General features: G+C 26.9%; 1 pseudogene; it reads left to right on the top strand.

Annotated features, from left to right (window-relative positions):
* The first annotated feature begins 6,110 nt into the window (after positions 1–6,110).
* Positions 6,111–34,423, top strand: LOC132925334 (uncharacterized; annotated as a pseudogene).
* Positions 34,424–60,948: the final 26,525 nt, after the last annotated feature.

Below are 60,948 nucleotides of genomic sequence, written 5' to 3'. Positions count from 1 at the left end.
AACGGTCGTCCCCGTTTATATATATATAATATACATGTTATATACGATTTTCACGTTAAACGGAGGCGGTGTCCCCGTCGTGCCCCGCTGCAGAGACCGCATACAGACGAAATAATAATTTGTAAAACGCGGCACAAAGGCATACACGGGCAGGTACGAGTAGTTTTGTGAAACGGATCGTAATAGCTATAGACGTTATACACCGGAGAGCATAAGATTTTGCGTACGCGTTGAGGATTTTTTTTTGTCCGGTCATATTGTTACACCCAATTTCATAGATAGAATATTGGTTATTATAAGATTTTTTTTTTTTTTACAGCACTACGATAATGGCACGACTAATCTCTATCTCGTGATTTATTGGACGCCGATGCCTATACTTGTATTATATTATATTGTACTACATTTTTCTTCTTTGCACGTTTTTATTATTGTATCAGTGTTAAAATGAAAAAAAAAAAATAATCTCGAATTTTACGAAAAATCAGATAAATATTGCAATGCGAACAACAATGGTAACAACGATTTATTTTTTATACCGTTCTATAATATATCGTTATAACTTATATGTGTGTTCAATGTTGGTAGGTATTTTGCGATGTAATTGAGTAAATATGGTCAATATGGATGAATCGGAATCTGACGACTGCGATTTAATGATAATAATGTTTAAATCTATTATAAGCAAGTAATTTATATAACTATTTTATTATTTAAAGGAGTAGACAATGAGAACGACGGGAATATTATTTATTATTTATTTACCTGAAAAACCTTTGACTTTTCGAACCACGCCAATCAAAGCTAATCGATATTAAACTACTAAATATACAGTAGGTATACTATATTTATTTATATACATAATACATTATATATACTATATATAAGTTTATATAATAATAATAATAGACTAACGTAAAAACGTGTATTAATATTGTAATAATACTTAGGGAAATCCGAAAAAAAATACATTCAATTATATATCCCGTCATCAGGGGCGGATTTCCGGGGGACCACTGTTCGCATTTGAATACAACATGTGCTATTGTAATGGAAGTTTCACACAGGTATAATAACTATATAGTTTGATAACTTAAACATTTTCTTTTTTATAATAGTTGTCATAATAATATTATACAGTCTTTGGGCCTGCTACATATTCGCGTGACTTGCAGTGTTAGTCTCGTTTCATCGCTTGCTGTGTAGGCGTGTAGCTATTGCTACTAGGTCATCGATAAAGTAAAATATATTATATTATTAATATTTCATCTTGATAAACGTTAAATTTTACTCGGTACAGCTGAATGTCTTGTCTAATATTATTAACATCTAAATCGTCTCATATTATTCCCCGTTTGGTATTAATCCGTCATTGATATCAGAGATAGACAACGTTTTAATTGTTACTCATCATATGTATATACTTAACACCATTATATTATACAAAAATAACTGAGAGCAGAATTCCAAAGTTTTTTTAAATATTGGACTACACTTAAACAATCATATTACCAGAAACAATTAGAATTCAAAAAGAAAAAAGCAATATCGAGTATGATCAAAAAGCAATGGTGAAACTGATGAAGTATATAAATAATTTTGAGTGTAAATCCTGTAAAAATGTGTGGTATTCTGTTAATAATATTCTCATAAAATATAATTTATATAGTGATTCACAATATTATTGTTTTTCCAAAGCTGATCAATACTTATTAATATTGCCATGGCCTCAAGTATGTATATATTGATTTGTTTAATTCAATGTTATTTCATTGAATAATTATATTCAGAATAATAAAAACTTCAATATTAATAATTGTTTCGAGTACCGTCATGTGAAAGATACTTTTCATTATTAAATATAATCAAAAATCGACTAAGAAATTCGTCGGCGAATGAAAAGTTGAACGCATTCATGACGATGACAATCGAGAAAGAGTTATTATTATATAGTATTGATCGTGACGATATAATAAAGTTATTAAAACCTAAAAGTAATTCATTAAAAGACAAACTTTCATATTTAAAATCCAGTTTATATTATGAATGTATACATTTTTTTAATTGTTTAATGTTTAAATATACAAATGAATCTATTTTCATACCATGTTTATTTCCACTTATTTTATATTGTTTACGGGTTGGTATTTTTATTCAATTGATTTTAAATTAGTTTTTATAAAAAATCAATGATATTATATAAATATCTTTGTTTTAGTTATAATTTTATCACTACAATGATTTAAGAATTATTAGAATATTATCTACCTAGTTTAGAATAAGAAATAAAAACGTAGTATATTATGACGGAGAATTTTGGATAAAAAAATTTTATATTAAATTAACACTATCACTGTATATGACTATAATTAAATCTGGGTCACTTGAGCTGAGATTTTCCCGGGCCGATTTTTTCTTCCAGTCTGCCACTGTCCATAATGTAATTTTATTGAAAGTTGAACGTACCCCATTGACATTGACGAAGAATCAGTTAAATTAAATCTCAACATAGGCCCAGTTATCGAACAATTCTAGTTATTGTACAACGATTATTTGTATTTAACATTTATGAAGTAATTTAGTTCGATTTTTACTCTTTCAAATACAAAAACTGTATGGAAACCAACTTTATCACTATTCATTAGGCATAATCGTTTTCGTGTAAGGCAAGTTTTTGTACTGTATAAAAATGCACCGGCTCCGACACCCTTAAACATAAAGCGGTGTATTTAGGTTACCGCCTTAGAGGAAAATATGAATTTATCCAGTGCCCCAGTGGTTATACTAACCATCACTCACTAAGTTGCTTTAAATTATAATAACTTATTAATATTATAAAATATAAAACGCATTACCAAAATTACAATATGTAACATTTTATGTATACGAACCACAACAAACTATCAAAAATCATTTATTATTGACATTTTAATTTTCGAGATTTCATGAATTTCATCAAAGTTTAAAACTTGAAACGCTTATAAAAAAATTATTTTAATATAGTCACAACAGTTTTTTGAATATTTTTATTTGGTAAATGAACAACTTAAAATTAATATTGTATTAAATTTTTATTTGGACAAAATGCTTGAAAAGTTGACCAATTGTGAATAGTATTTTATCGACATTTATAAAAAATTGAAAATTGAAAATATCTATAAATACCTATTAAAAACAATTATACATAAGTTTATAAAATACTAACATCACCATTTTGTAAAAATTCTAAATAATGGTTACTCGTTTTTAAGTTAAATCAAAAAAATAGAACCGATTTAGTTAAATACTGATTTTGTGTTTAAGTTGCTATTTTTCCTTTGATTCTTTTTAACAATTTTTTTTTTTAAATATTAGGAATTTATAATTTTGATCTCTTTAAAGAATAAATTAGAAACAATTTTCTATCAGTAACCAACCTCAAAGCTGAAAATCGAAACCTATTTTTGACTTCTTATCGTGTATCCACACATAAAAAAAACCCACACATCATTAAAATCAATATATTCGCCGCTCCACCCAGAATCGTGAAGGTAAAAAAAACAGAAATCTTATAAGAAAAACTTGGTTTTGTGTTTTTGTTTTGTAAAAAAAACGAAAACTGTAGAACATTTTACAAAATATTAATATTATTAGATATGATAATATAATATAATTTTACTTTTTGTATTATGTGATTTTTGTTTTGAAGTTTATTTCGAACATTTAATTAGTTATTCATAAGGTGTTCTATAAAGCAACCTAACTGTTGTGCATTACAATTTTTTTTCTTTGATACACGATTTTTAGTTGTAAATTAAAAAAATAATTTTTCTAGGGACTTGAAACTTTTCACCTGTAGGTAAATTGTTATTTAAAATACATAATGAAAGTGGACTTTTTTGATTATTGTTAAACTATTTTCTTAACCATTGTTCTACGGTACGTTGGTATTGATTTATAAGTTATTTACAAGTAGTTGTATTATAAAAATTATTATTTAGAATATATTTTGTGATTTTTTTTTTTGCAAACAATTAGTTCACTTACTGTATTTAATAGAAAAAATAATTACGTATAGAAATATAAATATTTTATAATAAAATAGCCTATTTTCTTATACAAGGTATAATGACTATAATGTATTATATTCAATGAATATATGAATATTATTCATATTATAATGGTTAAGTAGGGTAATATATTTCAAATAAATTTAAATAAAAACATTAGGAAGTCGATCTGTTGCGCAGTAGGTATTGAATTTCCGTTGTCTTTAAGTACCTAGGTCACTGTAACTTAGAATTTTATTACAAGCGATTTTCTATTAGGTACTTTCATATACCTATGAAAGGTTAAACTATTTTTTATCAAAAAAAATATATACATAATATACATATAACCTACCCTTAAGTAAGAACCCACCGTTATTTAACTACTAATTATCTGCGATATTTTATTAATATTTTTATTGATAATATGTAAAATAAAGTTATTAAAGTTAAATGTTTTTTTTAAACGATTGACATGATTGACTTATTGCTAAACATTCAATCAATCCCGTAGAGGTACCCGTTGAATGGTAAATATAACTATACAAACCATTTTCGATATAATGACCGTTTTATAATGAGTTTTTTCCCTACTTGACCCCGTTTAAGCTATAATATATTATATAAAGACAACAAAGGTATTTTTTAATATTAATATTTCAATAATACCGTCCGTTATTGGTTTATTTACATTTTAAATTATATTTAATGTCACGAACCGAAAAAAATTTTTTTTCTTTCTATACTTCTATAGCCTCGTAGATAAACATTTACTACGAAAATAATAATTGCGGTCTCGTTAAAACTTATTTCTTGATAACATTTGTTGATTTTCTTTTATTTCTAAGCTTTTTAAATGATTAATTTAACTTTTCAAATACTACCTACATTTTAAATTTTAAGTGTTTTTAGTACAAATTTTGAAGCTTCTTCTTTCTAGAGTTAAGTACTCAAAAAAGTTATATTATATAATGTTGAAAAGATAGTCGTATAACTGCGTAATACTCATCACTGATTCCTGAAAACCTTCGGAAACCTAATATTAGTTAATTTAATTTATTTAGACGTCTAACCGTCAAAGTATGTTAAAAAATAGTGTTGTGAAATATAAACTTAAGGGACACATTAAACGTCAATTTGAACTACAGTTCATCAAAATTACATTATAAAACTTTAAGACATTTTTTTTTTAACTGAGAAACGACAGAACTTTACACTTTTGGCTATGACAGCTGCTTCTACTATTAGGACGTTAAAATCGTATCTTGTTTCTTTTAAATTCTCTTGCAGATTTTTTTTTTATCTGTCGATTTGGGCTAAAGTGTGCATTTGATGTGACATTTATAATTTTCATAATTAAATAACGACAAAGTGCGATTAATCTTTTAAAAGTAATATAACGTTCATAGTTTTACCGAAGTTTAGTATTTAAAACTGATATAAAATATAGAATGGCCAAATGGTTATTAATCGTAAATGATTGTCGATAAAGAATGCGCATAAAAATAAAATACAATATTATAAATAACAAATACTACAAAGAAAAGAATTATTAAATTAATTTTGTACAGTGCATTTACATTGTAAATTTTACAACCATATAGCAATTAAACAGAAATTCATTCACCCATAATTAAATATTTTACTTTACTTGAGTAATTTCTTAGGGTTTAACTACTTTTAAGTATTTTTAATTATTAAAAAAGGTTAATTATGATTTTTAAATTAAAAAATTGTAATTTATTTTTATTATCAAAACACACGTAATGTATGTCTTAGCTTATTTGCATCATTGACCTATAAACTAATTACTATTCTACCGCCTAAACTAAATCGTTTTAGTTTGAATAATAGTCCTTCGTATTAAATTCTATAAAATGCTTGTGACATGTCCACGAATGAAAAAGTTTAATATACTTTATTGTCATGAAAAAAAAGATATCATATCAACAAGTTTGTGACATCGATGCATTTTAAGGTGCAAGAAGCTAAAACCGAATTGATAATTTGGTAGAATATACCTACCAAAGTTCAAAATAAGATAAAAACTAATTTTAATAGTTTAATAGTTTTTAGCTAGTAATGACTCAAGCAGAAAACGGTAAGAGACTTTTATGTCTATACAAGAATAGTATAAGAATCTATAGTGGTTATAGTAAGTTATGTAGTGCTAAGGAACTAAAATTTATTATAATAGCGAATTTACACGCGAGTAAAAAACTCGCGATTGATTTTAGGTTATTGCCTCTATCTATGTAATATAATATATTACTATAGGAGTAAAATAAATTACATTTATTATAGTTAGGTACATTAGATACCTGACCTACATCCACCCTTCTTTATCAATATAAATAATGATGAGCACACCCGCGGTACAAATATTTACGGTCGGGGTCACAGCTGATGCACCTACCTATACACAGATATTGATAAGTCATTTATAAATAAATAAAAAAAAAATATACATTCGAGTAAACAAGACATTTGTGTTTCAACTAAAAAAATATAATAATAAGTCAATAAACAAATCATTGAAATAAATAATAGTAGGCAAATACAATAATTAAAATGGCGCTTATCGTTATAGTAATACGTCTTACAAAAAAAAAAAAAAAAGAAGAAAATTTCTGAAAAAGCGAAATATTTCTTATATTATAAGTTAACTACTAAATTTCATGACATCTATATTATACCATCATGGACATCAGGACATGAATCACATACAACGGATTTATGCACGCCCGAGTCGCACGTCGGGCACATTCAAATGGTATAATATTATAATTTTAGATTTGATCACTTGCTGCATTGCCCAAACCCTTCGAGGATTTATTTGTAAAATGCGATTTCACAAAATTTATATTTATAGCATCAGCTTCAGTAATTCCACTTTAAATATCAAATTTAGAATTCCAAACCGCCAGCACGACGTAAAACGTCATAGTTAAATATCATGACAATATTCAAAGGCGATAATGGTCAGATATTTGGGTACGTAATACCTTTGTTTGTAAGCCACTCGGCTTTGAAACAATATAAGGGAAGCCAATATTATGGATATCAATGTGTATTATAAATGGCATGAATATAATAGCATAGCGGCGTATCGCGTGATAATTAAAATATCATGTTAGAATTAGTACAATATTATACGGATTATTTTGGACAGCATAAGATTATTTATTATTTTGAACAATTTTTTCCCGATGAAAATTTTTTTTTTCCAGTGCAAATAAGTAAAAAATAGGTAATGTTATTTTTTTAAGTGCCACTGTGGTTTAAGATCCAAACCGTGAAACAAACCGTGAAACGGCGCGTGATAGGTATATATGCTTGCAGTTGCAGCATATACATAATATATCACGGGTGGCGAACCATTTTTGGGTTAAGTGCCGAATTTTTCTATCAAGATTTTGAAAATTTTCACGTGCCCAAAGAAATTCTTAGGACAAAAAAAAAGTTACAGATTTATTATACAATTGTATTAATTAGGTATACTTTTTTTTCTATTTATGATTTTTAAAATGTATTTAATTTGTTTCTTATAACCACAATTTAATAAATAGCTTAGCATTTGATAGTTTCAATTTTTTTGCGTACCATTGAAATTTGACCAACGCGCCATATAGGTTCGCCACTCCTGATATATATCATACATGCCATATGGTATCAAAAGTGAAAAATAACGAGTCATATAATTACTTATGAAAAAAATACATGTTTGTATAATTTAAAAACTACAATACAGTAAAAACATAAATTATAATGATTGTAAGTTATGATAGTTTATGATTTGTTTTTTTTATATTTGTATTACGCATTTGGTGTTATCAACCTTTATTTCAAATTCTTTGTTCTGCATAGGTTACTGTACGTAAAGTACGGTCAGCTACTACTTATTAATATAATATGTGTATTATTATATTGAAAATAGCATACACATTTAAAATGTTATGTAATCAAATATAACTAATAATTTTTTATACTATATAGGATGAGCTAGGGCTGGGATTTTGATGCAAAGGAATCTTTTTTTCCGGTGTTTTGAAACGTTGGTCCGTAAGTATAAAAAGTGTTTTGGATGATACTTATTATTTTAAAGAAATTTTGTTTTTACATTTTTTGACAAAATTAACACCTTAAATGCATTTTTTTGATGCTTTAAGTGCATTTTTCACAATTTGTTCAGAAATTAACGAACATTTTCGCGATTAACAAGAGATTTTCGACAAACTGCCGACGATACAAATAATAAATTATATAGGACGACAAGTAAAGTTATTGTCGATAATAATTTTATCATAGCTGGGTCTCAATGAGTATTATTGAATTAGTTACCGATTAGTGCATCCATCGTCGTAGTAGCCTAGGTTTTTAAGCTATAATGTATACATTTAAATGCATTAAATTTGTATAGTGGATTTTTCGAGATTTTTAAGTCATTTTTGCATTTTTTTTAAGGGAATTTTTTGAGATAGTCCAGACCTACGTGATGAGCATACTGAATTAATTCAGTTAATGAATATAATATATATTAATGCATAATCATCAAATAATTGTTAATACCTACAATAATTTGTATTGTATTACAACTACAGTGGAACTTCTATATTAACTCTCTCTCTCTCTGTATAACGAAATGTTATAAATGGAATTAAACAATTTTCATACAAAAACTTTTTATTCAACGAATTCATTTTATGTTATGTTTTACAGCAAATTTAAAAATAATTATATTGTTACATATTTATAATGTACACACTCATAAATCAGACTTTTATTTAAATAAGTACGAGCATTATAGTCGGAATAGAACAAAAGTTATTCAACAGGTTATAAGAAAGTTTTTCGAAAACAATAAATAAAAAAAAATGTATAATTTATACATACTTAATATAGTTTGAATGTATTTTTTTTCTTTACGACAAAATGTCTATTTAACGAATTTTTTTTAAATAACCTTCTGGTTCGTTAAATAGAGGTTCCACTGTAGGTATAGTGTATTTTATTGACTGTGGGTGAGTTACCGGTATATAGAGACCGTTGACTTCCGGCCCGAATAATTATACAGTAATTATCCGGCCCATATAACGATGAACGATCTACGAATACTTTTATTTTTTTTTTAACATTATTTTTATTTAAAAAACCGACAAAACAATATTATTTAAACCGACATTTTACATGTGAAACACTATGTTATTATAAATTATTATTATTATTATTAATTTGATTTGAATATTAATAATTAATTTAGTAAATTACTTTAAATACTTTTTTCAATATATATATATAGTGATGTGTATGTACTATATTATATTATGTAATATATTCATTGTTGTGTGGCTACAACTCGTACGTACTTCTCATAAACTTAGACCATAATTCAGAGCCTTTAAAAGCCCGAGCCGAAACTATAGTACTTTATTAAATGGATTGGACCGCAATTCACCAACACTAATTTAATTATACCTATTATATTATATTTTTTAACTTATTTTTTAATATTCATAAAATTTTTTATATTATAAATATAGATTTACTGACCTATAAAAAGCTTAAAAATAATTTTAGAAATTTTAAATCGACTGTAACTCGTGTTGTCGAATTTTCTGCACAATTTTTTGATATTTTGTTAGAAACACATTGATAAATTTGCGTTCAAAATATAATAGAATATTTGTTAAGAAATAAAAAACAAGAATTAAAAATTCGTGTGTACAGTCATAAAATAAATATTAAGAAATCAATTTTAAAATCAATCAACAATTAATACTTTATTTTGAATTTATACAATTATTTGAGATTTTTTTGTTATTAAATACCCCTAATTATTATTATGAATGATTTATAAAAAAAATGATGTATTTTTTAGTTGACGTATAGATAAATAAACGAATTATACTCATTAATATAACACACTTTTATGATTATTATAAATTATTTTTAACAGTTACAAACTTGAATTATCTCAAATGACGTACCTATACAATATTATTAAACTAGAATTCTGAATTGAGTTGGGGTTTACCATTTTTTTTTTTACATAATATTTACTAACGGTATTAAAAACGTCTTATGTTTACCGTTTTGCGATGTAGAATAACATCATGTTATTATAATTTACCATTTATTTTAAATTTTCCGTTTTTAAATCTAAAATTATCTAAAGTCTTTAAACAAAACAAAAATGTAGGTATACCTACCCCGTCATTGCTATTTATTGGTATCTATATCATGCGGTAAATTTAACTTTACTTTAAATGCTTATGAAACGAATTGTCTAAATAGATTTAAAAACAAACAAATTAGATTGAATAAAAAAACAAATATTTATAAGTTCGTATAACTTAAAGCTGAGAAATAATGAAAAATTCTAAAATAAATAATCAATAAAAATGTAAGGTCTTTTAAATAACATAATTTAATATTCTTATAAACAAAATCAGTTAGTCTCTTTGTTGAATAATTCTTGAATTTATTTAATTCTTCCAATGTTCTCAAAAACTGCGGAAAAAAAAAATAATAAGCACTTTCGTGTATAGAGCTGCGCGCTATCAAATTTTTAATCTGTAGATATAGAATTAAAGTGGGAAAAAATCGCTGAGGGGATTATATAGAATATACAGATAATAAAAATTATAAGCGTCCCAGACCATCATTTTTTTTTTAACGTAGGTATATTATACCATGCATTATGAATCATAAATACCTTATTCTTTTTTTAAATACATATGCATTTTAAAATAAACGGGATATTTACAATCTGCGCTTTGTACAATAACTAATAAGTCAAAAGGATAATTATTTACAAGTAAAAGATATTAAACTGACTCAAATTGCTTTTCATCGAAATTACCTACGTAATAATTATTCTACCAAAAACATTCTTTTGAAATATTAATCAATATTTATAGCTTGGAAGTAATTGTGTTTAATTAATAACCAAAAAAAAAAAAAAAATGAAATATCAATAATTGATTTGTTACGAAAATTTTAAATTTCCATAAATAATACATAGTTACTAATATTCGTGTAATAAATAAAAAAAAAAATTAACATAAAATACGATATATATGCTTTAATTATATATTTTTATATGATAACAAATACAAATTTATAAATGATGAATTGTGATAGCCGATGAGATTTATTAACCATATCGGTCATAATAAACGATTGATCAATTTCATGATATTTTAAGACGTTTCTCTTAAACTGATAATTCGTAGCACTGTCTCATTAAAAAACGGTAATAAACATCACATCGATTAAACGGAACTGATTGCAATATCATCATAGTATAAAATATAGTTTCATATAAACTGAAATAATATTACTATTATCATTTATAAAAAAAGGTGGGCAAGTGAATATCGCTCTGCTGTATAGTAGAGATGGAGAGTAGGTCACTATAATGGATGTGTTAAATTTGAATGCAATGACAGTCATCATTGTATACGAAAAACGATTCTGAACGGAGATGATCTGTCAGTCTAGGATAATTAGTAGGATATATTATATTATTATTTATATTTAAATTGTAAGTTATCGTTATTTTACTCGATATCGTAAAAAAATAAATTTCATACGCTCATAAAATTTGTTCTGTATGACGCTGGAGTTTTTTTTTTTACAGTTATTTGAAGAAAAAATTATAGAAAATCTTGTGTTGGGTTTTTTAACATTAGATATAAATTGCAAACATTTTATGAATTTTCAACTTCAAAATTCCTTGCAAATTTTCGCAAGGTTAGGATTTTGACATATTTTGTAAACATTTGAACTTTTAATGCTTATAAACAAAAATTATGACTAACGATTTTTGATTTTTTTTCTAACTACGTCCTCCACTTTACCCATAAGAGGTTTATTGTAAAATTATATCTATAGAATATGAATAGTAAAAAGTTTAGTAAAAGGCCTGGGCCTACCCTGATTTTTAACCTTTAAGTATACCCAAAATATACATTTTAAAATTATATTTATATAAGCACACTAAATACTGAATGTAAAATGTAGCAAATTATTTTTATAACCAGGCCTGTCCTAAATTTTGGTCCTAGACACGCCTCCGGTAAGTGCTATACTAATATGTTATATATTTCTATAAATTGTTACAGTTACTATAGATTATAAGTAGATACTATTATATTAAAATACATAGTTTATATCATCAGTATTTTACTAGATAAATAATAATAATTGAAGTAAAAATAAAATTTAAAAACTGCATGGCATTAACTTGCACTGGTCCAAATTCTGAAACTTACGCCTTGATAATAATAATAAAAAATTCCAGAGAAGTTGCATTGCTATATAGTAAATTTTAAGTGCAACTATCGTCATTCAGCAATATAGGTCACAGTAATAATGTATGCGTTAAATTTGAATTCAATGATATCCCATTGCATAATACGAAATACGATCTAATAAGCTTGCCCGTCAGTTGTCAACCTACATTTCTAAAGATATTTTACTTTAATATTATATTTAAATTGGTATTAGAATTTTTTTTATTTTTTTGAACTAACTTTTACAAGAAAAAATCGTATTCGAGTATGTCATATAATATGTCGTACAATATTATTACTATCTGTAATTTATTAGTTTTTAAATCAATATCAAAGATACGTAAAACGGTGTGAATAGGTTCATAGTATAATATTAGATTAAAATTAATCTAAATATTTTGATATTTCGCTATGTACAGTAAATTGGTGATTATATATACGTATAATGATGAAAAGTTTCAAAATTTCGTTGAAAATTGAACTTTAATGGTATAGAGAAAACAATTGTACCAATTATGAATTCATAGATTTTTTGGTTTCTGTAAAAAAATTCTTACAGGGAACTAACTTGTATTTTACTATAAAGCCTTAGCTATAACAATTGGAAATGTTATATTTTTTTTTTAATATACTTATATATATTTTTAAATATTCGTTATTGTTTAGACGAATATTGTCAAAATACAATATACACCTACTGTATGAGATTTAACCGCTTAAATATTTTTAAATTTGTTTAAGAACAATTTAAAGATCAAGAACATTTTTTGAACTTTACATTTTTTATTAACACTTAGAAAAATTGAAAAACTTTAAATATGTCTTTGTTCATAATAAATTATTATTTAAGTATTTTAAATTCCCAAGACTTAATATTTTTTATAATAACCAAATAACAAAAACCGTTAGATGATAAATCGGTAGTATACAATGTAATATTATGTCATATTATTATAACATCTAATTTCGTCAAAATTTTGACTTCAGTCGCTCATAATAAATGTATGTGAGTTTTATGTTAAATTTTATGAAACAATTGTAAGTACAATATATATACATATATACATACCATTTTGTATTACATATTTAAATCTTAAGTGTTTTATGAATCTTTAATTACAAAATAGTTATTATATTTTTGTGATTTTGATGGATTTCGTAAAAGTAAGTTTGAGCATTATTATTATTTATAGAATTTAAAATAATACGATGGAATTATTAAAATACGATTAAAAACAATACAATTTGAATTAAGTACATACTAAAGTAGTATTCTCTTTTAATAAATTATCAAATAATGGATTTTCAAATAAAATAAATATTTTAAAACTATTCACCATATTTATAGTCAAACAGACAATACTGTTTTTATAAGTATAATTAACAGAATACATAAACTTATTTTTTTTTTATGATTACAAACAATGATACAATATCAGAAAATTCTTCAAGCAAACCTAAATAGTATAGATACTCTTTTTTACATCATTGATTTCCGATTACATTTTTAGTACAAAGATTTGTTTATAAGATTTTTTATTATACACTGTATAAGATGTTTTGTATTGTTATTTTTTTTCATAATTAATTACTCTTTTCTTATAAAAATATAAACAAATGTATTTTTTTTATACTGTTTTAACTTATTTACAATGAAAGTATTGGTTTTAATATAATAACTTTTTGAACTTTTTTTTTTTTTAGTTGCCTTCGTTTATCAACATGTTTTCATGCGAAAGAAGTGCTCTAAAAGTTTGACGTTAAACATCTATATAACATCATTATACCTGTACATAGATATCCAAACTGCACGGATGGTTGGTAGGTATATTATTATTTATTATTATAATTGAACAAGGCAATTTTGACATTTTCTAAGTTTTGCAGAAAAATTCTGGAAAACCCGAAGAAATTTTCGTCATTCTGCTTTCTACCTACAATAACATACACAATATACACTACAGAGAACAGACACACGCCAAGTCTTATTTCTACGTCAGCTAACATTGTAAGATATGACATCGGTTTTGACGTTATTCCGGCTTTTACCGTCGCATAATATGAATTTATTATTATATATCGTATTTACCAGCACATTATATCGAATTATAACATACCTACGGAAATATTATGCCATATACTGATATTGTGCATCGTCGGTTGGAAATTTACGAGTCTCCTTTCCCGCTGGGGCCCGCGCCCGTCACTTTTCGCTCGTCTTCGATACGAAAAACTAATCCACAAAGACGCGACGAGTAGCGTACCGCCTACAACATAATAATATTATAAGGTAGCTTATTATCAATCGACGGAGGTGCACGCCGAACAAATAACGAGAACTCGATGTGCACACGAGCACAGTTCCGGTAAAAAAAAAGGCAATAAATCATCACGCGCGCGCGTATATAATCTGAATAATTTTTCGATATTTTTCGTGTTACGCGTTTCGGAAATTCTGTATTAAACAATAGCCAACGGATAATCGAATAATGTCATGGCCGGAATGATGTACGTCCGTCGGCTTGCATGATGATGTATTTATAAACTTACCGGGGCAGAGTTACAAATCAATACGAAAGCAGCCGTGGCCCAGCGCTGAATTCGTTACCTACGGCGCCCATTGACACACCGCCGCCGCCGTTATGTTATATATTTTCGGCGTTGTCGTTGTTTTGGTGAATTCGAACTCGTCCACACATAATATATTACACTCGTATAATACGAGCAGTGCAAATTATCGTTATTAAAAAATCATCACCGATCTTTGAAAATCGATATGGTGACCGGAAGTGTATGATGTTATTATATTGTATTATTTAAATTATAGCGATTTAACAAAAAATCGTCGGTATAATATTATATCGGATGACCGGCAGCTCGTCAGGCTCAAAGCATCCTCTATCGGTTTTTTATTTATTTTTTTTTAAGCCACTGCGAATGGGAAACGTTTATATCTCTAAAGTAGCCAGTATAGGTATTTAAAATCTGCAGTTTTCAGAAATAAAACGCATGTGTTTACAGTAATAATAATTATTACGATTTTATGACTAAATAATAATTACGCTGCTGCTGCTACCGAAAGTGTTGCACAACACGACAAGATTTTATCACTGAAAGAGTAAATCGTAAATAAATAATCGTTGAACCATTTATAGTAATATTATGTGCCATATAGGAATAATATTATTTAATGATCACTATAATACAATAAAAACTAATATCACTGCCGTCCCGTTTGCATATGCGACTCACGGCGTGTCTTCTAAAAATTATACGTTATTATGATTACCAGATTGTTAAAATAATGATAATAATTTGTTAACTTATCTAAAATTATTATCGTTACTCTTTTAGTTTTTTTTTTTTTTTTTTACATTCGTTTTGCTGTTTATCCTCCGAGTGTGATTATTGAATACTCAGTATTTGCGTAGTACAAATATAATTTACACAATTAATTTCCTAAAATTATGTCTAAGTTATTACATGGCGTATAATAATTATTTATAAATTGATAAGGTTCGGCGCGCAAAGAAAATCGTGTTTCTCGTCAAAAGATTTGGCACCGATGACGATATTAATTATCATATAATATATTATATTGCATCATCGAATTCTAATTATACCTATGGACTATAATATGCGTATGCGGACATTTATCATTTGTTCACTATTATAATATAAAGTGCAGGTCGTACCACGCGGTGATAACATCAGTGTGCATACACATTTAAAAGATCCACAAATTATATTTAATTAAAAAATAAATAAATTTAATTGTATTCAATTTTACCTATTTAGTGTTACTATAACGAATATACATATAATAATATATTTACCTACACGATAAAAAAAAAAAAAATACTGCTACCGCGGTTAATTAATATTACGATAAAATTACCATAATTACAAATTATACGCACGTGTACCGTTTAAGTGAAATCGTAAATAGTTAGCAATATAAAGCTATAAGTTAGCATTTATTAGGGGAGAGAAGTGCACTTGAGGAACAACAAAGATCGAAATAATATGTTGTATATACCATAAATATAATATAACTAGCAAATAGGATCGATGCCATACTATGATAAACGCGCCATATTTCGTGAATAAATACGACTTATTATTTACCGGTTATTTAGAAAAGTCGGTTAATTGAAATGGACAATTTTTATTTAAGTCACTACAAGTTAATATTATAAACAGTAAATTACGTAATTACCCGTTAAACGTAATATTGAATCATAATTAAAAATACGAGTTGAAATAGGTAAGTATATATACTTATTATTAACGAATACAAATTTAATTAAAAACATCATTAGTCGATAACGTAGACCGGTGTATTCTTCAGATACAAAAAATAAAAAGAAGAAAAATCTAATATTTTTCTACCGAAATGTTGTATCTATTATACTCATTAGTCATTACTCATCAGCTGTTCAGTGGCTACAATGCATTTTCTATTCAAACGATTTCCGCGTCGTCAGTACTTGCGAAAACAAATCATTTAGTATTACCGAGTTATAAACAGCGAAATATTAGCGGAAAAATGTATTTTAAATATTATCATCACAGCGAATAACATAGTTTGTATCGCTGTCTGACATAAAATATGAAATAATACCTATTATTTATTTCGTTATTTGATAATGTTTTGTATTAGACTGAACATTAGTAGAATTGCCGGTACTGTGTTAAGTAGGTACTTACTTGTTAACGTGTTGAAATGAAATAATAACAATACATAACTCTAAACTATTATTAATTATTTGTACACACCCACCTGCGTAAATTATTTTATTTATTTTTTTTTTTTCGGTGCGGGGGACATCGCACATGATATACTGTCACTGAAGAAATAGAAAAAGTTGAGTTTGAAAAAATCAAGTATGCTCATAATTTTATTATTCATAACGACGTGTGTCGATGGTTATTAAACACGCACACAGGTAGTAAATATATATAATTACCAGAATTACCTATTCGTTATCGCATTCATAAATAGAACAACTATTAACGCTTAGTGTGGGTGAGAATTACCAAAAAAGTTTTACAGCGAATATCACGAAAACATTATTTTTTTATTTATTATTTTGAATTTTCTAATTTACATTAAAAGTTTGTACGGTATGTTAATATAGGTATGTATCAATAAATAAATTATATTTAATTTAAAAATGCTCTAAAAGTGCTCAAGCGAAAAATTCAAAATGAATGTTTCATTTATACATGAGATGAATATTATATTTGGAATATATTATACTAGAGCAACCCCTAAAAAATATGCATTAAGATCCGGTGTAACAATAACTAATAATATAATATAATGATAGTAAATTTATTATTAATAATGTATTAGTTATAATACATTAAAAATATCAGATTATGGGCACTATACACATATAAATCTATTATGCTATTATGTACCTAACATTAAATGATTGAAAAATTGTTTACCATATTTTTTTTTACAAATACATTATTTATATTTATTCGATAAAAATTACAAAATGTAACGAATTGATTGACTTACTACGGTTTGTAAACTACAGAACGTGCAAATCATATTATAATATTATGTTTTTAGAGTTTACTATAAATTATTAGTATTTTCAAGATGACTATAAAATACATTTCATCCAGCTTGGACTTTAAAGACAATAGTAATTTTTAACTTTGTTCAATACATTCGATTTCTATAATACTGTACATCATTTTAACTGAACGGTTTTTATTTCCGTTATTATTATTATCTAACCTATCTTATTGACCTTTTATTGATCAGTTCATAAAATCAAATTTCTGGTGGAAATATAGTAATGTTGAATACGAAATTTCCGATTTGTATTTAACCGTCCTCAAGTTGGTCAACAGAGGTCATATGGCCAATTAAAATCTAATAATTTTCTTACTAATTCGAATAAAATATGGTATCAATTTTTTTCTTCGTATACGTCGAGAGATCTGGGAAATCGTTTCTTAAACGTAAATATTTGTTTTAATTTATGTTGACGTGGTCCAAACGTTTCTACGTCCTGCAAATGAAAACGTAAACATTTATACACATAATAAATATCGACGTCAAAACCTCCCCACTTCCAAAAGGCTACGTCCACTTCCGCATCGAATTGTTTCATCCCGAACAATACCGGATGTGTCATGTGTACAATATATACAGGAACGGCGGAAACAATTTCTACCCTATAAAATACATCAAATGAAGTCGACTGCACGCCTGAACAGTGAACAAAGGGGATTTCTTTTATCTGTCTTTTTCAAACATTTAAATAACTCGATGGCACATGTCACATTACGCTTATTGTTGCGATATTAAATATACTGTATGATGATATTTCTAAAAAAAAAAAATACTTCTAATAGAGGTGCCTATGGCTATACAAGATGTATTGTACATAAATTCACCAACGCCCTCGAAAAACGTGTAATTTTTTATGCGTTCACTTAGTATGTAAATAGTGAGAATTCAAACTATACATTTCCGATAGGTGAGAATCAAAGTTGAGTAAGAGAGGGGTATGTCAGTGACACGGCGTGTCTACAACTCCACCCGTATCACAAAATTAAATTTTTGCGATTTATCCAATGCCAATATTTAGCTCGTATTACATAATATTGCGCATGTACCTACTCGCACCGAGGAGAGTCTAACGTTACCTATTGGTTCGCCAAAACATCTGTCCTAAATCAACCCGAAACATCCTCTACCAGCCACGATGCGAAATATTTGGATTTTCAACTATTTTCCTAGTAACAATTTCACCGTGTTTCGTACGATCGATTCGCCATTGGCGTTTCAACCGTTAAAATGCTTCTCCTAGAACATAAGAATTTGTGTTCTATATCGACGGGATTAGGTATATGCGCACAATATAACATTCTATATGCATCACCTTTTCTTGCTAAAACTGAATACACATTCCCTTGCGTTGCAAAACTTTGCTCCGTTCTTGTTTGAAAAATAAAAATAATATATTGTATAAATAAGTCATAAAAGCTACAAGTATAGTTGTTCGTGGATGAGTACCGACAGTCATAGTATAAATATACTATATACTATAGTGTATACCGTTCAGTATTTCGTGCGATGTATATACAATAATAATTATTAATATCTTCTCAAAGGTTTACACTGATTGTAATAATTACATAATATTACAAGAAAAATCAATACTTTCTAACTCAGACTACCAATATTTAAATATTATGTATCATTCATTGTGTATTTGCAGTGCACGAGAACAAATAATTATGGAGAAAACGTTAAGAAAGACCGAAATAACCAAAAAATATCTATCCAATATTTTCGGTTATATCGTATTTGTATTTTGTATCGTATTTGACCACTATATAACCAGTCTATCATCGCAATGTCTATATATTATATTAATATGCTGCTCTTTATTTATTATTATATTATTAATATGTTCGGTTATTGCGAAATCTCAAGTACGTTTTTTTTAAGGATTCGACGACTCTTTTCGTACATTGGGATCAGACGATCAGTGAAGTCAGTGTAAGTCCTATACGCGTTGTTTGGTTTAAAACGTACAGTATAATACTATATTATTACAACGCATTGCTTATTGATGTGTAATAATTATTCGTGTCTTCTTCAGATAAAAAAGGTTTGGAGGGTAATAAACTATAATAATAAACATACCATTCTCATAATCATGCGTATAACATTGGGTATAATATCTTCTGTCTACAGTCGGTTGTCGTCCTGTGTTATAGACATATATAGTGTTATCTTGGTAATAATTTAATTTTCATGTGACTGATTATAAAAGTACATAATGTGGTAATGTTAACTAAGATAAAGCCATCACGTAATTATGTAATATTATCGTAGTCTCTGACTGTCACATGTCGCATTTCTAAAACAAAACTGCCATAGCTAAGGGGAAAAAAATCATAAATTTTGAGCTATGACTACTTTCGAATAGTAATAGATTAGCTCAATAACCAAAAATATGTATTATTAAATAAAAATATTGTATCACTATATCTTTAAATATGGCAGTCTTGCATTCACCTTCATCATTGTAAAAGGCCATAAGTCTAAGTTTTTGGGTTTAAGAAAATATTTTATAATATTTGAAGAAGTCGTATTGGAAGCTGTAGGTTATAAGTATTTAAATTTTTACTTTTAAATGCATACCTATAGGTAAAGAACTGTTTGAAATATATAAGTTTTAAACTTCGAATTGCTTTTCTTAAAATCTATGCATTTTGAATTATGGCAGACTTGTTCTAGATATACATTAAATGTATTGCATAACATATAATAAAAAAAGAAACAGCGCACACAGATGTGACACAATTCACAAATGTTGCGGTATCCGAATTTCAAGCCTAAAAAAAGGGTTAATTTATATGCCACCTCTAAAAACTTATTAATTCTAAAATGTATGTTGTTTCATGAAAGTATCTATTAATAATTTAATTTAATATGTGTGATTATTGTAAGTAATTAAACTCAAAAATAAAAAATAAGGTAAGTACAGCATTTTGAAAAAGTGAATTTGTAGGTTAAGTTTTTCTAAAATATTTCAAAGTCGTAAACTCCTTATTTTTCAGCAACTGTTATGCAATATATATATGTATATGTATAAAAAACAATTTTTAATATTTTTTATATTATGTTTATAATATATTGTACCTTAAATACCATTGTATTCGCATGAAGATATTTTTATGAAATTCCATATTTGAATATTTCACAATAAAAATAATAAGCTAACCATTTTAACATAAGGGACTTCATTAGTTTTCCTTGCAGTAATTTAAATATTGATCGTAAATAAATAATCACAATATTTTTAAATTACAAATTTAATAAAATTGTGATATGTCATTAATTTATTATTATTAGCTATATGCATACATACTTTAAAGTATCTAATAAATAGGCCAATTAAGCTAGGGCAGTAGGGTTACTTATTTTGTCATGGCTTTATAAATATTATATTGTGCCGTCTTGACGTAAACTATCATAGTCAAAAGATTTCTGGTGTTTATCAACATGATGACATCATAAAGATTTTTCCAAACCATTAACTGGGTATGAATGAAATGTATCAAACATTAAATTGTATAATAATGTAAAGGAGATAATAGAGAAAAAAAATACCGTTATAAAAACCGTTCATTAAAGTGTGTCCGTTGTTCCACCGTATAATGTATTTGTGTTCAGTGCCGCGAATAAAATATGTATAGGCTGCCAATATAAATCGCCTTACTGTCGGATCTGTTAAAGTAGGATTTATGGTACGTTTTAATTATAGCATGATTGGCTAGAATACTGTCACAATTTGTCGATAAAGACGGTCGAAATTGCGGGAATTTGAAAATAATGTATGCCGTACATTAAAATAAGACGTAATAATAAGATGTATAAACACGACAAACAGTAAGTATACTTTCATAGTGATTTTTTTTGTAAAAAGTTTTTTTTTTTAAATTTATTTATTATAAAATATTTGTTTTAGAGTGAAATCTTGTAAATGTCATTTGTAAGGTTTTTTTTTATAAATTATTCTTACTCCGATAACAAAAATATCAAAAATACAGTCATACATTTTATTTAACATTCAAAATACATGATTTTTACAAAATTCATCAAAATCATTTTTATAAATTATTTTATCGTTTAGTATTATTAAAACAGTATAATCACGTTTAAAATTTAAAAATGTAATACAATACAACTTATAAGTTGATTTTACTGAGGAATCAAAAAAAAAACCATGTTTAAGCGATTGAAGTTTTTCAACAACTAATAATAATATGATTGATTCTCTTATGATTTTTTATTATCATGTTAGGTATTATTCAAAAAATATTAACTGTAGAAATATGAAAAATGTTACTAACACTTAAGCAATAATTTTCTATACACAATGACATTTTCAATACATTTATTTTTAAGTTATTAAGGCAGTATAAACGTTTATAATTTTTTTTTCAATTATTCATATAAATGTTTAATTTTTTAATCTCATTCAGAAAGCTTGGAAATTTAATATTAAATCCCTCGAGCGTTATTCTTAATATAACAATAATTAAAAAATACACACACACACACACACAATAAAAAGGTATAATTTTTTAATTTTATCAAATTGTTCAAATGTTGATAAAATACATTAAGGTCACAAAAAATACTCAAACATGCAAATAAATTTGTTGTGGAAAATTTATAAAAATTTTAATTTCGTCGTGTTTGAATGTTCTTCGTTATTTCTTAAATATTAATTATTATATACCTAACATTAAATTTAGTTCAAAAAATATTATTCATAGTGACTTGAAACTTTGTACTATACTGCGTATACCATTATTTACTAATCAAAATTTAAATTAAATTTAAGCTATTTATGTACCATGAACTTTTTTACACCGTTCTACTTATTAGCTTCTATACGATATTGATAGTCAGTATTGACTTAAAAGTCTAGAATAGCTTGTAATAATATGATATGCGATTTATTTCGAAAAACATTGTTCAACCTACCGACCGTATTACTATTAGAGAAATAAATTATTTATTGAATAGAAATTTAAATACATAATAATTTATTTTTATGGATATAAGCTGATCGCTTTTCACCGTATACAATAGTTTTTTTCATTGATTACCAATTACATTTAACATAACTAGTACAGTGACTTACTCAATGACGAGGTACAATCGACACATACCTATACTAAAGCACATAGTGATTTCCACGGTTATCATATTGATTATAATTTATAAATAACATCATTACAAATAATTAGCACAATTTGGTTATTATAATAACATTTAGAATATTACACGAATTCTAAACTGCAACTGGCGCGTGTATGAATAATATAACACCATTTGAATAATATTTATTGTACAGTTTCTTTACATCCATAGCAATCACATAAACTAATAAAATAACATAAGATTTTAATTCATATTATTATTAGCTAAAGCAAATATCAAATATGATGCCCTTATGACGCGAAAACTAAAAATATGCAGATATGGGTTAAAAAAAAAATAAATATAATTATTACAATTTTTCTTATGACATAATATGTTAATACAAAAATTAAACACGTGCTGATTGACAGACGGATGTATACTGAGTGATCTAAATACTTATAGTATACCGTGTAGGTATTATCCGTAATATCAAGCAAAAATAGTCTCAATAGACAATAATAAATGATTTTATAAACATATCGTGTTTAATTATTATATTATGTTCAATATTGTACTCTGATCCACTGTTGACCATCAAAAAAACGTTTTTAATCATCGCCAAATTCACAGTTTAATTAAATAATTCATTGTTGAATAATATTTACCAAAGTGCTTGATTTTCGATTAACTTTCATAATATGCACTAAAAGCTTAAAATATGCCATTTCGATATATATAAAATAATAGTATGATACATTTATCAATAGTCTGATCGCGATAAAAATGTACTCTGCACAGTGTCAGTGAATAAAGTCGTCCAATACGTGTACAATACGTGTCTAATGACGGTATATCTAGCTGGCACATAGTAGCGCATAGGCTTTCGTCGCTTATAATTTTGCGCGCAAACGGGTCGCAATAGAATTGGTAAAAATATCATTACACATTCTCAAAGTGTTTCCACCAGGTAGGCACTATAAATCATTTAATATATCCTATATTTTCAGCAATATATATATATATATATATCGGTATACACAAAGCTTATTAGAGTTTATTGCTTTTTGGTTTCACGAACAATTCGCACATAACGAATGATGCTTTATTATATTGTGGTACACTATCGGATAGTGCAGACGTATGTAGTTCGATATATCAATTTAACTGTGCGTTTAGTCCGGTGTCCACGTATACAGGACACGTCAACCGGATGATTTGTCAGCGATCTAAACGAGTAATAAATTATCAAATCCACTTGGGGCACATAAATACACACCTAGGAGGCGTTATTATAGGTATTATAGGTATGTTGATAGCTTTTGATTAGGTTTGTTAGACGGACAGTAAATATTTATAATTATCTCCGAAAAAAATTAACGTTCTTGGAAATATTATTATTTTCGATAATTTAAAGTTGTTGCAAATTACAATTAGTCCTAAGTATTCAAAGTTAGACGAGCGGAGTGCTGTGGCGCAGAGATAGGTACCCCGAAAATCTTGGTCCATTCATCAAAACTTTAAATACTTATAAGTTATTAACTATACTCGTTTGAAAAATATTTTTATAATAATATAATGCATTGAAATTTGAAATTCTCAGATAAAATATTCTGCCTTGCAATATAAAATTAAAAGTATGTGTGTGTGTGTGTGTGTGTGTGTGTGTGTGTGTGTGTGTGTGTGTGTGTGTGTGTGTGTGTTAGATACAAAGTAAGTATGTTCAATAATATTTTTTAATGACATCAAATTATAAAAAAAAATAAAACTGTATGAAAATATAAACAAACAAAAATAAAATAAAATAAAAGGATTTTGTAATTAAAAGGTGCTACAATTCCAATTCTAATATATTTAAATCTTTATGAAAAATAAGCAAAATCAATAAACAGTGAAACCCTTAAGTACCGGATACCCTCAGTGACATCCAATTGAATTTATTGTTATGTATTTTTAAAAATGCGAAAGTAAAAAGATAAAAAAATTGATAATATAAAAATTAAAACTAACATATATTAAAAATCAGTTACTTTAGATTGTTTTGTATTTTGACACGAAGTCATTTTATATGTTAATGCATTTTCTAATTCCACAAATTTACGATAGAAATGATTAAAATCAAAATTTAAAATGCCATAAAAGTGTTCGGTATTTAGAGGTTTTTCTATAGAAAAGTAGTGAAAATATTCCCATTCCCCAAAAAATGTCTGCTATTTAGAGGTGTCCGTTATTTAAGGTGTCTGTTAAGGGACGTTTCACTGTATTTAATTTAAGATTCTGAATAGAGCAAAAAAGTAATGATTTTACAATTATATGTGTAATTATTGCTCACTTTTATCACTTTTTAGACTTTAAAAAAATTTAAATTTTCTTCTACTTAATTGGAGGTGGTTTTTGCTATGAAAATGGATTTAGTTGATAAATCAGGGGAGGGGGTGTCGAAAGTAAAAATTACCAATACTTTTATATATAATAACCCAGGAAAACAAAAAATAACTAATAGAAAAAGAAATTTTTTAAACAAGATTAGTGATTTTCACTTAATGTTTATGACAGAATTTCCTACACACACCGCAATTTTTCAAATATTTCATACTTTTTAAGTTATTTATAAGCATTTCAAATTTTCAAAATTTTTTTTATAAATGCCAATGAAAATTGTTTGTATTCTTTAAAAAAAAGACTTAAAAATGTAATAGAAAGGCTCCACGAAGGTTATAAATTCAAAAAAGTATCAAAAGTATATGATCACCTTTTTTTGCTATAATTGTTTAAACAATTTACTGTTTAAAGTTATGATTTTGTCAATTTTGACGAAATTCGTAAAACCTTTAAAATTATACTGTAATTTATTAGAAATTCAAAGAAATTTTTTTTTATATTCTAGATTTGAAAATGTAATAATATTATAATACGTACATTTTTCTTAATATTTATTCTTCTTATAAAAAAAAAGTTTACCTTAGTCTCATTAATTTGTGTTTCGTGTTGAGTGTTTTAAGTTCAAATTTTTATTTCATTGGATATTCAACCATAAACCACATTATTATATTTTTAATATTTTGTTGTAAATAAAATATAAATTGTCGTTAATACTTGAAATTTTCATAAAACATTTCTATTGTAATTTTTTTATGCATGGTAAAATTTAATAATATTTTGACTTGTTTGAGTAGTTCATAAGTTTGAGAAATTTTAGATTTTTTTACAATTATGGTTGATAAAATATTATTCATTGGGTTAAAAAGCGTGAAATTTGAATAAAAGGTTCCTCGTTTTTATTTAAGTTATTTAAAAATACTAATAAATTTTCTTTGGTTTTTAGGACACATAAAGTTAATTTGAACTAAATATTTTATTTAAATGATAAATAACGATATATTTTAATAATTCCAAAACATTGTTTATAGGACTTAAGACTTTTATTTCCATTTTTAAAATATTTGAAGATTAATTTGAATGTATTACATATTTATACCATGAACCTATTTACAATGACGAGGCAGAATTGACTCAAAGTTTAATAACAATAGTTTTAAATAGTTTAAATATATACTATTATAATAAATTAAATATTAATAATACAATAAATCCAATATTTGGAGTAAAAATTAAATCAAACAACCGCAATACTAATAGTTAAATAAATTTCTTTAACAATTGATATATCAAAAAACATATCATGAAGTGTACACTGCACAAATGTAGACACCTATTTATTTAGGCGTGGATTGTGATAGAAAATATGTTTTATATAAAAACGGACAATACATTATGTTTATATAAAATATGACAATATTTCATAATATAATCTAATTTAACATATTATTAATGTGTTTAAAAATATTATCAAGTTGACCACATATCATATTGATTTAACGACTGCAAACGGTCACTATTTTGAAAATGATTCCATTTTTTTTCTTCAAAATTTTTCGTTTTATAAGTCTTGACGTTTTACATACATATTAAGTACCTACGGACATTTTTCGATTATTTATCATTTACAGCGTATAACTGCAATATTAATGTAGTACAGTCAGAAAGATATAATAATAAATAATCATCACTGTCGTGCATTTTTAGGAAGACTTTATCGTGTCTACATCATCCGCTTCCGATCTCTCCATCCATTCGGGTCTCCGTCAAAACAACCCCCCTGTATATTATACACACGAGGTTTACGTATATACTAAATATTACGGTGCCCATAATACCATATAGGTATTCCCTGCAGACGTGGGTCTCAAACACATAGTTTGCAGTCTTTATAATGTTCTGGGTTTATTTCGCCTGAACACACGTCTACAACGGTGTATTGTGGCTCGGAGTGATCGTTTCCGCCCCGCCAGAATACGTTTCCTTTTACCAATCGCGTGCGCATTCGGGTGAACGTCGATCAGCGTTTTATATTTTTGACGTCGTGTAATTCGATCGGATAAGGTAAACGCGAACGGTATTTTTTACCTTTTAATATCCGCGACACGAGCGAGCTGGCGCGAATATAATAATAAATTACTTATGTACAATAATATGTACAGGGCGGCCCACCGTATGTTTTTTTTTTTTATTGTTTTTTCGTTCGACTCGTAACACGGAAAAATGGGAAATCAAGATGACCCCAATACGCGATTTACACTTGGCCGTACCATTTCATAAAATAACTCTTTTTAGTGTGTGCGTTTTTTTTTTTATACCAAATAAAAGCTGTGGAGTCCCGCGAGGATCAGTCCTTGGACCCAACATTTTCAATTTATTCTATTGTATACTTATGTGAAATCGCCAAATCATAAAAATGTAAATTAGCAATTTACACAGACGGTACTGCTATTGCACAGGATAACGAAATTGGCAGCTCAATTATAGGTTTACAAAAATCACTTGATCAAAATATGTCAGAATAACGGTTTACACGATGGAAACTCGTATTGAACTCCACTAAAAGCGAGGCGAAGATTTTCATCCTAAGAACAAACCCAACTCTAGTAAAAATTAACAACCAACCAATGGCTTAACAAATAGGATCAGACTATTATAAATACCTTGAAGTTTTTCTAGATGAAAAACTAACTTGGAAAATACATGTAAATAACAAACAAAACCCTAAAATAAATTTAATATTCCATCCTTTAAAATACTTACGCATTTATTTTATTGAATACCTTTCTTTTATTATTTGTTAGAAAAAACACGGAGTGTAGACTATTTCCATGTTTTATATTTTAACACCGTTCGATTTTTTAGGTACTTAACTATTCTTATTTCAATGCATTATTATCACACATTATACAAAACATAAAGAATAAAATATAAAATATAAATGTATTTGATATTATTGTATTTCAACTATTATTATATGTACTACGACACTGCGTTAAGCTTAAATCCAACTCATCGTAGCAATATTTTTCGATTTCGATATTTACATGTTTTATTCAAACTGGATTTCAAAGAAAATATTTCATTGGTTTGTTATTACATAATCGTACACGTGTTTGACTAATGTTTATAATAATTTATCAAGTCACTATAACATGAAAATAAGTATGAATAATAAATTAATTTATTATATTATTTAGATAGATAGATATTTACTATCACCTAGTATTTTATTTTTTTTGATTAATGGAGTAATAATTGCTCAACCATTATTATCAAGTATCATTTGGTTTTTTAACTGTAAAAATTCAACAAGGTATTTATATTATATTTTATTATAGTTGTATACTTATATATATTGTTATTTAAATTTGAACTTTCAGATTTTAAAAAATGTACGAGTTCTATTGAGGTATCTGGTATACTATAAATATATATAAGGTAATACTTTATCCGACACTCAATACGATGTATTTATTCGAAACCTGAAATAAATTCAGTTAGCAGTTAGGAGTTTTATTTCAACATCTTTGGTTAAATATGTATACAAAATATTAAGTGACTGGTATTCTAAGAAATTATTTGATATTTGTATTTTTTTTTTTTAGGTTATGGAGTTGCAGGCTGTCGAGAACTATGCAAGTATCTACATCCTATACCGGGTGATCCATTTAGAGTAAGACATTTATTATTTAAAAACCAATTAACATATTTATGAATATTTTTTAAATGTAACATTCATATATAGTTTCTTATTCCAAAAAAGAATATTTTGTTTTGGAATACTTTAATATATACAGGGTGTCCCAAGAGGATTTACTCATTGCGATATCTCCTAAAATAATGAAGATATCATAATTCTATATTTTTTTTATTATACTCACGGGGATAATGACTACAACTTTCAAGTATTTCATATTTTAATTTAATTTAATGTTTTGGCAAAAAAGTTAAAAAATAATTTTTGATTTAATTATTTTCAAAAACATCGAAGATAGCCATTTAATAGAGTTTATTTTTCTGAAAATTTTAACGTTTCAACATTTTATTTTAATGAACATCGTCATTTTTAATATTTTTTTCTAGTTTTAGGAAAATTTGTGAATCACATATTTAATACCATAGAACACTGTTATCAAACGTCATGTGGCCCGCTTGCTCTTATCTGTACAATAATACAAAAATATTCTCAAAACCAAAAGGAATATTAAAAATGACGATGTTAATTAAAATAAAATGTTGAAACATTAAAATTTTTAAAAGAATAAATTACAAAATGGTTATCTTCGATGTTTTTGAAAATAATTAAATAAAAAGTTATTTTTTTTAACTTTTTTACCAAAAAATTAAATTAAATTAAAATATGAAATACTTGTGGTTCTTTCACCTGTAAGTCTTAAAAAAACATAATTATGATATCTCCATTATTCTAGGAGATATTGCAATGGGTAAATCCTTACTGGACTATATAAATCAAATTTTGAACGAGTATAGCTTTTGAGATAAGTATTTATATAGTTTTGTTGAGTTTTGATCGAAGTAAAGTGGTACAGGGGTACACCACAAAATGTTGGTCAACTATTCATTATTGGTCTACAATTTAAATACTTATAAGTTAGAGTTAATTAACCACTTGTCTAAAATTTGATTTTTACAGATAAAATACTTTGAACAATATTCTGCTTCGGAATATAAAATCAAAAATAAATATTGTCAAAAGAGTAAAAACTTAAAAAATAGTTAAAGTACTTGTTTCAAATATTATACATTTTTCAAATATGTTGTGATGTAACTTGTAATGACTTAAAGTTTAAACTCATGTCAAAGTAACATTTTCAAAAACCTCAGTTTATTCTGAAATTATGAGTGTCGTACGCGTTGTACTCTGTATAAAACTCAACACCGGTGTTAAGACAATGGATACAGTAACAAAAAAAAATCCTTAGAAGTATGCAATAAATGACGTGTATTTCTTGCGTTTTTTACGCTTTTACAATTTTCTAGCCAAATCGGCGGCAATTCAAAAATGATTGATTAATTTGATATTTTACTATTTGTCGAATCCAAAACAATCCTTATGTTTCAAGGAAAATAAGATGTTATATCAGCTATCATGGATATTTCGCACTAGGGTTGTGTCGTATAGGTATTATAATATATGCATAAACAACGTAGGTATTAATTTAAATTTGAGACCTATACAGGGTATACAGCAATATTATTATTATTATACCGTCCAAATGTTTTTATTCCCGTAGTCAATCGACTGCAGTCTTCCCACCGACGCCGCCGTTCGAAAATCACGTCTACGCGATCGCATAATATCAAATGATATATTATAATAAATACGTGTATTTTCGTGTGCGGGTCTGTGGGTTGATAATATTATGCCTGTCTAACACGCGCAAGAGTTGGCCGGGTCAGGGGGGGGGGAGAGAGGAGAGCTTCTAGAATACTATATAATACGGCTACTGCAGATCATTATCGGCAGTTTAAAAAAAACATTTCCCATTGTCTTTTGTCCCCGGCACATAATGTTATTGTTATTATATTATAAGTTATAACAATAATATTATAGCAGTCTTAGAACCTGGTCATATATATATATATATATATAATATTGCAATAATAATATATATCAACAACCACCACATTATGTAATAGGAATACCTATGATAATACGTATTTTTAGGAATATAAATATATGTATATATAAATTATTATGTGTACGTTATAACGTCGTGCTGCTGCGGCAGCAGGTTTTAGACGCGAATTAACATCCACGAATTCGTTGAAATATATTATTATATATTATTATTATCGTAAAAAACACGGTATCGAACGGCGGCGGCGGCGGCGGCCGCGCGACGGTCGTCATTTTGAATTATTCAATACAATATAAGTATACATCACGCTCACCCATACACACAATGCAATCACGACAAATTGTTATTGTTATTTTGTTGTATTTTTATTTTTTCCGTTTTTTATTTTTTATATGTACCGTAAACCTCAGGTAGGTACCTGCACGACGGTATAACGCAGTACCAGTGCACGTTCGCAATGATTATATTATTATTATCGTTTAAACGTATGCGCATGTATTAGTCGCGGGTCGTCGTCGAGTGGACACAACGCCGTCGCAGACACATATTATACCTATTATATTATATTATACCTATACGGATACCGTCTAAGTATAGGTATAGGAGGTACACTACGGGATTCCACACGCGCGAGAAATTTTCGAAAACGTCTCCGGCGCAGTTCTATAATAAGTGCGTATATTTTGATCGTCGCCGCAAGAACCCGTGTTTTCTGATGAATATTTTATGAGCGTTTATTTTACTCTCGTAAAAAAACAAAAAAATAAAAATAAAATAAAATAAACGTATTTGAAAATACGGACGTGCTGCAGTGTTGTTTTCCGACGGTTATCCCGCGCAGTCGCGGCGGGTATGTATGTGTACACGACATGATAATATATTATTAACGGCTGTAAAAGAGCAGCCGAATGGAGTTGCTTTTAACCGCGTAATTACTTTATTTATAAACCATCATTTCTGTGTTTTCTAAATAAAAATATACGTTTAGGCAATTATTATCGATCTAAAACGTTGTTTGCCTTGTGAACGTTGTTTGATTTTCGCAAACCAAAGTTTTAACTGTATACGCAGTTACGCTATACGTAATATGTGTCTAAAAATGATATTACATTTTGTCGTCTTCGCTATTAGTATAGTTTAAACAACGCATTTATTCGTCGCATAATCTATTATTATTATTATTATTCAAAGCGTTTTAGTATAATATTATACATGATGAGATTTTTATGCTTTTTTTTTTTTTATTAAGAACAGGAATATCTATATATACTCTATATAGATAATCTGTATGCACTAAATACGTTAAGTAATACGTATAAAAAAATATACATTGACGGCGATGTCCTTTGACTTTAAATAGTATTTTCTATTTATGATTTATTTACTTTTCTAAGGTTATACAGCTATAACGAAGAGGTAAGATCAACGGCAACAGGCGCGTTACGATCGGTGTTGGTGAATTGCAGGCCAATCCTTAAAAATAGTGAGAGTTGCGGCCCGGGCTTATGAAAGATGCGCGCCAGCATCACACAACAATGTATATATTAGATACATATGTATAGTGTACATCACAATATATTTATATAATATATCGTAAAAAGCATTTAACGTACCTAAATTAATTATTAATATTACGTATTTTCCAAATATTCAAATTTCAAATCAAATTTGTTAGGTACAAATCAATAATAATAATATAGCTAATTCTCTGTTTCTTTTTGTTCGGGTTTTGTTATCTGTTCTCTTACACACATTTTCTTTGTTTTTACACCTCATTTACTTTTGCATCTTATGTATGTTTCAGATTGAACTTCCAGTAACACATCAACGAAGTTATATTATATTATGATAGGATGGCAAGTGCGTACGGCATGTTTAGTTTTGAGTGGAAACTTTCATTACTGTTAGTGGGGCGGTTGCAGTTGGGGGGGGACATATAGGGTCCGATGAAATAATGTTTTCAAAAATATAGTCTGTACATTTTGCAACCCGATCATTTTCAGTTGGCTGTATTGCCAATAAGTCGCTGTAACTGCGCACACGTGTCGAACATTTCGTTTATCGTCATGTAGCCACCACCGTGAATCTGCCACGTACCTATATATAGGTAATGGTAACTGCTCGGGCCACAACTTACCCACAGCTAAATATTATTATCGGGCTGAAATTTACCGGTCTCCAACATCGTAAACGACACGCCGGTCCGCAGCTCACCCGGTTGCATACGATTGCATATGAACCTTTTTTCAATAACATAATGACGATTGCATACATTCTACCTACCCAAACTTTGTAAATGTTGCCGTTGTTTACAACTCCGAACATTTTTTTTGTAATTTATTTTGGGAGTCTTAGAATATATTTGAAAGTTTCATAGACGTTACTGTGACTATTATTTCTAGGCCAATACTTTTCGATAATCTATAAAATAAGATTAAATGTCGATTATTATATCGGATTTCCTGGCGTGTCGCGTTTTAGCATCGTTATATTAACATAACTTACTATCATTCGATAGATTACTGGTATTAGTAATAGTGAATAATTTAGTGCGGTATTATACTTAGTATATAGTGGCATTAATTAATATATCATTTAATCACGGAGAATTCATAAACAATTATAATATAAAAACGTGGGAAAGAATCAGCTGTGGTATTTTTACATAAATATCGTTTCATAAGGCAACGGAACGACAAAATAGTAAAATGATTATGTTTTGACAAAAGTTGTGGTGCATGCATTTTAACCGATGTCAATAAATCCTAAGTTAATACGGTAATCAGCGAGCACAATCGTGAAACAATAGCATTTCAAAACATTGAGCATTAAGTTTTTTGAGAAAATTGCAATGAATGAAAAGCCAGAGGTTCAATATCAATTTGACCAAGTAAAATTATACGAAAAGAATTACTGACAAATTTTAGTACAGATATTGTACTCAAGGATATTTTTTATTGTCCAAAAAGCCACGTTTTGATAAAGTCATAGATAAAGTTTGTGAAATGCAAAACAATGGTATTTTGAAATTTAATAATAAAAAAAACATATCCATATTCTGTTAAATAAATTGTTTATTTGTATCACAACTGAAGACAATTTAAATTTTATGAGTTCTTGGACAGAATATTTTTCCGATGGCACATTTCAGTTTGTACCTCATTTTTTTATGCAAATGTATACTTGTTGTATACTATGTTTATTGTTTTTAAAATAGATTTTATTTACCAGTTATTTTTATTTATTTTTTTGAGATATAAATTTAAGCAAACATATATCAAAATGTGAAAATGTATAAAAGAATTATGTTTACACAACTCATATAAAATACTTAATCTATATAAATTATACATCGACTTTGAAATAGGAGCACACGAAACCGTGAGGGAAGTGTTTCCGAATGTAAGGAAGTTATAAATAATACGTACGTGATCGTATATCACCGAGAGAAGCTGTTTGAAATCAAGCAAGGGAAATTGTGTAGAAACTTATATACAAAAGCTGATTATTAAGTATCAAAAATGGATCGAACGATACAGCGACTACTACATACTTACTTTCGTACAATATGAAAATTTCTAGACTATTTACACTATATAGTTGACGAGTTGTATTGTGAGAAAGAGTGGTGGGAGTCTGCGGGTTAGATATAAGTATATTATGGTAATTAAATTGGCTAATTTGCTAAATTTTTTTTAATTCTTTATAAACTGAATTAATTTTTAGCTTTTACAGATTATGTGTTTGAAGTGACTTGTAGACTCAAATTTAGTCAAAATATTCAATTGAAGATACCGGAGATTGTAGATAATCATTAGTGAAGGTAGCCAAAACTGTGTTATCTGAACGGAGAGTTTAATAGGTCATATAAAGTTTGAGCTAAAATGAAATTCTGTATGACACTTGAATTTAAGAAATGAAAATCGTTTGGTTATATTATATATATGATATTGTGTTATTTTTGAAAAGATGAATAAACATAATAATAATGAAATAAAAATATTAAATGATCCTTAAAATAAAAACAAAAATATTATTCTGTTATCGTTATTTATAAAAACCTGTAGAACAACAATAAATTGGTTCAAAATAACATAAAATAAAAATATATAATTAAGTGAACGTTTAAATATAGATAAATTAAAAAAATATATATTTAATCTAACTCCTATACATCGAGTTGTATCGTCCGAAAAAAAAATAATTTAAAATTTTTTTATAACATTATGTATTCTTATTAGTTATTACCCATTGATATGATAAGACATATTTAATCCACATATCTGTCGTTTATAAGTATCTCATCACATTGCGATTGCGTACACACAAAGTTCTCATGGGGGATCGGGAAATTAATCTAATTGTATAAGAAATTCAAAAAGTTAAAATACATACCTAATTATTACTTTATATTTATACAAAATAAAAGCTTTATACACTATAGTCTATCTCTTATTTACTAATATCCTTGTGTACGTACGCGTCATTCTCTCTCTCTCTCTCTCTCTCTCACACACACACACACACACACACACAAACATACTACATAACGAGAATGAACACACATTGTTGCATGCAAGTGGCGAGAAAATAATTTGCCCAATAAATAGAGGTATTTCGTATAATTATTATTATTTTATACACGCGATGTTTAAGGCATGTAGGAAGAATGTTGTCAATACATACCTGATATCTCGTTATTTCGTAAGACTAAACTATATCACATTCAGCAATTTGATATACCTACATAATAACTAATATATATGAACAATGTACCTACGGGTAAAAGAAAATAAGTCAAAACACAATACTTTCGGGAAGCAAAAAAAATAAAACTGTTCAAAACATACAAATGGTAAGATATAAAAAAAAAACTATTATTTTATTCATGTCTTTAGAACCTTTAGAAGTTTATAAATCATAAAAATGTAAAATATATTTTTTGTCTTATTCTCCTTTGAATATGATAGCTTATATTATAAGTAATTATTTTCCGACCAAGTTAATTAATGATGCCTAAATATTTCCTTTAACTTAAGACATGATTTTTTTTATAAATGTGCAACAAAAAATTAAAAACCATAATTTTTTTTATTGCGTTTAATACATTTTTAATTGTACACATTTATCATAACTCGTTATAACATTTATAACCCAAAAATTGTGTAGAACATATTTTTTTTTAAGTAAGTAAGAAATTATTTGATAGTCTCATTAATTTTTTCATAAAATGTCTACTAATTGTTTAGTAAGTATATATTTTAAATCTAAAACGTTTAAACGTATTAATAATTTAGTGTTGATAATAGGATAACAATAGCATAATCAATATTTTTTCAATTTAACATGACGTATTTACAATCTCAAATGTTGTTAGTGTTTACAATCGGAGAATTGTAAATGTTGCACCGATAGATTTTATAAGTTAAAATTAATTTTTAACTCGTTCACTGTAATAAGATTCAATGCAATTGGATATTCGCGATAATAAATATATAGTTTTGTTCTGCACATTATTGCAGCTTACCTACTCGTGTATTATAAATTACGTGACCATCGCCGTGCACATTGATTTCAAGTGAATAATATTATTCGTTTTAAATTTATTTTAGTTTATTTGAGAAACGTTACGAATTTGTGTAGTGAAATAAAATAAATAACTTTGTTTTCAATTACGAATGAAAATTTTCCATTTATATTTTATTATCATTTCGTAGTCGGCTAGAAATTATAATGAATCATACATTTTCCACTGTTCCGGTGGAATGTTAACGATAGAGGTAGATATATTGAAGATGGATAGCTAGGTATATTGCTTAAAATGCAATAATGGCCTTGATAATCGAATAACTCTCGGAGATCATTCGTAATGACTTAAATATGAAAAAAAATGTATTATTTTGCGTGAAAATATTTTAACAGTTAGGCATACACTACTGTGCTATATTATTTTCAAGCCAATATAAATATTACACTGATTATTTTAAGTGGTAGAACGTTAATGAAGGAGAAGTTGTGATATCTCTTGAAAAAAAAAATAAAAATTGGATATTTATATTTTTTTTGATATTCATTATAATATAATAAGAATCAATTTGAACTGATTACAAAAACTCCGATGGACGTGCATATTTGGATGATCAGATCAGCTCAGAAACATTAACGGACAAACAATATTACGTCATTTCTTCTGGAATTGAAATTCTCAATACCACATCACTTCTCGTTCGGCATCATCAGATTTTACGATGTGCAAAATACGTGAACTGGTGGCCAAATGGACAATTACAATAATTTGTCGTTCAACAAATTCTCAATATTATATTCTTATATGATTATGATGAAATTTAAAACGTACGAGTACACTATTACGTATATACTCGTGTTCATTACCTATGGCGTTTAATTGAAATAATAAAAAAATAGAAATAAAAAAAAAAACAAAAATAGATATTATTAAAATTCACACGATCTACAAAGTTTCAATGATTTATTTTCCATATATTTTAATATTCCGAAATTGGTATTACCTAGGTATAACGTAAAATATAAGCACCAGATGGCCCATAACTGTATTAGTTACTTTATCTCACGGACCTTAATCCTATCACTTTATTCCGGTCCGGGGAGACGTACTTACTTCAATAACCCTAATGACTATTTTGAATGTACATAATGTTAATATAATTATGTAAATATTAATATTTTTGTAGTGTAACAAATTTACATATTTTGCATTACAAATTAAATCGAGCATTTTGTGTACAGTGCATATAATTTCGCAAATATAATATATAATTAGTATTATGGATTTAAATATTAACCCTTTAGATGGTTTCGTAAAAAAAAAAATTAGAAATTTAATTAATTTGTTATTTTTTTTTGTATTGCTTTTGGCGATACAATATATTGAATTAAATTACAAATATGTTGTTGTTACCCGTGACCGGTATTATACGTTACATTAGTTTTCAATGCGATTAACTGTTTTAGCATTGGCGGTGGGCATCATATTATAATATGTCCGGCCCTGGTCAATAAATTGAATTATTGTATCTATTTCGTTTTATTTTTTGTTTCATACGGCGGCGGCGCGCGTACACAACAATATTGCGCGTACTGTTTGTATGCGCTTATATAATAGCTACTATAAGGACGGCTCTCCAGAGTGAAGATCTTTGAGGGACCATTAATTCAAAACGTATAATAACACAAATATTACTCTCGTACGGTTTTTTTCCCCCATAAACGTGTCATATTCTATTACACGGCTTATCCTTTTTTTCTTTTTATAGATATACCTACCCATAGAATGTATTTATTAACAATTTGAATAATGATAAAAAAAATAATAATAATAATAAAACCATATACCGATATATACCTATAATATGTACCTACTGTTCAATTGAATTATTAATTTCTCCGAAAAAAAAAGGGGGATTTGTTTGTATGTTTACTCCCCCCCCACACTCACTTGCATGATGCGTCGCTGATGTATGGTAGGTATACTGTTTTATTTTACTTTATTATCTCCTCGGCCTATTAACAACGGTCGATATATGAATAATATACCGATATAAAGTAGTAATAATAATTACGGTCGGTCGGATTTTTCAGGGATTTGTTGTTGTTATCTGCAGTTATTATAACATCACATACGATAATAAATGTTTTTTGTTGTTATTACACACGGTATTGTTTGATTATTGTTGTCCGCCCGCAAATTATTGTGTTCTGCAATAACGCACGGAATACTATATAGAATTTAGCAATAGAGAGGTGTCTCGTGTGATATTGTCATACAAAATCTAATGTGCGCCGAAGAAAATTCATATATTTACTAACAAATATCGAGCGGAGTTGTTATTTTATATTTCACCCCGCCGACGAGCAGCATATACCGTCCCGGCACAACGCTATACACGGAATGCCCTATATAATATGTAAGTAAAAGTGGTGCGGAAATCGCGCCGCATAAACTTGCGGTTTACCTTTCCTGCTCTCCTTACTACCCGCACGTCTCGTAACGTTTATAATCGACACGCCCACGAACCGCCTCGGGTTGCCCAGCACCGTTTATAACACCCGAGTTTTGATTTCTTATTTCCCTTTGCGTTTCACGAGATATAATAAGAATATAATATAATACGACGGCGTATATAGTCGAGAATAGACTTTAGACCGTATCGGAATATGTTTTATTATCAATCCGTTATAGAACCGTTAGATTCGCGTCTGCTCCGAATCGCAACCCGTCAACGAAACGAAAAACACACAATATAATATTATACATATAGTTATAATATCACGCTGAATGATGCCACTAAAGTATAATATTATCTGGCTGACACCCAAATGCGCGTTGAGCGAATTGATTCTCCAATCGGGTTTGACATTTTTAAATACAATTGTGTTTTCCGTTTAAATATTTTTATTTATTTTTTTTTTTTTCGCAAGAGCGGGAAAATGGCTTACCCGATCACCTACACGATATCCTCGGACTACATAATAATAATAATATAATCATACGTACTACAGCCCGTAATTTGAACGAAATCATTTAAATGTATCCGAGTAAAAAAAATTCCTTTGAAATTATATAATTTATGAGTTCTCGTTTAAATATTGTACTAATTCATTTTAAATAAAGCTAATGTTGTCAAAGCTTAAGATCAAATAAAAAATAAAATCAACCCGTCTACCGCTCTGGTGCATTTGAATCATAAACGACGATATTATAATTTATAATAATGTCCAACAGGTATTAACGTTGTAATATAGGGTGATTATATTTTATCACGAAACATTTATTCATGTATGTTGTTATTCTTTTTACATAATTACAAATTCACAACTCAAAATTGTTGATTTTTTTTTTTATAACATTAAAATCATTATAATTCCTAGTTTTTATACCATTTAAAACGAAAACATACATTTTTTTTATTTCATATTCCAAAGCAGATTATATTTCTTAGCATTTCGATGTACAACATACAAATTAAATATCGAACCAGCATACCTAACTGAATTCATCAGATGCTTATAAGAATTTTGTATTTAGATGGACGGAGTGTGCACCAAATTTTTGGGTGCCCCTTCACTCCACATTGCTCATATAAAATGTGAAAATATCACTAAAATGTATGAAGAAAGATAATACAAAAAAATGTTTTACACAATAGACAGGAGTTCGTTAACAAAGTCAAATTTTACTCATTCTTCAATAAATCAAAAAATATGATTTAAAAAATATTATTGCAACAAAGTTTAGGTAAAAAAGATTTGTGGTTCCGAGCGATTGAGCGATTTTTAGTAAGGGTTACATATTCGCCATTTATATTATTTGTACCATGAATGTTTTCGACCGTCAAAACGAATTCAAACAGTTTAAATCAATGCGAAATACTTTTGTCTGGATGTTTAGCTTTACTCGAAGCCATAATTTAAATCTTCAAAGGAACTTTTAAAATATTGAATATTGGCCCATGGAATTAATAAACACAGTAAACGTCGTATTTTTCATTATTTTTTTTTACACATTCCAAATCGGGTAAGTTTTTTGAACATTGCCGTATGAACGGAAAACTATTACTCCGTAAAATAACTTAATTTTAAACATCTTGATCCATAAAACGGTCCAAAACAACCAAATTCTTATAAATCTAAAACAAATTTACAAAAGCTCGTAGCCATTTCGAAGAATGTTTATTATTTTTTACTTTGAGGTAAACGGATTATTCAATTATTAATTTTAGTTGATCTGACAAGTATAATAAAGTACTACAACTACACGATTTAAGTTATTTAACATAACAACACAAAACATTTATTCACATTTTAAAACATTTAATTTAACTTTGGACTTGAGAATTATTGTTTTAAAATTAAAACTAGCTGTATAACACTAAAATATATTTTTTTTAAACTTTCAATATTTTTTACAACATTTCAGAATAAAGCATTGCATATTTTCGTGAACGCAGAACTTATTAATAACTACGTCAAAGTTCGGTACACGTTTATAGGCGTTGAAGAATTTCCGCTCTCAGTTATAATAATATGTTATAAAGGTCGTATTCAGTCATCCAGGGAAGCAACTCGTCAACAGTATAGTAATAAAAACAAAATATTTATAACTACTGTGGACTTTCTTGAGCGTATCACACAGTTGAAAACATATTTGGTATGCTATCATTAAAACGGGGAAAGAACATGCTGAACAAGTCGATCGAGAATAAAACATTTTCAATGTTTTTAGAATAATTTTAAAAGGGCTATGCGAAAATATCACGCACAACGGCTATAGTTATAAATGGTTTTTTTTTTTATTTATTTAAACAAAACTATTTTACAATCCGTGTATATATTTGTCAGCTTAACTATAAGATAACAACAACATATGAAATAACGTGAAGGGGAAGGCCCCTCAGCTTGGAAACCTGACTTGAGGGGAAAAGTGTGTCTAAAATTGGATAATGTGTTTAAACGAACGAATATTACCTATAAGTTATAACGTAATTACGTTATTACGTATTATAACGATTCGTTCAAATGAATTCAGAACATTTAAAATCACTTGAAATTTTGTATTTAAATTTGTTAATATTTTATTAACAGTTATATTCAAGATGAATATTTAGATAAGTTTTTTAATTTTAGAAAAAAAAAAGTATTCTTTTATACTGATAATTGGTCAAAGGTTAAGTATGATTAGTGCAAGAGCACTCCTTAGTCCTTACTCTCACGGAGTAAGAAATTTGACACTTGTGGTACGTACTACGTACATATTGTTATAATAATATATGTTCAAATAAGTTTTACTTCACTTAATTCGACAATTAAACGAACAAAGATTATTTTAATAATATTATATTAAGTACCTAACATTATACACTTATTATATCGTTTTAGCATATTATAAATTAACACACATTTTATAGTAAACACACTCAATAATACAACTTTTGAACGGAAAACACAAAATATTTTCCTCACTATATTTTTTTCAACAAAGAAATTATTTCGTTTTTCTCCACCTAAGTTTTTATAATATTTTATTTTACCAATAAATTTGATTTGATAAAAATACATATCCATCAAAATTAAAAAAAAATGATAATATTAATTTTAGTAAAATATGTATTAATATCACAGTCAACTTATATTTATTATGATTTCATAACTTTATACAGGTGATATATCTTTTTGATTATTAAATATATTAATGCACATGTATGCATAGTATGCGAAAATGACCAAAAATACAATATATTTACTTACATTTTTTTATACATTAAAGTTTTAAGTTTAAAGTTTGACAAACTATAATATTTAAACGAAAAATAACATGTTTTTGTTATTTTGTTGTAATTTTAAAAGTATTATTCATAAGTTGGTACTTGTAACATAATATTATATAAAATATATACTGCACTGGGTAATATTCAGAATAATCCATCAATAATCATTCAATTAAAATATTTATAAATACATTTTGGTGTATATTTTAACCAATCGATTTAATATAGTAAAAATATTAATATGCCCTCCAAAATCAACACATATTACTGTAAAACTAATACATTTATCGTTCTGATCAGAATCTAATATAAAATATTTTTAATAAAATTATAAATAAATAAATTGTGTGTGATTGTAAAATATAGTTTTGTTTTATTTACATTAACGTTGTGGATTGTACCGATTAGTGATTAGTATATATTTTATATTTCATAATATAATATTTTAAGTTCTATGTGTTATTGATTGATATTATAATAATTTTTTACATTATTGTATCTGATTCGGAGTGGAACTAGTAATGAAAGTATTCATATTTTAATTGTATAATGTGTACGTGTGAATTTTTTTTTAGTTTCTGATATCTTTTCTAGGAGCAGTATAATACTTTGAATTCAACTTAGAGAGTACTTTCTGGCAGAAAATTGGATTTAGTCGTTACTTCAATGAGGTCAAATGTTCAAAATTCCTAGAACTTTCCAAAATTGTCTGAAAAAACAATAAAAATTAAGGAAAAGCGAGAATTTTATGCAAAACCTGTTTAAAGTAAAATCAATTTTGTTTTTTTTATTATAATTAAAAAATTAAATAGGGAGATGACATTTTCGACGATTTTAGTCGTTTTTAATTAATAATTTACTATGATAATATTTTCGTATGTTAGTAAAAAAGATTAAAAAGTTTATACAAAGTTTCTTCTAAGTAAGGTCGTTCTTACTAATACAATAATATTAAAAACACCTAAAGTATAATAAAACTACATTTTTTTCTTATGGCCGTTTAAAATTCAACCAGACAAACTTCGTCAAAATCTCAAAAATATAAAAATTATATTGTTGTTAAAAATTGTAAAATTTTCAATTTTAATAACCATACATTAAATATAAGGTTTTATGTAAATTGTTTTTACAGAAATCCAAAATATAAAAAATACATATGCACAATTTTTTTTTTCATATAAACTTGTTTCTAAAAACGTTTCCCGTATAGTGTTATTTACTACTATACACGATAGAATTTTCAAAATACTTAGATTAATTTAAGCGATTTATCTACACCGAACCTATTTCACACTGTTCTATAATACGTCGGTTAATTTACAAAGAATAGTAGCCACTACCTACCAATATTTTAATTATGATTATTTAATATATTATACGATTTGATTTTGTTTAAAATTAGTTCAACTTACCGCATTATTAATAAAATAAATTATTACGTAATATATGAAAAATTTCCTTAGAAAAATATAGGCTGACAGATGGTCTTCGCTAGAATAGTTTTTCATTTAACTATACATTGATTCCAATTCAAATTGAATACATTCACAATGGTAGTCTACCCTTTTCTCAAAGATGAACTACAATCAACGTCAACTATTCAGCAGAGCAAATACATTATTAGTAGATTTTATATTACCGAATAGACAATATGAAATACAAAATTACCCGCAAAATCAAAGGGAGTCCCTAATTTGCATTATATTTCAAAATAAAGATATGTAATTTACACTACTGAAGGTAGTCGAAAATAGTGTTTGTAATATTATCACCAAAATGGGTATATATCTATGTATTTAATTATTTCGTAGATACCCTTGTTTAGGTCAAGACTCAGCGTAGTCGGATGACAATAATAATTTTCCGGAATTTTTAATATTCTTACTACCTACCGCCTTATTAGTTATTACATGCTAATTATTACGAAATTAGACGTCCGTCGAAGTTATGCTAATATTACACGGTATTACATTTATTAGTTTACGACGAGAATAATTAATTTATTGTGTTATTAATTATTATAAATTATAATAATATTTAATATTATGTCTTTCATTTATAATAATATTAATACCGCTATTTAGGTAAATTTAAATTTCAAAGTCAATATTGGTTATTCGGTATTACTGATAACGCACCGTAGTACGGTGTGAATATAGATGTAGTGAAATAACCGCTCAGAACTTTAAATGATATATTCTGTTTCAAGTCACTCATTTCTCAATCTCAGTACCTATATATCTTATATTTATTATATCGAAACGTATACGAACTATCGAAATAATCGATTTTTGATACAAATTATAACTCATATTTTTCACTAATATCTATGTTATAATGTGTTTATAAAAAATAGGTCAAAATATGAATTGTAGAAATTGTTTTTCTACAAAAAAAAAGTTCTATAGACATTTTCAAATCAAATATTTATTATGAATTGGTTAGAAAATAAAAAATATATTTTTTTTAAAATCGAAGTATATCAATCTTTGACGCTCTTGTGATACCGATTAATTATTTTTAATTATTCCCAAACTTCACAAAACGTATTATAATCACTATTCAAACCACTTGGAGGAGAGGGGGGTGTAATCTGAATAAATCAGAGATCGAAATATAAGGACCACCCTAAAATACATGCCATAAAATAATCTATATAGAATGATTAATATTTAACATTAATTATAAAATGATTTAATAGATATAAATGTACCTATAAGTTATGTGAGGTAAGTAAAATATAAGCAAATTTGTAACCTGTCGTGATTCCTAGTGACTACAAAACTTGCAAAAAAGAGCTAAATAAAATAAATTCAATTTTAAAATGAATATGAAAATAATTATAAAGTGTTTGTTGAACAAACAAATACATACATTCCTAATGTAATGGAATATTTTAATACAAATTGTAGTTGTGTTTTCCAGTCTATTTGCATAAATCTAAGTTGGAGTATATTTTAATTTTGGAATACCAAACCTAGCTAGTTTGAATCGATATTATTAAAATTTATATTAAAGAATAATTAAATAATAGTTTAGAAAACAATAAATACTAATCAAAAAAATTATATAAATAGTTGCTATACATTATTAATACTTGGCCAATTATTTTACTGTACAATTAAACTTTTTAATTATAGAATATAGATATACAATTATACCTTTATACCATTATGTTATTGTATAATACTAGAGATGTTAACGATGATTCTAAGAACCGAAAGTGGCCACGTGGCTATTGAGCGTTTTATAAAAACTCTCATTTTTGTAAATTATTTTGCAACCGATGAAAAACAAATGTAGGTATTGACATTAAAACAGCATACGGCATACGCTTTTGATCTCGATATGTCAACGTTTAAATGTATAAATTATGTACGAATTGAATTCACAATCAAAGAAACACAACAAAAAAACTTCAATACGTTTTTGATATTGTTTTGTCAAAATTGTAGTTTATATATTTTTACAAATTGTATATTTGTGTATCTATTTACAAACCGGGAAACAAAATCAGCATAAGTTCAATCGAGTGAAAGAGTTATTTACCACCTACCTAAGTCGTTTATTTGTCACAAGCGTGTGTTTACCATACCATAACTTACCTAAATTGTGTGTACTACACTTTTCATTCTACCCATTGTTTTGACTCCTAGTGTAGAAACATTTGACTAGGTCGGGACTGCTATAAATTGGGTCCTGGAAAAAAATATATAAATTAAAGTAGGTATATATGGTTTTTACAATATTATGTTCTAAATAAAAAAATCTATGGTATAAATAATTAAAAATTGAGTCCTGAAAAAAAAATATTAGTACGTATATATATATCATATTTTAGGTAAAAACTTAAATGATACACATTTAAAAAATTCTAATTTAACAGTATTATTAGTATACGAGTATTTTGTCATTTGTTCCCCAAAGTGGTTTTTTTTAGCGAGCGTAATTTTCTTTTTTTGTATTGCACTTTGTAATTTAATATGTATCTCAGACTGTACTTGTAATAGTTCGTCCACAAAACAGAATTATTCAAAAGTAAATTGTATTCATAGAAAATATTAAAGTTTTAAGTTTTTAATATTTTAGACTTAGTTGCGCTTCATGGTTTATAGCTAGGACCCAACTTACTAGCTATACTACCTTTTTATACCCGGGAATCAACTTGCCGCTTTCAAAATGAACACAAATTATCGCGGACCCAATTTACCTAGCCCGGTAGCCCCTAGGCAATATTGCACTAAATTACACTAAGTACCTTAGTGTTCATCCTTATCCTTACCCGTATAGTCATATTATAATTTTTAGATGATCAAAAATCCTGGCATTTTTTGTAATAACCAACTTTTTAATATATGAATATATAATTTGTAATTTAAAGTAAATACAAAAGGTATTAACAATTGGTACAGATAAGATTCATCAGACATAAAAGTATTTAATTTATTATTGTTATACATTCCTTTGAATAGAGGTTGGAGTAGTGGCTATGACTCTATACGTTGAGTTGTGGTTTAAGCGTCTATTGCTTGTAGTTCACATCGTAAATCAGGAAAAAAATCGACATCATAACAGTAAAAGTAATTGAATAAATAATTATTGTGCTGTGGAATATTAGCACCTACTCTATCTCAAAACAGGTATGTATTTATTATCTTTGTTATTTATTTCGAAAACCACACCTCAAAGTTCTTTTTAACTAGGTCTAGGGCTGGATTTTGAATTAAGTCTTTTGAAATAGAATTATTTATTATTTTTATTCAGAAATTATTTTCAATAAGATCATAAGAAATAAATTTAAATTTAAATAAAACTTTTTTAGTGGTCTTATCAATAATTGGTGAATTTAGTTATATTTATATACCTATGCTGCAAGAGCTAATGCTTGATTTCTTAATCGACATCTTTTGTATTGATAAATTTTACCCTACATATTATTATCTAACTGACTTCCTATAAGTCTTGATACATTTTTAATTTACATTTTAAGTAAAATTATAGGAAAAAATTAATGTCTTCAAATACATGAAGTGTAATACTTATATATAACTACCAATATGGAACGAGCATTTAATGTACTAAAAAATAACAATAATTATTAATTAATGATATAAAAGCTTCGCTAATTAAATTTTATTAGCCAATTTAAATTTTTAACGTAAATTTATTGTCTGTCGCCTAACTATTAATCGTAACCCAAACTCTTAACTTTAAATAAACTTTAATGTTATTCCTCCACTTCCTTTCATATTTATGATATTTTACTTATATAATATACATTTTACCTGTACTCACTATATTAAATATATTTTTTTTTTATAATTTGTTTATGCAATTTGAAAAGCTACAGCTAGTTCAGGCGTAAAAACATACATAAATATATAATAATATAATAAAACATAAGTAACGTTTACTAATCGTTATGTGTAAATTAATACGTTACGTTAGTTGTTAGTAAGACGTTTTCTTTTCGATTTTTCTATATACTTATATAATAAATTATAAACATGCAATTTTTTTTTTCACTCTGTTTATACAGTTTATTTTGACAATTCAATCCGTTTATTATCATGTGATTTTATATGTTCTGCGTGCCGTGTAAATATTGCATTATTGCATGCGCAAACTAACGGAAAACAAAACGTTGTAATATTATCAAATCAATTAGTATATTATTATTTATTTCGTATCCCATTTAAGTAGAACGTATTACAAGTTGTGGTAAAGTTATATATTGTACTCGTAACTTATTGAACGTTGCTTTGAAACTGCAGAAAACTAATAACTATGTACTGAATTATTAGGACTGTCTGTTAATAATTTAAGTAAGTACCTATATGATATGTATTATTAAAATTATGAAAGTGACCGTTTCACAAAAAACTTTGTTGGTTAGGGGAGTTCAAGTTAAACTTAAAAGTCAAGTGGAAGTGTGTGAACGTTTTGACCAATAATATGATTGGTTTTGTGTGTGCATATTATTATATCGATCGTGGAAGTTGCTCTTAAATTACGTTGTCATATTTTATTCATATTGTCTGTTATTTCTGTTTATTGTTTTATACCAGTTGACTAACCTGGATATATTATATTATAACAATACATTCTGGCATTCACATTAAGAAAACATGTATTGTAAATGTAAATCTGAATTAAACAAACGAGGTTTTTTTCTTAACATCTAAAAATAGAATTATAAATGTCGAATATTTTTAAAAATTTAAATTATTAATATCTTATAACTAGACGAGATACAATGAAAACTCAAAACTCAAAACGTGAAATTAATTTTAATCAGACTTGTGTAATTTGTTTATGTATTAATTTTGTAATATCGTTGGTTCAAAGTTATTTCATAATCATTCATTGTATATTGCATGTTTTGTTAATTTAATTGTACATTTTTTAATGTAATATAAGCTCTACCGTTCTACTTTATGATAAAACAAATATATTATTAATGTGTGTCACATAAATTAAATATTATTCTCCGTCTTACACACGTACAGATGAAAAACCGAAAATCCTCTCTCCGTATTTCACTAATTGGAGTTACATTATTGAAATAATATAAATTATCATTTCCTGCTATCAAAACTCTAAAGAATAATATGATCGGTGTTTTGTATGAAGTTTTTTTAATGTTTTTATTTTTAAGAAAACTATTAACATATAGGACATAAGTAAGTACATAATATTTTATTTTTTATTTTTAGTTATAAATAATAAATAAAAATAAAAAAATTATAAAAAGAAGACACTATTTCTTTTAGTATAATTACTAAAATTATTGCGGATTGTAATATGAAAACTGTTCTAAGTAAACACTTAAAAAAAAAAAAACATAATTATTCAAATTTCAAAACAAACTTATTCAAAACTTTTTTTTGTTTTGTTTTGAGGTTCTTAGGTAATACCTTTTAGATTTAATATCACACAAATTACATGACTTAAATCTAAAATTAATGAATTTACATTTAACATAAAATAATGAAAAATTAAATGGCCAACTGTATATACATTATATTATATTTTATTAAAAAAAACATTCATTATATTATTAAATATTAAATTGAATGCTTATGGAAATTTGTTCCAAAAGCGGTTTTTATTTTGCAAGAATTAACTGAAATTTATGTAAAGAGTTAAATCCATATCTGAGCTCAAAACGTAGTGTTTACATAATAAAAAAAAAAAAAAGTGGGCAAATTGGTATCGCTCTGCTGTATAGTAGAGATGGAGAGTAGGTCACTAGTCATGTGGATATGTTAAATTTGAATGCAATGACGGGTATCGTTGTATACGAAAAACGATTCTGAACGGAGATGATTTGTCAGTAAATGGTAATTAGCAGGATATATCATATTATTACCTATATTTCAATTGTAATATATCGTTATTTTACGCGATTTCGTAAAAAATTTAATTTCTTAAGCTCATAAAATGTTTTATTTATCGACACTAGAATTTTTTTTTACAATTACTTAAAGGAAAACTTATGGATAACCTTGTATTGGATTATTGAACCTTAAGTATAAATCACAAAAGTTTTATGAATTTTCAACTTCAAATTTCCTTGCAAATTTTCGCGATTTTGATATATTACGTAAATATTTGAACTTTAAATGCTTATAAACAAAAATTGTGACTAATAATTTTTGATTTTTTTTTACTACGATAAGTTCAACTTATAATAAACCTTGTATTAAATTTTAAAGATTTTTTGGATAGCCAACTTTTTTTTATCGGCATTTTAAGAAAAAAAACTTAAAAAAGCCAAAAATTTCAATTGTCTATAAGTAGCTTAAAAAAATTCTAAATATTTTGAAAAAAATTAATCGTAAATAGATAACCATAATATAAACATTTGGTGAAAATTTCAAGTATTTACAATGATTCGTTGTTGAGTTACAGGAAAATCAAAAAATCGATTTTGTCAAAAAGTGATTATGCGTAAAAATTCCCGTTTTTCCGTAATTTTTTCAGGGTTTTTCCCGACGCTTTTGAAAACTACTGGAAATTTTTTACTTTTGACCCCCCTAAGTACCAACTAGATGAATTTTCCTATTCAAAGAGAGGCTGAAGTCAAAATTCGAAGCATTATTACTACTCCAAAAAGTGATGACAGTCACAAAAATAAAAATAAAAATAAAAAAAAAACACACATCATTGTAAAATCAATACATTCTTCACTCCGTTCAGAATCTAAAAATTAATTTTTGAAAAAATAACTCGTCAGCACTATCATTTTATAATGTTCCTATATTAATATTATTTTATTATTGAGCTTAATGTATAGGTGTTTAAATTTTAAATGATTTGTGCTCATATAATAGGTATAGACTCTATGCTATAGAGTTTTATTTTCGTGTATTTAAAGTGTTATAAAAACCACAAAAATAATATTGAGAAAAATGCAGTTCTGTTGAATTCAATTTTCGACCAGAACCCACCCCAAACTTGAAAATCAATGTATTTTTACTGCCACAAAAGGTGACGGCTGAGAAATCAAGAAACGTTGTCAAATCATTTAATTTTATTAGGCATCGTGTGTGCTGGGTTATTTGAAAATGAGCCCTCCACCAGTTTCCGTTGCGATATATGAGACGTATATCACCGTTTATATTTTCGTTTAATTTTATTTTTAAGTTATCGTCCACAGAAAACGCGTTAAACGTTATCGTGGTTAGATTTTAATTTACGGTTTGTTTATTTTTCTGGTGTGATTATTTAAATATAAATAACAATAACATTAATACATTATGTGACATGGTCTATTCATTTGTTTTCAATGTCTTACGTTTACTCGGCTCGCGTATCTCTCGACTGTGTATTATACATTTGTATTCCGAGTTAAACCAAATGACCAGTAAAAATGTCCCTCCGTAATATTTTGATTACGTCATTGAATTTAATTTGTTTTATTATTATAAAGAAAACAAAGTTGCTTGGTTTATGTTCACCAGTGTTTATATTATCTGTGATTATGTTTCAAATGATCATGGTGGGACGTGGCTATAATATTTGTTAGCTGACGTTGGCTGTTTGTAAGACTGTAAAAGAAGTGCATTATTTGACTGAAAATAATCACACCGTTTTAAGTGAAAATACTAATAATATGCAATGTGGTTTTCAGTCGACAAAACCACCCGATTTTTTACATGCGTATGGATTGATCGAAATCATTTTCCTCGTCACAGACTGACTTGCGTATACCATCATCAAGAACAATTTATATTAAACTGAAAAAGTTTGTTCATGTAGTGATTTATTGTAGAGTTTAAAACCAAAAACACTAATTGCAATTTTGATTTAGACTTCAAATATCAATATTTATTTTTTCAAATTTTGGTCGTGTTCTGCAAATGTTTGTTGTATTTATGTAGATGGTTTTACGAGTATTCCCGTAGTTTTATTTTAAGTTTTATTAATTTGAGATTTATCATATAATTAACTTGTTTGTTTTTCAATTCTTCAAGGTATGGGTTAAGATTTAAATATAGGGGCGTAGGTAAAGAATTAAATAGGTATAATATTTAAAAAATTAAATAAAAGTATTCTAATCATAAAGAATTTATTATTAGATTAAATTTATATTTTAATTGTTTTTATTGTGAATATTTATATTATACGTCTAAAATAGTAGCCTCGAAAAATAACAATAAATAGACTTCTATCATATTATTTATATTATTTTGTGATGTTGTTAATCCGGTGCAGTATAATTTTAAAGTGATACCTATTATAATATGTTCATCGTTTAGATGTGATATATTTTTCACCAAATTTAAATACGTATAAATGGATTTCGTTCAATTTATTTATAATTTGTCCACATAAATTTAATTATATTATAAACTGTATATAATATATTCCTAAACAAATTATTATTTTGCAGAAGAGGTATTTATGTTTTTCCGATTTCAATTTCAGTTGTGAATACCAGCTTTATTCCCAGTTTAGATTTTAGTTTGGTTATCGATTTTGGCTTTTATAGGTTTTACCGGTTTCAAGCCCTGCGGCTTATTGCAACTGGAGGTTGGTCCCGCGCAACATCGTTATATAGCTCCGACGTGCATGGCGGGCGGGGGTGTATAGCTCTAGTTTGCAATAATCAGACTTCGAGTGGTAAATTTTATATTGATTAATTCCATACGGCTGGTCATAATTTATCATCAATATTGTTGTGTTTTAGAATCACCAAGCCATAATCATTTATTATGTTAAAAAATAAGGCTGTTACAACAGTAGTTAATCACAGTGAAAACAAAAACATTTTCTACTGATACGTTGAATTGCTTATTGCATTATATCAACTTTAAAACAATAAGTTTTATACATGGAGTAAGAATATTAATATATTTATTTCAAATTGAAAAAAAAAGAATTAAAAATTTAAGTTAATTTAGTTTTCGTATTATCTAAAGTTTTATTTACAACTATTATAAGTAATTGTTCATATAATAAAAATTAAATGAATATCTCAATTTGTTTTCCTTTATTAAACTCCCAGGAAAATAATTTTGTATAATATAATATTCGTTAAAAGTTAAACAAACTATTTTATTTATTATTATACCTATATTTTTTTTTGTTTATAAAGAAAATAATATTTTTATAATTTATACAATATCAGCTTCATTAAAAAAAGGTACATAATATAGTTACCTACATAAATTTAAATTTTGAATTTTTTTTTTATGTAATTTATCATACTTAGATCGTAATTTAAATAAATATGTCCGTATTTATGTTCTTTGAAATTGTTGATATTGAAATACCTATCTACATCTTAAAATGGAAAAGAACGGTACGGACCTAGAAAATAATTTCCATATATTTTAATAAAAACATTAAAAACACATACTCGCAGACAGATGATAAAAACAATGTACTCACACTATAATATATGCAAATGATATAATTAATTTACATATTTTTAGCACACGCGCATATAAGAAGGTAATGGACTTGTAATGGATCCTTTGTCACTGATGTTTGGGGTTTTTTCTTCTTTTGATCTCGGACGGCGACAAGATAATGAAAAGAGTACGTACCAACTTTTGCTGTTAAGTTATTATAGGTATCTACGGCGAGCAGAGCACAATGCACGAACAGACTAAATAATGTCTCTCTATAATAATAATAGTTCTAACATAAAATGTAGATACATATCATTGCATAATGTATATTCACGATAATTATTTCCCGCGGGACGAGGTTATATTGCACATATGTGGCATCCTTATTATTTCATAATTAATGATTTCGAAGATGATAAAACGGGAGTGCGGGACGCAACTCGTTTATAGTCACATACTACACATGATTATTATTTATTTGTAATTTCGTTCCGATAAAAAGTAATCGTTATTTTCGATTTTGTAAAATATATCTTTCCAATTCAGAAACGTGTTTTATACGAAAAAATAAAAATAAACATATTTATATTTAAAGCCATTTGAAATAGATTCCGTAATCATAATACTACACTGGTGGTCGGAGACAGTTCCCCTGTCGTCGTCGGTTCAAATTCAAAACGAGAAAAAATATTAGAGGTCGGAGAAACTATGCAGTATTCATATTATATAATATAATATATATATATATATATTATACACGAATCCTGCTTATCCCCACAATACCGTTAAATTGTTTTTTTTCTGATGATTTGAAAATGTTGTTCACTTATTATAATAATAACAAATGTAAATAATGTAATTTTGAAATTTATAAGCCAACAAAAAATATATTATACATTTAAAAATGAGGGTATTTTTAGGGGGATTCAGAGTTATATACTTATATCGGTTATATATAATCTCAGGACCAAGTCGCGTATCCCTACAACGTTGTCCGATTGACTAGGTCCAGTTGGATATAAAAATGTCATAGTAGTTTATTTTCTACTTTATTCCTTTTCCTGATAGCTTATTGTGGACGACTACAAGTTAGTTCCCAATTGTCGAATTGGTCCCCGGGGTTGTCTACAGAATAGATCACATGCGAGTTGGTTACCGGGTTGTCTACAGGTAACAATGGTAACATATAAACGAATTGGTTCCCGTAAGCTTTCGTGATAATACAATCTTCTTAAATTGACTTTTCAAATTATTATTATATATTTAATGAGCAACAATTTCCTTACCGTTTTATACAGACTTAGGACTGTATAGAATTATTATAGATATACAAAATATTACATACTCCAAACAGTACAGCCACTATCTAGAATACTTATAGGCAGGGGTGGTCAAACCGCGGCTCGCATCTTATCATAAAATGTTTACAAAAAAAAATGTTTTTATATGAATTTATGTATATTATTATTTATTTATTTATTTATTATTATTATTATATTTATTATTTATGTATGAATACTCTGGCCCGCTAAATTTTAATTTTCTAAAAATTGACACTCTAATAACTTTCAGTTGCCCATCCCTGCCTATTATAGGTATGGTCAAAAATATTACTCAGTATAATATATTCATATTACGTATTGGTCAATAATATTTTTTTTTCTTATATCAATAATAATAAATAATAATTAAGTGAAACCAAACAATTACTACTAGATACAACTAAATATAAATTATATTTATACTATAACTTTCCCAGACATCGTAAAACCTAATAAAATATTATAAGATTATCGGTTTGTACATGGTTTGTAACAATCGTATAAGTTATTTTATTTGTGAACCAATTCGAACAGTCGTATACTGGAAAGTAATTTTTCGGGAACAAATTCGTACACTTTTACTGGGACACCGCCACACCGGGAACCGATTCTGCATTACCCCTATTATTATAGAAATTTAAAAATTGCATTTACAATAAATTATATTATATTCGCTATTTTTGAAATTAATATAGAAAATTAGAACGAAGCGTGAGGTCACGGGGCTACAAGCTCAGACGCATCCATCAACTTACAATGTTTGCACTTTTATTGTATAACAATGGTCATGTTCTCTGAATAAGTTTAATGGTGGCTTGTCAAATCAACGAACGTACAATACAAGTCGTTGTCGTAGTCGTCAACTCGTTTTGACGTAGAATACATTGATACCGACGCAATAAAATGTATAAAGGTACCTGCCTACGACTTACCTATACGCATAATATTGATCAAAATTCTAACGGAACCGTGTGATTGTATAAACCGTTAGTCGTTATTCAAGAATGTGCGTAACGCACGATAAAAAAAAAAATGAAAAAAAATAGTTAAATCGATCTCACGTGCTTATAATGGATTGCGGTAAAAACTTTATAGGTATAGTAAAACCTATACGGTCGAAATTCGGATATCATAATTTATTATAAAACTTCGAGTGTTTGCCGCGCGTATAGGAACAAAGCTTAAAAAATAAATAAAGTAAATATTCGTTTAAAAATACAAAAAAAAATTATCGGATTTGCGTGTTGTTAACATAAATATTGAAATGTATAATGGGTTCGTTATAAATTCAATTATATATTTCAATATTTTTAATCACACAACATGTTAATATGGTTCTATCCCACTCCAGTTGGGTTACACACTGAGCTGTGTTTAGCCGCGGCGGATAACCGCCTACAATGGGACATAATAATAATAATAATAATAATAATAATATATAATATGAGCTATTCAAATGATATATTCAAACTACACGGATGACGGTGCAAAACCGTGTCACGAGCGCGGCGGCAGGGACGGCCGCCTCGAACCGCACTCGTTTTAATTTTCAGGCGGACGTCCAAGTGCATAATATTATTAAATTGTGCTTTTCCCATAGACATGTTCCGACGTGCGGTTCGATTGCGATGATCCGCTAACGAATGCTGAATTACCATTTATAAAATTACTCTTGAAGTGTAAGGACGTACCTAACTGTGTATATTAGTACATCATGATTTAGTTTTTATAAAATATTTTTTTTTCATATAGGTCACTATATTGATTATTATTCAACATAAAATGATTTATTAATTTATAATTAATATATTTTAATATTTATGATATAATTAAAAAGGGCTTGACATTAAATCGCATAATTAGTTTGAAATTCTTTATTTTTATGAATGTCACATAAAGTATTATAATTAAAAAATAATAAAACTTAACAAAGGCGTTAGAAATAATACGGAAAACAATAAATAGCATAGACAAAATAATATAATTTATCATCAACTATGTTGTATTTATTTAGGACTACTTTAGATTCCGAAAAAAACATTGTTGCTAATTCAGAGGCATCATCAGTGGCAGAAGAGGTGGGAAAGCTAGTCACCTTTCATCCATATCTTGTAGCTTATAAAAAATGTTCATAGTTTTTATACATACATATAGTTAATCCTGCTGTAACTGAACTGTTTCTGATCACATTAATAATATAATACATTATAAGTATTAACACTAATATAATAGAATTATAAATGAATGATTAATGTTCATTAATTATATATTATTTTATTATTATTACTTTTTTTTGTTCATTTTTATTATTTTATGATTTAATATATACATACCTATTAATATTAAGTAAAATGGTTACATTTTAATAAATTTAAATTATATATTTTACATAATATGTATTTTTTTTTTATATCTTTTTAAAATAATGTATCTAAATATTTTTAATTTTAAGTTTGATAATAGATCAATGATTCACTAATATATTTCATGGTAAACTGGATTATGCTAAACCAACAATTGTTTAGTTATTAAGTGCTAGTTAGATAGAAATACAGGTAAAACTTCTCCTTGAAATATGCTTATTAATATAAATATATATTTTATAATATTATACAAAGTGAATTTCAGCCTTTGACTTTTGCACCCCCCCCCCCTACAAATAACTCTGGGGACGCCCCGCCCTTGAAAAAATGTATAGATTTTATTTTTTTTTGTTTTAATTTATATTTTAAGTTTTTAAATGATAATTTTACGATTTTCAGAAAATGTTTAAATTAAAAATTATTTCTCTTTAGATTGTATATATTCTATGATAATATGTTCTAGTAACTCTTGCAAAAATGAATTTGTTTAATTGTTTAGTGATTTTTTTTACGTTTTTTTTATACGATCTCAAGAATATTATAATTTTGCAAATAGATTATATAATTTGAAAATCAATATGAGTTTAAAAATTAGCTTTTTCTATTTCATTTATTTAAGGCATTTACTTTTTTTTTTTTTTAATTTTTATCAAATAAAAGTATTTTTTTGTTTTTCAATTGCCATATGAAAAATATAAGATAATATAAAAATCTTATTTATATTGTTTTTAAATGTTTAACACAATTATACATATAACCATTGGCAAACATTTTTGTCGTATTGATTTCAAATACCTCCTTGAACTAAATATTTATTAAAATATACTAACTGTGAAATTAATTTAATCCTGAATTTTAATAATACAATTTTGAAAAAAAAAAAGAGATACATATATAGTTTTTAGATATTTTTAAAATCAAATTTTTATTGGATACTTATGAATATCATCATTTTGTACTATTTATAGGTAAATACATTTTTTTGAAGCATTAAAATACTGCAATACGTGTAGATATTTCTCATATTTCAATCAACATATCATGTTATAAGCTCTTTGTAATTTATATATTGCTAACACATTTGATTTTTTTAAATAAAAACAATTGAAATTAAATGGAAAAATTAAATTAAATCATTTTATTGAAAAATTTACAAAATACCTAAACAGAAAGAAATTTTTAAAAATTGTATTTTCTTATTCACATTGTAGACCTTATAAATATTGAATCGGGATAAGCAAAACCAAATTTTTATTGAATTGTTGCAGACCACACTTCTATAAATTCTTACAAAAACGGAAAAACGTATACAATACGTCATTCTTCCACCAATAAATAAATTTAATTTCTGGCACACGTTGTTCTACCTTTCTATGACTGTTATTATATCGCATATCAGATCGTAATAAATCATCATTCTATATTGTAATCATATCAACATAATCCCGTGGCTTCATCCAGTGCATTAACTCCTACAGGACTAATATTTCTTCAAAATCGATGATTGATCAAGACATCACTTATACTACAATTCCCACACAAAAGCGTCTTAAACACAGTAACTTTTCCTCTATTAGACACCATCCAATTGTTTAAGATGGTTTGACACATCTACAAACATGTTAAAAAATCAATTAAATTAGATACGTAGCATTAGATTATAGTATAAAACAAGTACGCAATATTAAGTATAATAGAATATTGTTGATTGTGTGAGTTTATAACAAAACAAAAATGGTTACAAGCTTGAGATTTCGAATAACTGTTTTTTTCTTTTTTTTTAATTTACTAAGTTTTCATTTTGTGTTATAATACATATTATTATAAAAAGTGGCATTAATCAACAAAATATACAATTTTATAAAATCACACTGCAAATCACATAATGAGGAAATATAAGATTGTTATAAAAAAGAATAAGTATAATATAATACATACTTTAAAAACTTTTGATATTTTATTCAATTAATTTACAAAAACTAATAAGATAACAAAGAAACATGCAAATTCGACAAAGTTTGAGCTTTAATATTATAAGTATTTTAATAGTTTTTTTTAAGTTTTTAATAAGTTATTTTCTTAAAAATAAAATTGTTAAAAAAAGCTTCTAGTTATATTTATTTGAAATAACTTAAATATACCTTAATGGCTAAATATAATTATATTGTTAAATTAAGTGTAATACGAATATTTCACAGCCTTATTATTATTCTAAATTATAATATGGTTGTATATTCCAAAGAATAAAAATCCCGTAATTCTCTAAGTATATTCGCGAGAAATCGTTAAAATATTTCAATGGGATTTTTCATCAAAACCTGTGTAATTGATAGCAAATTTTCGATTTATGGCGTACATTCAAAATTTAAAATCGTACAGTTTAAATTCTTACAAAAAGATATTGTGACTTTAAATTGAGCAGCAATAAAAAAATAGTTTAAGTGAGTTATATTTTTGATATAATAAATATATTATATATATTAAGAATAGCTAAAACTAAAACGGATCTCATTTGTCCAAATGACTAAATTAGCATTGTAAAGCAGATTTTATTTTTATAATAATTCGTAAAAATAGATCTAACTATTACCAGACAATTTAAAATTATTTCATTTTTTGTAAATCTGTTGTTCGTTCATCATAATTTCAAAGTAGTTAAATTTTCTACGTCTCGGTAATTAAATAAGTATATTATTTCTATATAGTATAACTTTTTGTTGTTTTGTCAATATTCTCGATTTTAATAATTTGTTTTTAATAGATTGAAATAATATGAACCGGAAAATAGCTGTTTTAATAATTAAAAATTAAATCGGATAAACATTTAAAATATATATATATACATATACATTTGATGTTATCGAATCGGAATTTTATTAGCAATGATCTATTGTTAAAAAAAAAAACCATATTAAAATATTATAAATTGATTTGCCCCAGAGATGTTTTTTATTATTAAATTAAAAAAATACGAATTCCACATTTCCTCGCAAAGCCAACGATAAATACCGTTTGGTAGGTCATGGTTTATTTTTATTTGTACGAGAATGTGTGTGTGCGTTTATCGAATAGTCGGCGGCGGCCGCGCCGCGTTACCCTGCGCCGACGCCATAAAATAATATTGTAATTTGTAACGCAGGTACATTATATAATAAACACCTACCTACGCCCTCGTCTCGCAACGGTTGCAATACTATGGCTGCCCGCCGTACTCGTTCGGTATTATTATTTTGTTAGTATATTATTATTATTATTATGCTGTTTGCTTGCGCTTGCCTCGTGTCATTGTAACTATTATTACTATTGTATAATACATACACATTATATACATATATATATTATATACTATAATATGAGCGTATTGTCAGGTTATTGTCGGTGCACAATATAATAACATCATATATACCTATACTTGCTTTAAAGTGAACAGACGGCATCAGTCAGTCCCGTTTTCTGACCACGTGAACGGGTACTCGGACCCATGTGATTGTATATAATTGCAAAATTTAATCGACATTAAAAACAAACACTTTGATTATTATTTATATTGTTTGTTTGTTTTTTTTTTCACGAATAATCGCGTGTTATATGTATTTTAATTTAGTTGGTAATGAATTGATAAATGAAAATTATAATCGCATCAAAAGTATTTACGTTTTTGCGGGGTCGTACTTTTTAATTAAGTCAGGTTCTAACTCTGTTCGATTTAAAGAGCGATTGACCAACCGAAACGACTAAGTACGATAGTGTACGACGTGCGGGGATGGTAGTTTTGTATTTGAATATACTTTAAAAATCCTGTGTTTGAATTGGACTCAAATCTCAATAAAGGAGTTAATGAAATCGGAAAGTTTGTAAAATAAACAAAAAGACAACCACAATAATATATGATATAATGTGTAGGGCTAGATATTTTTCTGGTTAACATTATCGTATGCTAAGTAAATACAAAATACATTTCACAACGTGTGTGATCAAATAATCAAAGTTTTTAGTGCATATTTTGATGGTTTATCGAATATCAAGTATTTTGGTAAATTTTCTTGAATCAGTACAATTCTGATGTAGGTAAGATAAATATTTGAGAAT

This window comes from Rhopalosiphum padi, chromosome 3 (assembly GCF_020882245.1).
Source record: "Rhopalosiphum padi isolate XX-2018 chromosome 3, ASM2088224v1, whole genome shotgun sequence".
NCBI lineage: Eukaryota > Metazoa > Arthropoda > Insecta > Hemiptera > Aphididae > Rhopalosiphum > Rhopalosiphum padi.
This window is presented reverse-complemented; position numbering and strand designations above follow the sequence as displayed.